This window comes from Chiloscyllium punctatum, chromosome 29 (assembly GCF_047496795.1).
Source record: "Chiloscyllium punctatum isolate Juve2018m chromosome 29, sChiPun1.3, whole genome shotgun sequence".
NCBI classification, from domain to species: Eukaryota; Metazoa; Chordata; class Chondrichthyes; order Orectolobiformes; family Hemiscylliidae; genus Chiloscyllium; species Chiloscyllium punctatum.
Window position 1 is genome coordinate 77,899,770 of NC_092767.1, and position 61,639 is coordinate 77,961,408.

Below are 61,639 nucleotides of genomic sequence, written 5' to 3' on the forward strand. Positions count from 1 at the left end.
GTCCTATGAGTGTGTGATGGGGGACAGTGTAGAGGGAGCTTTACTCTGTATCTAACCCCATGCTGTCCCTGTCCTATGAGTGTGTGATGGGGGACAGTGTAGAGGGAGCTTTACTCTGTATCTAACCCCGTGCAGTCCCTGTCCTGGGAGTGTGTGATGGGGGACAGTGTAGAGGGAGCTTTACTCTGTATCTAACCCCATGCTGTCCCTGTCCCTGGGAGTGTGTGATGGGGGGACAGTGTAGAGGGAGCTTTACTCTGTATCTAACCCCATGCTGTCCCTGTCCTGGGAGTGTGTGATGGGGGACAGTGTAGAGGGAGCTTTACTCTGTATCTAACCCCATACTGTCCCTGTCCCTGGGAGTGTGTGATGGGGGGACAGTGTAGAGGGAGCTTTACTCTGTATCTAACCCCGTCCTGTCCCTGTCCCTGGGAGTGTGTGATGGGGGGACAGTGTAGAGGGAGCTTTACTCTGTATCTAAGCCCGTCCTGTCCCTGTCCTGGGAGTGTGTGATGGGGGGACAGTGTAGAGGGAGCTTTACTCTGTATCTAACCCCATGCTGTCCCTGTCCCTGGGACTGTTTGATAGGGGACAGTGGGGATGGTGATGAGTGATTGAGTAATGTGACCCTCCCTCCTGTCTGACTCACCCTCGTGCAATGACTCTGTCACTGGCTGTTTGTTAATGTTCTTTCAGCAGAGTAACCACATCCTCCTTCCTCTCCCCAACTCCACACCCCACGCCCTTTCACCCCAATCTCTCTTCCCACCTCTCCCCCCACCCCCTCACCCCAATCTCTTCCCCAACTCCACCTCTCCCTCTCCTCCCACCTCTCTCTCCCTCTCCCCCTCCTCTATCTCCAACTGTTACCCCTGTCCCCCTCTCCCTCTTCCCCGTTTCCCTCTCTCCTGTACACCCCACTCCCCCCACTATCCATCTCCCCCACCTTCCCCTCTCCCCGTCCCCCCCACCCCCTCTCCGTCTCTCCCCTGTCTCCCCGTGCAGTGCTGAGTAAGGGGCAGGTGATTTCTCCCCAGTACCGTTTCCTGGCGCGGACTGGGGGTTATGTTTGGTTGCGGACTCAGGCTAGTACCATCTCCAGCAGCAAGAGTAACCAGCCTCAGTCGATCATCTGCATCAACTCCGTGCTCAGGTGAGTGACTAACTACCTCCCCTCGAGTGACACGGTCTCCCAGAGGGAACCAGAGCAATGGCAATCGTTGGCCAACGTGATCCTGAAAGATTCTGTGTGAACATTCTCCCCCTCGTGTCCTCCCCCACCCTGGCCTCACCCCTCCCTCTCTCTCTCTCTCCCTCTCTCTCTGTTACCCCCTCATTCGGAGATCCCTGCACTCCTCCCTGTTGTGACTTGGTACCAGGCTGTTTGTGTAACACTCTGACTGAGTCCAGGGCGCTATATAAATGCAGGCCCTTACTCGTGTGGGAAGGGAAGCTCTCTGGACCTGTCTCCAGTCCTCACCCCCGAGAGATCGCAAACTGGGAACAATCACCCCCCACCCTGTCTCTCACACACCCCGCACCCCATCCCTCACACACACACACCCCACCCCATCCCTTACACACAACCCCCGCCCCATCCCCCCCACACACACCCCCACCCCATTCCTCACACACACCCCACCCTGTCTCTCACACACCCCGCACCCCATCCCTCACACACACAACCCCCACCCCATCCCCCCCACACACACCCCCACCCCATTCCTCACACACACCCCACCCTGTCTCTCACACACCCCGCACCCCATCCCTCACACACACACACCCCACCCCATCCCTCACACACACACACCCCACCCCGTGTCTCACACACACCCCCCACCCCGTCCCTCACACACACCCCACCCCATCCCTCACACACACACCACCCCGTGTCTCACACACCCCACCCCGTCCCTCACACACACCCCACCCCATCCCTCACACACACACCCCACCCCATCCCTCACACACACCCCCCACCCCGTCCCTCACACACACCCCACCCCATCCCTCACACACACCCCCCACCCCGTCCCTCACACACACCCCACCCCATCCCTCACACACACACCCCACCCCATCCCTCACACACACACCCCACCCCATCCCTCACACACACACCCCCCATCCCGCCCCTCACACACACCCCCACCCCATCCCTCACACACTCTTCCCCCCACCCCGTTCTTCACACTCACACACCCACCCCATCCCTCACACACACCCCACCCCCTCGCCCACACACCTCACCCCCTCGCCCACACACACCCCCCACCCCATTCCTCACACACACACCCCACCCTGCCCCCACACACCCTCCCCCCCCCCCCCACCCTGTCCCTCAAACACACACACACCCCCCACCCCATTCCTCACACACACACCCCTCCCTGTCCATCACCCTTCCTCTGGCAGCTCATTCCATACACGTACCACCCTCTGCGTGAAAAAGTTGCCCCTTAGGTCTCTTTTATATCTTTCCCCTCTCACCCTAAACCTATGCCCTCTAGTTCTGGAATCCCCCACCGCAGGAAAAAGACTTTGTCTATTTATCCTATCCATGCCCCTCATAATTTTATAAACCTCTATAAGGTCACCCCTCAGCCTCCGATGCTCCAGGGAAAACAGCCCCAGCCTGTTCAGCCTCTCCCTGTAGCTCAAATCCTCCAACCCTGACAACATCCTTGTAAATCTTTTCTGACAACATCTTTCCGATAGGAAGGAGACTAGAATTGCATGCAATCTTCCAACAGTGGCCTAACCAATGTCCTGTGGTTGGGAATGTTGGAGCGGGTGGGGGGGGGGGGGGATTTCCAGAAGGAACAAGCTTCCAGAAGGAGGTTGGATCTGAAGTGCAGGGGCAGATGGTAAACATTCCTCCCCACTGCACCAATTCCAAGCATCTGCCTTGCCTCCTGAATCCGTCATACCCTCCTTCAACAAACATCCCTCAGTCTCTGTTTTGAAATTTCCAGTTGACCTCCAAACTCAGCAGGTTTTTTGGGTGTGGGAGGGGTTCCAGATTTACCCCCTTTGGGGTGAGGAAGGGGCTTCGATGACCCATCAATAGTTTCTCAGAATCAACTTGAGGAACTGGGGCGGTACAGTGGCTCAGTGGTTCGCACTGCTACCTCCCAGCACCAGGGACCCAGGTTCGATTCCAGCCTTGGGCGACTGTGTGGAGTTTGTACACTCTCCCCGTGTCTGTGTGGGTTTCCTCCCACAGTCCAAAGATATGCAGGTCATGTGAATGGGCCATGCTAAATTGCCCGTAGTGTTAGGTGCATTAGTCAGAGGGAGCCCTGAAGAAGGGCTTATGCCCGAAACGTCGATTCTCCTGCTCCTTGGAGGCTCCCTGGCCTGCTGTGTTTTTCCAGCAACAGTTTTCAACTCAGAGGGAAATGGGTCTGGGTGCGTTACTCTTCGGAGGGTCGGTGTGGACTGGTTGGGCCGAACGGCCTGTTTCCACACTGTCGGGAATCGAATCTAATCTAATCTAAACTCCCTTACGGTAACCAGTAATCTCTCCGTTGGGAGCAAGCCTTACACTCTCCAAACTCAGGGGATGACAAACGTAATTTATCCAAGATGCCATCAAAAATGTAACTCCTTCATCTCGGTCCATTTCAACACGGAGTATGGAATGTTCTCAGGGAGAGGTGTTTGGGCTTGAAGGGTGAGCATGAAAGCGAATGTGTTTGAAGTGAGGAGCTGCAGATATCTCCCAACTCGATCAGGAGAGATGGGTTTCCTCTTGCTGATGCCTGGTGTTGTTCGGAGCAGCCGGTAGATTGCGTCTTGGGTTCGAGCTCCTCCTCAATCCAGTTTGATCCTGCTCGGGGCGATGTCCTGTCTCGGCTGTTTGACGGCTTCTCTGCTCTGACCCCTACACAGCAATGTGATGGAGGACTCAGTCACCTTCTCCTTGGATCAGACCAGGCTCCTGACTCCCGACACCGATCCCGAGAACGGCCAGCGCCTCCTGAGCCAGTGGGAGGAGAATCCCAAGAAATCGGATGAGCTGGGCCCTGCTCCTGGAGACAGCGTCGTTTCCCTGGATTTGGCAGGTACCCGAGGGGCGGGGGGAAGGGTAGGAGGTTGGGGAGGGGCAGGAGAGGTGGTCCTGCTCACAAAGGGAGGGCATAACACCAGAGAGACAGAGGTGGGGGTCCTGAAGGTCTTGGGAACATGGGGGTCTCTCAAAAGTGTGACAGCGCAGCTGGATGCCATTCAGCCCATCGTGCCTTTACTAGCTCATCAACCAAACATCACGATCCAGTGCCAATCTCCTGCTTTCTCCCCCCTTCCCCTCTCCAGCACCCCACCCAAAATGAACTCACCTCATTCACAGGCCATGTTTAGATTGCATTGACGTAGCACCTTTCCTCAGCCCATCCCAAACTGTTTGAGGCAGGCGTGGGTTGGAGGTGTAGTCCCTGCTGTAATGGAGGATACACTGCAGTCAGATTGGGCACCACCAGCAGCCAAGAGGTGAATGAGGGATGGGCACAGTTTCACACCAAGAGCTCTCCAGTTGAAGACGGGAATGAGGGGAATCGCTTTCCTCTCCAATGGTGGTGGGTCAGCCTCTCCCTCTCGTCCCCAGAGAGTGATGGAGGCTGACACACCCTCCAGGACAGAGTCACAACCAACAACAGAGTCAGTGGTCACCATGGATAGGCTACAGCCGAACCCACTGTGATCCATATGGGTGGCACAGTGGCTCAGTGGTTAGCACTGCTGCCTCACAGCGCCAAGGACCCGGGTTCAATTCCAGCCTCGGGCGACTGTGTGGAGTTTGCACATTCTCCCTGTGTCTGTGTGTGGGTTTCCTCCCACAGTCCAACCAAAGATGTGCTGGTTCTGGTGGATTGGCCGTGGGAAATTGCCCCATAGTGTCCAGGGATGTGTAGGTTAGGTGGGTTAGCCATGGGAAACGTGGGGTTACAGGGACCGATTAGGGGGAAGGGGTCCGAGTGGGATGCACTTCAGAGGGTCAGTGTGGACTCAATGGGCCAAATGGCCTGTTTCCACACTGTGGGGATTCAGCTCAGTGACACAGCGAGCTGGAGGGCTCCAGTTCATTTACTCGCCATGGGTTTCAACTCATGGACTATCTCAGGACAATCGAGGTGAGTTTTGAAATGTACCTCACTGTTGTGGCACAGAGAGTCTGGCAGCCGGATGTTTGCACAGCAAGATCCCACAGACAGCAAAGGGATCGCTTTGGCCTTGGCATGTTCTTCACACATTGGCATCACAACCAGAGGGCGGCTGAAGCCCCATTGGTTAATTTGAAACATGGCACCTGTGACACTCCAAGACTGGGTGCAGGATTCTAAACGGGGACATAGGCCCCCAAACGTCCCAGTGAGTCCCCCCCCCCCCCTCCCTCCCTCCCCTCACCTCAGAGCTTTCTGTTCCACTGATCACACTCCCTTTTGTACATCCAGGTCAAAGGGATGTGAAAGCATTTCACTTCACCAGAAGGCTCCCGGATGATGACCAGGCCCCCCTGTCCCCAGAGGAATTCTGCAGCCCTGCTCTCTGTAAACTTCTGTCTCCAATCTTTAATGGCCTGGAGATGAGCTCCAACATGGACTCCAAACCACTCAGCAAGCAGCCGGAGAGAACGAGAGAGGACCCAGACACACCAGGGGTTACAGTGCCCAAACCAGGCAGCTCTGAGACAGCCGACGTGGTGAGTATGGGTCCGAGGGCAAGAGGGGGATGAGACTATGACAGGAATAATGTACCCTTCCACATCAGACTGGCCTGCAACGGCCGAGTGAATGTTACACCTCATACACCAGCCTACAGTCTCCCAGATTTCCACCAAATCCCTGAAGGAGCTGACTCTCTCTGGGAAAAAGTTCCTGAAGGTGCTGACTCTCACTGGGATCCAGTTCCTGAAGGGTCTGACCCTCACTGGGATACAGTTCCTGAAGGGTCTGACTCTCACTGGGATCCAGTTCCTGAAGGGTCTGACTCTCACTGGGATCCAGTTCCTGAAGGGTCTGACTCTCACTGGGATACAGTTCCTGAAGGGTCTGACTCTCACTGGGATCCAGTTCCTGAAGGGTCTGACTCTCACTGGGATACAGTTCCTGAAGGGGCTGACTCTCACTGGGATCCAGTTCCTGAAGGGTCTGACTCTCACTGGGATACAGTTCCTGAAGATGCTGTCTCTCACTGGGATACAGTTCCTGAAGGGGCTGATTCTCACTGGGATACAGTTCCCGAAGGTGCTGACTCTCACTGGGATACAGTTCCCGAAGGGGCTGACTCTCACTGGGATCCAGTTCCTGAAGGGTCTGACTCTCACTGGGATCCAGTTCCTGAAGGGTCTGACTCTCACTGGGATCCAGTTCCTGAAGGTGCTGACTCTCACTGGGATACAGTTCCTGAAGGGGCTGTCTCTCACTGGGATCCAGTTCCTGAAGGAGCTGACTCTCACTGGGATACAGTTCCTGAAGGGGCTGTCTCTCACTGGGATCCAGTTCCCGAAGGTGCTGACTCTCACTGGGATACAGTTCCCGAAGGGGCTGACTCTCACTGGGATCCAGTTCCTGAAGGGTCTGACTCTCACTGGGATCCAGTTCCTGAAGGGTCTGACTCTCACTGGGATCCAGTTCCTGAAGGTGCTGACTCTCACTGGGATACAGTTCCTGAAGGGGCTGTCTCTCACTGGGATCCAGTTCCTGAAGGAGCTGACTCACTGTGGGACAGATTTCACTGGATACATGAGAAGAGTGAGGTTATTAATGTGCGACATTGTTTACCCAGGGGAGACTGTGTGGATGCTGGTCTGGGGACAGCGCTGGGGCAAAGACGTGCACTGAGTGAGGATGGGGCTATTTGGTCACTGACAGGAATGCTGGGAAATTTGCCTCTGCGTTTTTAAAGTTTCATTGTTTCCCTTTTACAGAACATTGAGGAGTCTGAGAAAAATCTGATCGCAGCCGATACCAAAGCTCTGCAAACCAAAGCAACCCAGGTCAGTCAGCTTTCTGTGGTATATTCCTGTCAAACCCATATCTCTGAATGTACACAGTACTGCTGCAGGCAGGGCCCTGGGAACACTCAGTGCTGGAGGACAGGAGAGGATCCCTGATCCTGTTAGTGACACTGAACCAAACAAGGCAGCTTCAGGCCAGGATACAGTCCCTTCAAATACTGAGATACAGTTCCTGAAGGTCCTGACTCTCTCTGGGATACAGTTCCTGAAGGTCCTGACTCTCACTGGGATACAGTTCCTGAAGGGGCTGACTCTCACTGGGATACAGTTCCTGAAGGAGCTGGTTCTCACTGGGATCCAGTTCCTGATGGAGCTGACTCTCACTGAGATACAGTTCCTGAAGGTGCTGACTCTCACTGGGATACAGTTCCTGAAGGGGCTGACTCTCACTGGGATACAGTTCCTGAAGGGGCTGACTCTCACTGGGATACAGTTCCTGAAGGTCCTGACTCTCACTGAGATACAGTTCCTGAAGGTCCTGACTCTCACTGGGATACAGTTCCTGAAGGTCCTGACTCTCACTGGGATACAGTTCCTGAAGGTTTTGACTCTCACTGGGATACAATTCCTGAAGGTGCTGACTCTCACTGGGATACAGTTCCTGAAGGGACTGACTCTCATTGGGATACAGTTCCTGAAGGGGCTGACTCTCAATGGGATACAGTTCCTGAAGGTTTTGACTCTCACTGGGATCCAGTTCCTGAAGGGGCTGACTCTCACTGGGATCCAGTTCCTGAAGGGGCTGACTCTCACTGGGATCCAGTTCCCGAAGGGGCTGACTCTCACTGGGATACAGTTCCTGAAGGAGCTGACTCTCAATGGGATCCAGTTCCTGAGGGAGCTGACTCTCACTGGGATACAGTTCCTGAAGGTGCTGTCTCTCACTGGGATACAGTTCCTGAGGGAGCTGACTCTCACTGGGATACAGTTCCCGAAGGGGCTGACTCTCACTGGGATACAGTTCCCGAAGGTGCTGACTCTCACTGGGATACAGTTCCTGAAGGTGCTGACTCTCACTGGGATACAGTTCCCGAAGGGGCTGACTCTCACTGGGATACAGTTCCCGAAGGTGCTGACTCTCACTGGGATACAGTTCCTGAAGGAGCTGACTCTCACCATTTACTTTGTTAACTCCATGACAGTTCTATACAAAGATCTATCAGTCTCGGTTTTGAAATGATTCACGGATTTCACTTAAATTGTGCATTTGCGGAAGACCGTTCCAAGAAACATTGAAGATGGGGCAAAAACCCATCATTGATCGGGATTGTCTCAGCACTGAGAGTTTTTAGGAGATATTAAACTGTTTGGCCTTTTTATTTTGTCAGTTTCTTTTATTTTAGAGTTCTAGAGCCTGCAGCCTCCTGCTTCTTGTTTAACAACAATTCTTGTTGAGTTATTTTGTTTGCATGAATTTTCACTCATTGTGTTTAACCATTGTGTGAAATGTTTTACTATTTAACCAAAAAGACAACCTTAAAAAAAAAGATTTTGTGGGTGGCTCAGTGGTTAGCACGGCTGCCTCACAGCACCAGGGACCCAGGTTCAATTCCAGCTTCTAGTGACTGTCTGTGTGGAGTTTGCACATTCTCCCAGTGTCTGTGTGGGGGTGCTCCCACAGTCCAAAGATGTGCTGTTCAGGGTGGATTGGCCATGGGAAATTGCCCATAGTGTCCAGGGATGTGCAGGCTTGGTGGGGGGGTGTTAGCCATGGGAAATATAGGGTGGGGCTGGGTCTGGGTGTGATCCTCTTTTGTTGGGGGGGGGGCTGGGTTTGATGTAGAATCAATGGGCCGGATGGCCTGCTTCCACACAGTAGGGATTCTACGATTTTTATTTTAGAAATAAGGATATTTAGAAAAGACCATGTTGGGTTGTTTTAAACGTAGAGGTTTGTCAGTCCCTGGATATAGAGAGAACATTTCCAGATTATGGTGCCAAATTATAGTGCTAAACAGCTGGGACAGTGACAGATAAATCTCAAGGGGACCTGAGGAGAAAGCTGTGTCACAGTCTGTGCTCACAAAGTACTTTTATCGTCGCAAAATGCCTCAAGGTGCTTCATAAGAACAAAACCAAAACAGATTTGACACTGATTGACAAGGGAGTATTGGGAGAGGTGAATAAATGTTTGACCAAAAGAGGTAAGTTTGAAGGAGCTCCTTAAAGGAGCTGATGGATAGAGAGTGAGAGGGAGACAGGGTATTTTGGACAGGGTGAGGCTGACAGTGACGAGAGATTAAAATCAGGGGAAGCACGAGAGGTGGGAGCGAAAGGATTTCTGACAGTTGTGGGTCTGAAGGAGATGACAGAGATAGGGAAGGATTTGGAAACAAATTTGAGAAAATGGTTGGTTAACAGGGAGCCAGTGAGAGTCGGTGAGGAGGACGGCGCTGTTAGAATACAGAGAGTACTTGGATGTGTATGAACTTACAGAGGATGTGATTGGCTGATCAACCAGGGGAGCATTGGAATAATCAGCTCGAGATGACACATGGATGACGGTTTCGGCAGTCGATCAGCCGAAGCAGGCGGGCGGGTTGGGTAGTGTTCTGGGGGTGGATGTTAAAACCTTGATGATAGCACGGGATGTGGTGTAGGCCTGAGCTAAGTGGGGCAGAGGCCGGGAGACAGTGGTTCCAGAGATAGGGGCAATGGGAATAATTACGGTGCCAAAGGAAGCCATTCGGTCTGTTGTGTCTCTGGCTGCTCTCTGCCCCATTATCCCTGCACACCATAGCCATCCAAATAGCTATCGAATGCCCCTCTTGAAGGGTTCAATTGAACCTGCCCCCACCACATTTCCAGGCAATGCGTTCCAAACCCTAACCCCTCGCTGAGTGAGAAACCTTTTCCAAACACCAGCCTGACTTTAAAATCCACGTCCCTCTCGTTCTTGCTCTGTCTGCGAACAGCTTCGCCCCATCCGCCCGATCCACGTGAATCTGTAAACCTCAGTCAAGCTGTTCTGAGTGACCGAGGGGCTAATGAGTGGTTTGGTGTTCACAGGAGGTAATGGAGCTGGATTTGGAGATGTTAGCGCCCTACATCTCCATGGAGGAGGACTTCCAGCTGAACAGCCTCGAGTGTGCTGAAGAGAAGGACGGACAGGTCTGTCCTGATGTTCACCCGGAGCCCCGCGGAAGGAGCGCCACAGCAACGGACTCTAGAAGTTTCTCTGGGAGCCCGACCGAGCCAAGGAACACCGGCCCTGCCAGCGGCCGCCCCAGGTCCTGCAGCTTCCACGGGGTGCGGCCCAGTGTGCAGGACCATCCTCGGAGAGAGGGCGACCCAGAGGGAAACTCTGCTGCTCTACAACGTTCCTGCAGTGTGACCAATCTCAGCAAAGCCCCAGGCCCAGGGCTCCTGGCCCCAGCCCCAGCCCCAGGCCCGGCCCCAGCCCAGGCCCCAGCCCCAGGCCCAGCCCCGGCCTCTGGTTACTACACGCTCGCTTTCGGAGGACCAGCATTCACTGTGGCTGTGAAGAACGTCCTCCTGGCTTTATTCCAGCCCCAGGCCCCTGAGGCCAAAGTTCAAACTCCCAGCAGCAAAGGTCAAGAAGCAACATCCGCAGGCGCTGCCCGGGGGCTGGAGCCAAGTGATCTCCTGGACACGGCTGGACTCAGCAGAGAATCAGCCCAGCATGAGCTGTCCAAACAGAGGTACAAATACTTCATTATTACACACACATCACCAAACTGTTCAGACATCTGCTCTGTACAATATCCTGAGGAGCCACTGAGATTTACACAGCATTCAGAGGTCAGACTGATCCTATCCCTCAAACATTTGAGTATCAGTGCCCTTTGAACTATACCCCAACACAGGGCAGTGCCCTTTGAACTGTACCCCAACACAGGGCCGTGCCCTTTGAACTGTAGCCCCACACGGGGCAGTGCCCTTTGAACTGTACCCCAACATGGGCCGTGCCCTTTGAACTTTAGCCCCACATGGAGCCGTGCCCTTTGAACTGTAGCCCCACACAGGGCAGTGCCCTTTGAACTGTACCCCAACATGGGGCCTTGCCCTTTGAACTGTAACCCCAACACAGGGCTGTGCCCTTTGAACTGTAGCCCCACACGGGGCAGTGCCCTTTGAACTGTACCCCAACATGGGCCGTGCCCTTTGAACTTTAGCCCCACATGGAGCCGTGCCCTTTGAACTGTAGCCCCACACAGGGCAGTGCCCTTTGAACTGTACCCCAACATGGGGCCTTGCCCTTTGAACTGTAACCCCACATGGGGCAGTGCCCTTTGAACTGTACCCCAACATGGAGCCGTGCCCTTTGAACTGTAGCCCCACACAGGGCAGTGCCCTTTGAACTGTACCCCAACATGGGCCGTGCCCTTTGAACTTTAGCCCCTCCCCCCACATGGATCACCACCTTCAGGGTGGGAGCATGATCATTGTCAAAGGTCACATTCCATTGGATGGTCAATGTTCTGGTTGTTGGGCTGGGGAGGGGCTGCTCCTGGGGGGTCTTCGTGAGTAACCTCCCACATCACTGAGCCCCCCTCGATGGGTCCCACCTGACCAGCTTAACCCGCTGGTGTTTTTGAAATTTGCTGCAGTTTCTAAAAACGAAACCTTTTTAACCGTCTTTGTGAGGTCAGTGAGCTGCTGTGCTGACCGGACCATGGCCCAGTAACAGTGGGTTGTGAAGTTAATGTTGCTGGTACCTGACGTGTGAAACTATCTCACCCTCTACAGGTCGCAGCGTGACTCAGAGTTCAGGAGAAATCACGGGCAGCTCAGTCCCCAGATACTAGACCTTCATAACCTCAAAAGGAAACACTCTCTGCTGATCGGGAACTTGCAGGTATTACACGAATGATCTAATCCCTCATGGCAACATGATTTGTTCATTACCTGATTAATTAGTTAACAAGTTTCATAATCCAATTGATAACTAGTTGACTAACCAACGGGTTGATTGCTAGCTGGAGATTTGGAGATGTGGCTGGGTTGGTTAAGAAACCGACTAGTTAATGGGTTGCTGGCTGGTTAACTAGTTGACTAACTTACTGGTTGATAATTTGGCAAGATTTGGAGGATCAGAGCAGTGGCTAATAGTTAATTCGTTACTCACTGTTTGAATGAGTGGTTGACTTGGTTGTGTTAACTATCTCTACTAAAGATTATACTAAGGGTCAAAAATGTTGAGGCTTGGTCTTAAAGAAAGACTGAGTTCTGAAGAATTGGTAACAGCTCAATAAAGAGAAAATCGGCCTCAGATTCTCCCACTGAGAGATAAACCTCCTCCTGATCTCAGCCTGAAATTGGAGCCCCTTTATTCTAAGACTGTGTCCTCTTGTGCTCGACTCTCCCATGAGGAAGAAATGTCCTCTCGGCATTGACCCTGACCTTACAAGAATCCTGACAGAGATCAGTTGTGACATGCTGCATGGCTCTATACCTGACATTGTAACGGGCGGGGGGTGGGGGATACTGATACCTGGTTGAGGTTCTGCTCTCAGTGGGGTATTGTTATTCATTCATGGCTTATCAATGAATACCACCACCAGCACTAATTACCTGTCTGTTTAAGAGCCAGATGTATCGCTGTGGGTCTGGGGAAGGACGACAGATCGTCATCCCTACGGAATGACAATTCCTCAGTCTGGCATTGCGAGCTCACCGAGATAGTGACTGTGTTAACTCCTCCTGGACATGTTAGAGAGTGGATCGGTCCATTTGGGATTGGTCAGGTCACTCCTTACTGAGGGGATAATGGGTCGGTTTGGCTCGTGAATTTGTTGAGCCGTGATCCTGGTTTGGGTGTGGGGTCAGTTTAATGGTTGGCTGGTTAAATGGCTGCTTATAGGGCGCTCTTGTGGTGCAGTAGTAGTGTCCCCGCCTCTAGACACGGAGAGCTACCTGCTCCAGAGGCTGTGTAGCAACATCTCTGAACAGGTGGATTTGACAAATAGATTTTTTTTAAAGTAAGGCTGTTGTTGGACAGTGGCAGTGTCCCTACCTTTAGGCTAGGACTCATGCAGCACGGAAACAGACCCTTTGGCCCAACCAGTCCATGCCGACCATAATCCCAAACTAAACTCGTCCCACCTTCCTGCTCCTGGCCCATATCCTTCCAAACGCTTTCCCATTCACGTGCTTATGCAAATCAAACAGACCCTTCAGCCCAACTGGTCCATGCTGACCAGGTTTCCCAAATTGAACTAGTCCTATTTGTCTGTGTTATGGCAGGAAACTGGCATTGAATAGTAAAGTGCGGGTCTAATACACACACCTCCTGAATATGCAGCTGTACAGAGGTAAGTGCTGGATCACAAACAGCAAGGTCTGAGAGCAGAGTCTTCCCCCCTCCACTGGCCTACTGTACTCCAAATCTTAAAGGGCACCCACATTTCTGGCAAGTGGAAGCTCAGCTGACAAGTGCAATTACATTTCACAAACAATGATGTGTGAAAACAGTGACTTCTCCATCGATGTCAGCAACAGCCTGCATTTCCATCGCAGGGTTTTGAAGACACTTCCCAGAAGTGATGGAATTAAATTGCACACCAAGGAAGGAAGTCAGTCAACACAGGTAGCTTTTATGGAGTCTCTTAAGGAGGGAAAAATGGTGGAGAAGTTTAGAGAGGGAACTCCAGACCTCAGGCCCCAAGCATCCGAAGGCCATTAATAGTGTAGCGACCGAAGTCACAGCAACACGAGGGGTCACAGATATCTCCGGGACAGGAGGTGGCCCAGGTTCAGGACCCCCTACTCCAGAGGATGTGCAGTGGCGCGGCTGAGCAGGTTGATGGGAAACTAAGTGCCCAGAGCAGGAGCTGATGGGCGGCCATTGGAAAAGTGAGGATGTCATTGGACGAACAAGCCAAACGAACGTTCTGGGTTCGAGTCCCACCGTGGCAGATGGCGGAATTTGAAAAGACGGCCTTTTGTGACACAGTGGTAGTGTCCCTGCCTCTAGACAAGGACTCCGGGTTCAAGACTGGGAAGGATTTAGAGGGATGTGGGCCAAAAGCTGGCAAATGGGGCTAGATGAGTTGGGGCGAAGGGTCTGTTTGCGTGCTGTCCCACCTGCTCCCGGAGGTATGTAACAGCATCCCTGAACTGGTTAGTTAGAAAACTGCCGTGAGTTATATAGAACTGGGCACCTTTTCCCTCTTTGCCATCGCTGCGTTCACCCTGGGGTAGGGGGGTGCCCGAGGAGGAGGGGCACAGAGGTTTAGAGAGAGAGAGAGAGGTGGGCACCGTGTGGGCCGGGGTGTATTATTTCCCTGAGTAGCTGCATTCTAATTTAATCCCCTTTCTCCCGTCCTCCCACCCTCTCTCTGTTGTTGCCGCACTGTGCTGTGGTGGGCTGCTTCATTATTACTGTTTCGTTATTTTCATGTGTTATCGGGTTATCAGAATAAAAGCCCATTTGATTAAATTTGCTGCCCAGGATTCCAATTTGGATGTTTCGAGTGTGGCTGACATTGTCCAAGTTACAGCAAAGCGTTTGAAAAGGCCGGAGACTCAACAAGTTGAAGCGCAGACAGAGACTCTGCCGTCTGGGACACCAATGAGTAAGACCGTCCCTTTCCATTTCACTCTATCGGGTCTCCATCAGTGAGACGGGGGTAACCGCAGCGTAACGGGGGTAACCGCAGTGTAACGGGGGTAACCGCAGTGAGACGGGGGTAACCGCAGCGAGATGGGGGTAACCACAGTGTAACGGGGGTAACCGCAGCGAGATGGGGGTAACCGCAGTGTGACGGGGGTAACCGCAGTGTAACGGGGGTAACCGCAGCGAGATGGGGGTAACCGCAGCGAGATGGGGGTAACCGCAGTGTAACGGGGGTAACCGCAGCGAGACGGGGGTAACCGCAGTGTAACGGGGGTAACCGCAGCGAGATGGGGGTAACCGCAGTGTAACGGGGGTAACCGCAGCGAGATGGGGGTAACCACAGTGTAACGGGGGTAACCGCAGTGTGACGGGTGTAACCGTAGTGTAACGGGGGTAACCGCAGTGTAACGGGAGTAACCGCAGCAAGATGGGGGTAACCACAGTGTAACGGGGGTAACCGCAGTGAGACGGGGGTAATCACAGTGTAACGGGGGTAACCACAGTGAGATGGGGGTAACCACAGTGTAACGGGGGTAACCGCAGTGAGACGGGGGTAACCGCAGTGTGACGGGGGTAACCGCAGTGTGACGGGGGTAACCGCAGTGAGACAGATGTAACCGCAGTGAGACGGGGGTAACCGCAGTGAGACGGGGGTAACCGCAGTGTGACGGGTGTAACCGCAGTGAGACGGGGGTAACCGCAGTGTAACGGGGGTAACCGCAGTGAGACAGGTGTAACCGCAGAGTGACGGGGGTAACCGCAGTGAGACGGGGGTAACCGCAGTGTAACGGGGTGTAACCGCAGTGTGATGGGGGTAACCGCAGCGAGACGGGGGTAACCGCAGTGTAACGGGGTGTAACCGCAGTGTGATGGGGGTAACCGCAGCGAGACGGGGGTAACCGCAGTGTGACGGGGGTAACCGCAGTGAGACGGGGGTAACCGCAGTGTAACGGGGGTAACCGCAGTGTGATGGGGGTAACCGCAGTGTAACGGGGTGTAACCGCAGTGTGATGGGGGTAACCGCAGTGTAACGGGGTGTAACCGCAGTGTGATGGGGGTAACCGCAGCGAGACGGGTGTAACCGCAGTGTGACGGGTGTAACCGCAGTGTGACGGGGGTAACCGCAGTGTGACGGGGGTAACCGCAGCGAGACGGGGGTAACCGCAGTGTGACGGGGGTAACCGCAGTGTGATGGGTGCAACCGCAGTGTGACGGGGGTAACCGCAGTGTGACGGGGGTAACCGCAGCGAGACGGGGGTAACCGCAGTGTGACGGGGGTAACCGCAACGAGACGGGGGTAACTGCACTGTGACGGGTTGTAACCGCAGTGAGACGGGGGTAACCGCAGTGAGACGGGGGTAACCGCAGTGAGACGGGGGTAACTGCAGCGAGACGGGGGTAACCGCAGTGTGACGGGGGGTAATCGCAGTGTGACGGGGGGGGTAATCGCAGCGGGACGGGGTGTAACCGAAGCGAGACAGGGTGTAACCGCAGTGTGGGCTGTAACTGCAGTGTGACTGGGGGTAACCGCAGTGTGACAGGGGTAACCGCAACGAGACGGGGTGTAACCGCAGCGAGACGGGGGTAACCGCAGTGTGACGGGGTGTAATCGAAGCGAGACGGGGGTAACCGCAGTGTGACGAGGGGTAATCGCAGTGGGACTGGGTGTAATCGAAGCGAGACAGGGTGTAACTGCAGTGTGACGGGGGGTAACCGCAGTGTGACGGGGGTAACCGCAGTGAGACGGGGGGGGTAACCGCGGTGTGACGGATGTAAGCGAAGCGAGACGGGGGGGGTAACCGCAGTGTGATGGGGTGTAACCACAGTGAGACGGGTGTAAACGGAGTGAGATGGGTGTAACTGCAGCGAGACAGTTGGGGGGGGTAACCGTGGTGTGACTGGGGTAGCCGCAGTGTGGCGGGGTGTAACGGCAGTGTGGCGGGGTGTAACGGCAGTGTGACGGGGGGTAACCGCAGTGAGACGGGGGGGGTAACCGCAGTGTGACGGGGGGGTAACCGCAGTGTGACGGGGGGTAACCGCAGTGATACAGGGGGTAACCACAGTGAGACGGGGGGGGAAACCGCAGCAAGACGGGGGGTAACCACAGTGTGACTGGGGGGGGGGGAATCCGCAGTGTGACGGGGGGGGAAACCGCAGCAAGACGGGGGTAACCGCAGTGTGACGGGGGGGGGAAACCGCAGCAAGACGGGGGTAACCGCAGTGTGACTGGGGGGTAACCGCAGTGTGACGGGGGGGGAAACCGCAGCGTGACGGGGGGGGAAACCGCAGCAAGACGGGGGTAACCGCAGTGTGACTGGGGGGTAACCGCAGTGTGACTGGGGGGTAACCGCAGTGTGACGGGGGGGGAAACCGCAGCAAGACGGGGGTAACCGCAGTGTGACTGGGGGGTAACCGCAGTGTGACTGGGGGGTAACCGCAGTGTGACGGGGGGGGAAACCGCAGTGTGACGGGGGGGGAAACCGCAGCAAGACGGGGGTAACCGCAGTGTGACTGGGGGGTAACCGCAGTGTGACGGGGGGGGAAACCGCAGTGTGACGGGGGGGGAAACCGCAGTGTGACTGGGGGGTAACCGCAGTGTGACTGGGGGGTAACCGCAGTGTGACGGGGGGGGAAACCGCAGTGTGACTGGGGGGTAACCGCAGTGTGACTGGGGGGTAACCGCAGTGTGACGGGGGGGGGAACCGCAGTGTGACGGGGGGGGGGGGGTAACCGCAGTGTGACTGGGGGGTAACCGCAGTGTGACGGGGGGGGGAAACCGCAGTGTGACGGGGGGGGAAACCGCAGTGTGACTGGGGGGTAACCGCAGTGTGACTGGGGGGTAACCGCAGTGTGACGGGGGGGGAAACCGCAGTGTGACTGGGGGGTAACCGCAGTGTGACTGGGGGGTAACCGCAGTGTGACGGGGGGGGAAACCGCAGTGTGACGGGGGGGGAAACCGCAGCAAGACGGGGGTAACCGCAGTGTGACTGGGGGGTAACCGCAGTGTGACTGGGGGGTAACCACAGCGTGACTGGGGGGTAACCGCAGTGTGACTGGGGGGTAACCACAGCGTGACTGGGGGGTAACCACAGCGATCAGGGCTTCATCAATGGATCTGAGCACATCTCAAAATGAAGTCCTTTTGTCACGTAGTGAATGTGAGAAACACAGCAACTGATTTGTGCACAGCAAGCTCCCACTAACAGCCATGGAACAGACCCTGACTGTTGATTGAGGGATAAATATTTACCAGGTCTCCTGTGTTGTTCCTCAAAATAGGGTGAAGGCGAATAGGGATCTGAGTGCAGTGTAAACATCTCAGATGGCACCTCTGACAGTGCAGCACTCCCTAAGCACTCAGGTCTCTGAACCCACAACTTCCCAGTTCCAAGGTTAACAAGCTGCCCACTGAGTTTGTAAAGTAAAGGGAAATCATAGGTGCTGAGAGGGTTGTATTGCAATTTAACACTATGTCTTCTCTCGACAGCGCTGACCATGCAGTTACTTGGGAAGGAGGTGCCTGGTCCCCCAGAGCTGACCCGTTATGACTGTGAAGTGAATGCTCCGTTACCGGACAGACACCGTCTCTTGCAGGGCCCTGAGTTACTGAGAGCCCTGGATCAATCCTCCTGAGCTCCCTCACTGAGCCTACAGCCGGAGGGGGGGGGGGACTCTGCACTGACCTGCCCGAGGGAGTGGTGTTGGCAGGGGGAGGGGGAGGGGGGTGGACAGTCAGTATCGTGCCCTGAAGGAACAGTCACCATTCCCCATGGAGCTGAGAGCTTTGTGAATATGGAAAACGGACGGACTCTCCCTCTCGCTCATTAAAATCCAACTTTTGTCCATCGGAAATGAAGTGAAATCTAACCAGTTTGATCAGTTGTATCCCATCCCCACCCTCCCCCCAGTTCATCAGCTCTGCAACCCCCTCCACAGCTCTCCCCAATCATTAGCCCAAGAGTGGGTTTTGGACTGAGGATTGTTTGGGAGTTTCTCTGTTTCTGACAGATCGCTACCTCCCCATTCTGCCCTGGTCAATCCCGAATGTGATTGTTTAGTTCAGGAATAAACCAAGGACTGTCCTTCCTTCCCTGAAAACCACCTGAAGGTCTCTCATTCTCCATCTATCTATCTATCTCTCCTTCTCTAATCGTCTGTCTATCCACTCTCTGTCTCTGTCTCTCTGCCATCTCTCACTGTCTCACAGTCATTGTATCTGTTTCTCACTTTGTTACCTTTGTTTGTTTGTATCTCTTTTTTTTATTCATATCTGTCTGTCATCTGCTTATTATCTGTCACCGTTAGTCTATCTATCTACCCCAATCTCTGACGGTCTCTCTCTCTCTATAATCTTTATTTCTCTACCTGTGACCATATCAGAATCATTCTCTGTTTCTCAGTAGTCTTTGTATATCTTTATCAAAAAGTGTAGTCAGGCAGCATCCAAGGAGCAGGAGAATCAATGTTTCAGGCATAAGTCTTTCATCGTGTTTATCTGTGTCAACTTATCTGTCTCTCAACTACATGACAGTCGGTTTCTGTCTCTATATAATCTTTCTGGCTTCGTATCTCTGTCAGTCTTCGGTCTCTTTGTTCTATTCCTGTTTATCTCTTCCCTATCCCCGCAGAGTTCCATTCGGAGTAGACATCAACATAACTAGTTTCAAATTGTAGGAAGGAACAGACCAGGAACGTGAGTCAAAATTCTCTGAAACAGCCAGGTTCTGTTGCAAACGTACCAAACATTTCACTTTGAAAAATCCTCCTCTTTAAATGAAACATGATTCTAAGCCGGGAGGGTTTCATTCTGAACAGATTTCAGCACGGCGGCTCAGTGGTTAGCACAGCGCCAGGGACCCAGGTTCAATTCCAGTCTCTGTGGAGTTTGCATATTCTCCCCGTGTCTGCGTGGGTTTCCTCCCACTGTCCAAAGATGTGCAGGTCAGGGTGGATTGGCCGTGGGAAATTGCCCCTAGTCTGCAGGGTTACAGGGTGGAGGGTTAGTCTCTTCAGATCGTTGGTGTGGACGTGCTGGGCCGAATGGAGGGATTCAATGGATTCATGTGAGAATGAAACCAGTTCCCTAAATTTGGGCGTCGCTTATTCACTGCCTCTGTGCGTGGACTGTTATGTGCCAAGATAATGTAGCCACACTCATCGTCCTGGAGACTGCCCTCTCACAGAGACCCTGCTCTTGAGCCCGTTTTCTGCAGGATTGCAACTGTGGAGAAACTCCCTCATCTCAAAGGTTCCTGCTACCAGCAACACGGCAGGCCGCCCATGTGTGTCTGAGGGAACAGATGCTGATTCACTCTGTCAGGAATCCTGGCACAATATCTCCGGGGAATGTCAGAGAAGAAAATAAGTCAATAAGGAACTGTTTCTTCCTGTCCCAGCTCCTAATGGGTCTCTCACCGACCCGGATACTAAACTCTTTGTATCTCCTTCCTCCTTTTGCAGGATCTTGTGAAAACCTACCTCTTTGACCAAGCTTTCGTTTGAACATCACCAACTGTGATTTCGGTAACGCTCCCGTGGAGCACCTCGGCCTGTTTAAGGTGCTATATAAATACAGTTTGTCATAATAAATCTCTGTAGCACCCCCTCCGCCTTGTTGTTCAGGGGGAAATCCTCTCAGGAAAATTGTCTCAGAGAAGATCCTGAGGGGTAAGGGTCACACAGTGACAACATTTGTACATCTTTCAGTCACTGGTCTCTGACTGTAATCACAGAGCAACGCATTTCACAAACAGCCTCACACAGGGAAGGGAATTAATATCCAGGGCAGGGAATTGACTGGAAGTTTCACCTCTTCCTAAACTCCACAACTTTGGGATCAATACTGACCAGATCAACCAAACTTAACTGCCCGGGTTATAGGTGTGTGTCATAGTCACACATCTCCTCCCCCCGCCCCCCCCCCCGACCTGTTCACTAAACCCTCGAACACACAGTAAGGAGCAGAGGACACATTAGTCAATTGCTTCCCTGTTAAAATCCAGAGAGCCACTCACTGCAGGGCAAGCAAGAGATAAATCACTGCCAAAAGGACAGAAATTGCTGGAAAAGCTCAGCAGGTCTGGCAGCTTCTGTGGAGAGAAATCAGAGTTAACGTTTCGGGTTCAAGTGACCCTTCCTCAGAACGTTCATTGGGCCACTCGTTTGGACATCAACCCCTCCCCCTCCCCCCATGATTTCGATCATGCTCTTGAGAAGCACCTCGCAATGTTTAAGGTGCTATACAAATGCAGTTTGCCATTTCAAATCCCTGCAGTTCCCAGAACATTCTGAGGCAGGAGCATCGTTAACTGGATGCCCTTCCCACAAAACCTGCTGAGATTTTCCAGCAATTTCTGTTACGTCTCAGCTTTACGGCACCTGCAGTTCTTTTGATAAAACCCAAAAGAAATTATTGGTGCAATTTCGAGCAATTTGTCGTGGTGCTACCGAGCCAGTCACCAAACCTTCACTATGGTGCCGGCATCTTCAGGAATTAACGAGTTTCACTCCCTGTTCTACAGAGCCGGAGAGAAAAATCACAGTAGCATTAAAACACATTGTTCTCGCCACACACACCCTCCCCCACAACCTCCTCATTTAATCTGAAGTTTTTGTTGTTTGTTGATTAGTTTTTAGGAATATTAACGCTGGGAAAAGAGGTGCTTTAGACAAAGGGTAAGAATGATCTGATTGGGTCAAGGGTCACCTTGTTGGTTGGGAGCTCTGTGTTTGGTACAGAGTTTGGGAGATGGGAGCATGGCCAACTCTCAAAGAATTGCCAAGGTCTTGAGGGGGCAAGGCATCAGCAGAGAGAGAGAGAGAGCGCTGACCAAGGAGCTCCCTATGGGTACAGTACCCATGGTGGGACAGCTCTCGACAGGATCAGCCTACTTCCTGCTGCATTCTCCCTTTCTCAGAGATGCCACTTGTGTACCTCTCCTCCCCAGGGGCTTTGCTGAGCTGATCTGTCCCTCTGATCCAAGCCAGAGTTGTTCCTAGTCCTGCGATTACACCGTGATTGGTCAGAATACAACCTGTGGCAGAATCAGGATGAAATCACTACAATTATCAGTTTGAAATGTAATCGTTGGGACTTTGTTATTCTGGGAAATAAATAACCTTTAATACTGGTGCTGCGTTGTGTCTCATCATTGACCATAACAGCTGATTTTTGTCCCTCTGTCAGTGTCCAGTTATCGAGGGAGCTGGACAATGTTTCTACGTCAAAGGATTGCATTTGTGTAGTGCCTTGCAGCAACTCTAGGCACTAAGCAGTTTACTTTAATGGCCAGTCAGCTTTTCGAAATGTCAGAAATGGTAGCAGCTAATCTGCACAGTAAGCTCCCACAAACAGCATTGCTCAGGCCCTTGAGTTACATTGAGGTTGTACAGGACGTTGGTGAGGCCTTTTCTGGTATACTGGGTGCATTTCTGGTCACCCTGTTATAGGAAGCATGTAATTAAACTGGAGAGGGTTCAGCAAAGATTTACCAGGAATGTTGTCAGGAATGGAGGGTTAGAGTTGAACTTCTTCCCTCAAGTGCAGTAGGTTGAGGGGGTGACCTTATAGAGGTTTAAAAATTCACGAGGGGAATAGTTAAGGTGAATGACGTGTCTTTTCTCTTGGGTGGGGGAGTTCAAGACTAGAGGGACATATTTTTCAGATGAGAGGTGAAAGATTCAAAAAGGACATGAGAGGCAACTTTTAGTTTGCACAGAGTCGTTCGTGTGCGAGGAAATGTTTGGAGAGGTATGGGACAAGTGCAGTTCAGGCAGCATCCACGTAGCTTCGAAATCGACATTTCGGGCAAAAGCCCTTCATCAGGAAAGCTTTTGCCCGAAACGTTGATTTCGAAGCTACTTGGATGCTGCCTGAACTGCTGTGCTCTTCCAGCACCACTAATCCAGAATCTGGTTTCCAGCATCTGCAGTCATTGTTTTTACCTCATGGGACAAGTGCAGGCAGGCAGGACTAGATTAGTTTGGGATTACAGTCAGCATGGCCTGGGTTGGGCTGAAGGGTCTGTGTCCGTGCTGTATGGCCTGATTAACAAACCAGGTCATCACCTTAATGAGGTGGGGTTGAGGGATGAACATTGGCTGGAGGGTAACTGGCCTGTTCCCCTTCACAGATTCTTTCACAGTCATCTGAGGGGGGCTCCATGTTGTCTTTGTAAAGAAGTCACCTCCAACAGTGTGGCTTCCCCCCTCAGTCCTGACCTGGAAGCTTGGAATTGGAGCTTAAGTTTCTGGTTTGAACTCTCAGTTCTCAAGAGTCCCAGGGGAGACAGGAGAAAGTGCAGACCACAGATACTGGAGGTCAGAGTCAAGAGTGTGGCGCTGGTCAGGTCAGGCAGCATCAAGGAGCAGGCGAGTCAACGTTTCGGGCATAAGCCCTTCATCGGGAATGATGAAGAGCTTATGCCCGAAACGTTGATTCTCCTGCTCCACAGACACTGTCTAACCTGTTGTGCTTTTCCAGCACCCACACTTGTTGAATCCCAGAGGGAGATAGTGTGAGGCAGAGGAACAGAATGTCTCAACTCATTCTGTAAAACTCAGATGCTGCCTGACCTGCTGTGCTTTTCCAGCACCACTCTAATCTAGACTCTGGTTTCCAGCATCTGCAGTCATTGTTTTTACCCTGTCAAACCGAAAAGAAGGGATACACCCGAAATGTCGGCCTCTCCCCGCCCCGGTGCTGCCTGGCTCAGTGTTCTTCCAGCCTCCTGCCTGTCTACTTTGGATTCCAGTATCTGCAGTTTTTTTGTCTCCGATCAACCACGTCTCACACCTGTCCCTTCCCCCTACATGTTTAGTTGTTGCTTTTCTCATTTTTGGGGAAGTGGGGGAGGGGGGGTGTTGGTGGCAGGGAGCTGCTGTGCACGTTGAGAAACAAAACCAGACATTGCTGGACAAGCTCAGCAGGTCAGGCAGCTTCTGCGGAGAGAAGTCAAGAGTTACCGTTTCGGGTCCGGTGACCAGTTGCTGAGTTGGTTACAGCTCACATCAAACCTGACACATTCAGCTCAGCACCTCCCAAACATTCCCCACAGGGAGCCCTGATCGCCATCAGAGAGCACTAATCACCATCACAGGGAACCCAGATCACCATCACAGGCAGCCTTGATCACCAGAGAGAGCCCCTATCACCATCATGGGGAGCCCCGATCACCATCACAGGGAGCCCCGATCTCCATCACAGCCCCACAGGGGTGAGTGTGGGGTGTTTCAGAGGATAGGGGAGCAGTGTCAGCATCACTGTCAGACTGTGTGACCCCACTAAGCCCCGCCTTGCCCAGCCATCACCACCATAGCCGCAACACCATGTAAAACATACATTGCCATAGCAACTCTGACTCATGTTGGTCTGGTTAGCACAGCCGGCTGGTATTATAATGAGGTTTTACTGTCACGTTACTCAAGTACATAGAAATCGGAGTACAGTGAAAAGTTTACTATGTCCCATTCACTGCACCATCTTAGGTACAAGGTACCTGGGTACAAAACCTTTAGAAATAAAGTAGAAAATTAAGTAAGAGTTCAACATTACAGTCCCTCCTCAGGCATGAGACCCCCACTGCCCCTCTCAACAGAGCTCCCTCCGTTAAGGTGAAATAAAACTTTAAAAAATAAAACAAGAAAGTGGTTGTAGTGGACAGGCTCCAGTTCAGGAGCTCTACTCCGCCACCATCTTGGATTGTCAATGGACCCAGATCAGTTCCACAAGGACAGGATTCAACCCCATTCGGTGAAGGATGGATTCAGGCTCCCCACTGCCTCAATGTCCCTAACCGTGGGTGATTGGAAATCACAGGGCCTGCCTCTGGACAGGCAACACAAGCTCTGTACATTTAGCAAACTATTCCGCCAATTTATTCGCATATTCCCCAATCCGATTCTCCACTTTACCTGCATTAACCCTGGCTGATAGCTGCCCTTGTCTAACCCAGGGATCACTGGACAGTGATTGGGAGCAGGAACCTTGGCTGATTTCGTCTCTCTCTAACCCAGGAATCATTGGACAGTGATCGGAAGCAGGAACCCTGGCTGATTTCATCTCTCTCTAACCCAGGAATCATTGGACAGTGATCAGGAGCAGGAACCCTGGCTGAGTTCTCTCTCCCTCTCCGATCCAGGAATCACTGGACAGTGATGAGGTGCCAATACAAAATGGAGTTTGCACTCTGTCTAACAGGTTAATGGTTAGCAGAATACAAAGGTTTTGCATTGAAGTCCTGTACCAATTAACAAGCTACATTAAAAAGAACCTCAAAAAAAATTCAAAGATCACCTCAGAGCTGTGGATTATGCAGACCTTTCAAAATCTACAAGTTAGGGACAGATAAGGATTACATGGAGACTGAGAGAGAGTTATACTGCAGGTAACTAGGTTTGCTGGAATTGAGGAGTGTAGTAGGCAGGAGGCTTCCTAGAGTGAGCTGGAGGGATTGTGCTCAAATGCTCTATTTCTGAGACCGTTTATTCCTCCCCTGTTAAAGATGCTGGATTGTACTGGAGCCAGGGTTACAATCACATCCCACAATCTGTCTGGGGCAGTGGCCAAATCTTAAATCTCACATGGTCAGAGTGCTGCCTAACAGCACCTCCCAGTGTTGTAACTGAGTATTGCTGACCCCAGTACAGGCAGTCCTTAAGATTGCAAACTGAATTCAGTCTTGAGTCTATTTGCATACAAGTTAGAACACACTGTAAAGCAGCTGTTCACAAGTATAGGAAATGTTCACACTTCAGGTCTTTAAAACTCACACCCCTATGGGATTGTGCTCTTAAATATGAGCATACATAAGTTAGATGTTTCAAAAACTAACTAACACCAGAACTGAACTTGACACTGAGCTAGACAAGGAGATAAGGTCAGGAGAGAGTGACGGCTGCAGATGCTGGAGATCAGAGTCAAGAGTGTGGTGCTGGGTGGGTTGGGGGGGGGGGGAAAATGGGTGGGGGGAATATGGGTGGGTTGGGGGGGGGGGAATATGGGTGGGTTGGGGGGGGGGGAATATGGGTGGGTTGGGGGGGGGGAATATGGGTGGGTTGGGGGGGGGGGAATATGGGTGGGTTGGGGGGGGGGGAATATGGGTGGGTTGGGGGGGGGGGAATATGGGTGGGTTGGGGGGGGGGGAATATGGGTGGGTTGGGGGGGGGGGAATATGGGTGGGTTGGGGGGGGGGAATATGGGTGGGTTGGGGGGGGGGAATATGGGTGGGTTGGGGGGGGGGGAATATGGGTGGGTTGGGGGGGGGGAATATGGGTGGGTTGGGGGGGGGAATATGGGTGGGGGGAATATGGGTGGGTAGGTTTGGGGGGAATAGGTGGGGGGGAGGGGGGGAATGGGAGGGGGGGGAATAGGTGGGGGGGAGGGGAAAATGTGTTGGGGGAAAATGGGTGGGTAGGTTGGGGGGGAAATAGGTGGGTGGGTTGGAGGGATAGGTAGGTGGGTGGGTGGGTTGGGGGGGAATGGGTGGGTGGGTTGGGGGGGAATGGGTGGGTGGGTTGGGGGGGAATAGGTGGGTGGGTGGGTTGGGGGGGAATAGGTGGGTGGGTGGGTTGGGGGGGGAATAGGTGGGTTGGGGGGAAACATAGGTGGGTGGGTTGGGGGGAAACATAGGTGGGTGGGTGGGTTGGGGGGGAATAGGTGGGTGGGTTTGGGGGGGAAAATAGGTAGGAAGGCAATAGGTGGACGAAGGTGCGGGGTGATGGTGATAAGTCAGAGTGGAGGGTGGAGCGAATAGGTGGGAAGGAAGATGGACAGGTAGGACCGTTCAAGATGGTGGAGCCAAGTTGGATCTGGGATAAGATGGGAGAAAGGGAGATACCAATCGACATTGATGCTGCGTTGTTTGCAGGATCCCGAGATGTGGGTGGCACGGTGGTTAGCACTGCTGCCTCACAGCTCTAGAGACCCGGGTTCAATTCCTGCCTCAGGCGACTGTCTGTGTGGAGTTTGCACGTTCTCCCCGTGACTGCGTGGGTTTCCTCCGGGTGCTCCGATTTCCTCTCACAGTCCAAAGATGTGCAGGTCAGGTGAATTGGCCATGATAAATTGCCCGCAGTGTTAGGTAAGGGAGTTGTAGGGGTATGTAAATGTAGGGGTATGGGTGGGTTGCGCTTCAGCGGGTCGGTGTGGACTTGTTGGGCGGAAGGGCCTGTTTCCACACTGTAATGTAATCTAATCTAATCTAATGTATTCTTCCTCCAGGTGTGGGTTGGCTTGGATTTGGAGGACGGGGTAGGTAGCCTGGAACTTGGCCATCCTTGGTGGAGTGCGGGAGGGAGGGGGAGTTGAAGTGGTCAGCCACAGGGCGGTGCTGGTATTTGGTGCATGTCCTGGAGATGACGAGGTCAGATGGAGCGATCACAGAGGTAGTCTTTGTAAGCAGGAGAGCGGGGCAGAGAGATTTCAGGAGGAACTTGGAGCTTGTTCGATCACAGGTGGAACAATAATGGAAGGAGGACAGAGTTGGCAGGGTGCTGTGGACTGACATTACAGAGACAGGGCGAGAACATAGGCCTGAAATCAAGAATTGGGAATTGTCAGACTGGGAGCTGTATCGCTGAGCAGAGACACAGGCTTGCCAGGTCAATGGGACTTGGTCCAAGTTAGGCCTACCAGAATGACCAGCTTTATCGTATAGCATGAGGAAGGTACATCAATAAAAGGTATATATGAGATTTGGTGGTGGTTTATGAGGGAAAAAAACTTTTAAAAAACGATCTGGACAGGGTTTTTGTGGTAGAGTGGTAGTGGTCGTGGTCCTACCTGCAGACTAGAAGGTTCAGGTCACATGTGCCCCAGACGCGTTGATTAGAAATTGCTCTCTGGAAAACCTTGGCAGAGGGTTTTGAATTTGAGTCAGCTCCTTATTACAGCCAGTGCATTGGAGACACTCCTGGAGTAAGCTGTTACTAAGAACTCAGGATCAGGGTCTCCTGATATTTCCTCAGGGAACAAAGAGATCTGGGAAAATCCGCAATTAAAGTTCTAATGATGACCATGAACCCATTACTGATTGTCGGAAAAATTCATCTGGGTCACTAATGTCCTTTCAGAACGGAAATCTGCCATCCTTTGGTCTGGTCTATATGGGACTCCAGACCCACAGAAATTTGACTCTGAACTGCCCCCTGGGGTTTAGCAAGCAGTACCTCACCCCCTGAATGAAGAAAAACAGAGGAAATCCTTACAGCAGGCCTTTCCCAGGTTTGGGGAGAGGGTTCAGGGTTGGGACCTGAAATGGGATGATCAGGTGGAACACTGAGGTGGACAAGAGGCTGCAAATGGAACATGAGCCGGGACAAGAATTCCCATTCCCGGGATATGGGTTGGGGGCTGGGCTCCTATTTCCAGCGGGGGGGGGGGTGTGTGGGGGGTGGTAACTGCCCCCCCCCCCCATTTCTAGTGAGGGGATACGGTTCTGAAACCTCGAAACAGGGTCACGGAGGTGTTGGAGGAGGGAGGGTTGGAAAAGCTTTGGAAGTCACTGGCCTGAGATCTCTCCACAGAGTCCCAGGTATTCACCACGGTGGGGGGTGGGGTGTGGGGTTACATGCCCCATTTTAAAAACACTCAAACCCATCACCCGAGGACCCTTCACACAGACCCAAAGAGTCACTGCTATTTCTGCTACAGGACCGCGATGTTACAGTGAGACGTACCGAGTGGATGGAATCAAACCCACAGCATTATTACAAAGGGCTGCATGGGCAAGCCCTCCCTGACGTCAGTGAGGAATAGATACTGACCAAACACCAACACCCACAGGTTAGCTGGTCAGCATCACATTGCCGGAAGTTACTCAGCTCCCACTGTCCCCTGACAGAAGTCCCAGCTGATTCAGGGGGTCCACCTATTTCAGCAAAACTGCAGAGATGTCAACAAAGTACGGTTGATGGGTTTGTCAAAAGACTCCCACAACATCAATCTCCAAGAGTGAGCAAGCTAACATACAGCACTGCTGAAGAGTCATCTAGACTCGAAACGTTAATCTGCTCTCTCTCTCCCTCGGTGGATGCTGTCTGACCCGCTGTGATCTCCAATATTTGTTGGCTTCAGGACAGATTCCAGCATCTGCAGCAATTTGCTGCGATAAATTCCCAACGATCAGTTTGTACCTTTGAGACATGAAGGCAAATACAAACATTTTACAATATTTACCATTCTTAATACATCAACCACCATGTGATTACAACCATGTACAGAAATACTGCAGAGATTTTATTGATACAAATATTTCAAACACCCAATTCAGCTGAGATCCACTTTCCTTTCCAAGCACAGACGTCACAAGCTGAAAAATACAATTTTAAAAAGACAATATCAAAACCTGGGAAACACCCAAGAAAATCAGAAGTAACAGAATAAAATAACAAGTGTTTTAAAGAGAGCTGTTAAACTGTGCAATTCACAGCAGACGATTACAGTCAGGAATATCCCGGTACAGTGCGGTATTCATGATTACACCGCGGGGATACCCCTGTACTGTGCGGTATCGGTGACTACACCGCGGGGATACCCCTGTACAGTGCGGTATCGGTGACTACACCGCGGGGATACCCCTGTACAGTGCGGTATCGGTGACTACACCGCGGGGATACCCCTGTACAGTGCGGTATCGGTGACTACACCGCTGGGATACCCCTGTACAGTGCGGTATCGGTGACTACACCGCTGGGATACCCCTGTACAATGCGGTATCGGTGATTGCAGTGCGGGGATATCCCAGTACAGTGCGGTATCGGTGATTACAGCACGGGGATACCCCTGTACTGTGCGGTATCGGTGATTGCAGCGCAGGGATATCCCAGTACAGTGCGGTATCGGTGATTACAGCGCGGGGTTATCCCTGTACAGTGCGGTATCGGTGATTACAGCGCGGGGTTATCCCGGTACAGTGCGGTATCGGTGATTACAGCGCGGGGTTATCCCGGTACAGTGCGGTATCGGTTATTACACCGCAGGGATATCCCTGTACAGTGCGGTATCGGTGATTAGACCGCGGGGATATCCCGGTACAGTGCGGTATAGGTGATTACAGCGCGGGGATATCCCAGTACAGTGCGGTATCGGTGATTACACCGCGGGGATACCCCTGTACTGTGCGGTATAGGTGATTACAGCGCGGGGATACCCCTGTACAGTGCGGTATCGGTGATTACAGCGCGGGGTTATCCCGGTACAGTGCGGTATCGGTGATTACAGCACGGGGATATCCCGGTACAGTGCGGTATCGGTGATTACAGCGCGGGGATATCCCGGTACAGTGCGGTATCGGTGATTACAGCACGGGGATATCCCGGTACAGTGCGGTATCGGTGATTACAGCACGGGGATATCCCTGTACAGTGCGGTATCGGTGATTACAGCACGGGGATATCCCTGTACAGTGCGGTATCGGTGATTACAGCACGGGGATATCCCGGTACAGTGCAGTATCGGTGATTACACCGCGGGGATACCCCTTTATAGGGCGGTATCTGTGATTACAGCGCGGGGATATCCCTGTACAGTGCAGTATCGGTGATTACAGCGCGAGGATATCCCTTTATAGGGCGGTATCTGTGATTACAGCGCGAGGATATCCCTTTATAGGGCGGTATCTGTGATTACACCGCGGGGATACCCCTTTATAGGGCGGTATCTGTGATTACAGCGCGGGGATACCCCTGTACAGTGCAGTATCGGTGATTACACCGCGGGGATACCCCTTTATAGGGCGGTATCAGTGATTACAGCGCGGGGATACCCCGGTACAGTGCGGTATCGGTGATTACACCGCGGGGACACCCCTTTATAGGGCGGTATCGGTGATTACAGCGCGGGGATATCCCTGTACAGTGCGGTATCAGTGATTACAGCACGGGGATATCCCGGTACAGTGCAGTATCGGTGATTACAGCACGGGGATATCCCGGTACAGTGCAGTATCGGTGATTACAGTGTGGGGATATCCCTATACATGCAGTATTGGTGATTACAGCGCGGGGTTATCCCTGTACAGTGCGGTATCGGTGATTACAGTGTGGGGATATCCCTATACAGTGTAGTATTGGTGATTACACCGCGGGAATACCCCTGTACAGTGCGTTATCGGTGATTACAGCGCGGGGATATCCCTGTACAGTGCGGTATCAGTGATTACAGCACGGGGATATCCCTGTACAGTGCGGTATCCGTGATTACACCGCGGGGATATCCCTGTACAGTGCGGTATCGGTGATTAGACCGCGGGGATATCCCGGTACAGTGCGGTATCGGTGATTACAGCGCGGGGATACCCCTGTACAGTGCGGTATCGGTGATTACACCGCGGGGATACCCCTGTACTGTGCGGTATAGGTGATTACAGCGCGGGGATACCCCTGTACAGTGCGGTATCGGTGATTACAGCGCGGGGTTATCCCGGTACAGTGCGGTATCGGTGATTACAGCGCGGGGATATCCCGGTACAGTGCGGTATCGGTGATTACAGCGCGGGGATATCCCTGTACAGTGCGGTATCGGTGATTACAGCGCGGGGATATCCCGGTACAGTGCGGTATCGGTGATTACAGCACGGGGATATCCCGGTACAGTGCGGTATCGGTGATTACAGCACGGGGATATCCCGGTACAGTGCGGTATCGGTGATTACAGCACGGGGATATCCCTGTACAGTGCGGTATCGGTGATTACAGCACGGGGATATCCCTGTACAGTGCGGTATCGGTGATTACAGCACGGGGATATCCCTGTACAGTGCGGTATCGGTGATTACAGCACGGGGATATCCCTGTACAGTGCGGTATCGGTGATTACAGCACGGGGATATCCCAGTACAGTGCGGTATCGGTGATTACAGCACGGGGATATCCCAGTACAGTGTAATATCGGTGATTACACCGTGGGGATACCCCGGTACAGTGCGATATCGGTGATTACACCGCGGGGATACCCCTTTATAGGGCGGTATCTGTGATTACAGCGCGGGGATATCCCTGTACAGTGCAGTATCGGTGATTACAGCGCGGGGATATCCCTGTACAGTGCAGTATCGGTGATTACAGCGCGGGGATATCCCTTTATAGGGCGGTATCGGTGATTACACTGTGGGGATATCCCGGTACAGTGTGGTATCGGTGATTACAGTGCGGGGATATCCCTGTACAGTGCGGTATCCGTGATTACACCGCGGGGATATCCCTGTACAGTGCGGTATCAGTGATTACAGCACAGGGATATCCCGGTACAGTGCGGTATCGGTGATTACAGCGCGGGGATATCCCTGTACAGTGCGGTATCCGTGATTACACCGCGGGGATATCCCGGTACAGTGTAGTATCCGTGATTACACCGCGGGGATATCCCGGTACAGTGTAGTATCGGTGATTACAGCGCGGGGATATCCCTGTACAGTGCAGTATCGGTGATTACAGTGCGGTATCAGTGATTACACCGCGGGGATATCCCGGTACAGTGTGGTATCGGTGATTACACCGCGGGGATATCCCTGTACAGTGCTGTATCGGTGATTACAGTGTGGGGATATCCCTCTTCATGCAGTATTGGTGACAGCAATGGTATAAACGTGACGGGGTGGCTGAAGAATAATGCGAAAGGTTTGCATTGTGTGTGGAAGTGTGCAGGCTGACGTGCAAGTTATCCTGAAGCACTCAGACTGATTTGCTATACAGCTGAGATCCAAAAGGTGCTTTGTCAAACTCAGAGATTAACAGCACGGAGAAAGACCCTTCTGCCCATCGTGTTTGTGCTCATCAAAACAATCTGCTAACCATTCTAATCCCATTTTCCAGCACTTGGTCCATTGCCTTGTAAGCTTTGCCATCGCAAGGGGATATCTAAATCCTTCTTCAATGTTCTGAGGGTTTAGGCCTCTCTCCTCCCCCCCCCCCCTCCTTTTCGGCAGCGAGTTCCAGATTCCCATCACCCTCTCGGTGAAAACTCTTTCCTCACATCTCCACTAGGCTTACTGCCCCTGGGCAGGAACGATGCCCTGTTGTTATTGATTTCCCTGTGAAGGGAAAAGTTCCTTTCTATTCTACATCTCTCAATTTTGTATGTTTCAAACACGTGCCCTCAGCTTTAAGGAATACAACTCTTGTCCCGACAATCTCTCTTTATAATTGAAACACTCCAACCCAGGCGTATCCTGTTAAAGCTCTTTTCGTTCTCCAGGCAGCCTCTGTTTCCCAGAGAGTGAAGCAGATGTGACTGCACCAGAGGCCATCTCTGGTATATGGATAAGCTCTGCAAGCTCAAGCCTTCCCTCATTATAGCAAGAGATAAAGAAGTGGGATCGCGCAGCACAGGCTGACAGAATCCCCACGTCCAACAACACTGCCATTTATTTAAATAACGGGAAGCTAAATCTGGCTCAGCTCCAACTTTCGACAAATACCAGAATCTTGCTGAAGAATCCTGGGGCTATTTCTCGCAGAGTTCCCCGGGATCTCACTGCCACCTCATGTAAAATCCTGGAATGACATCGAGAGCTGAAAATTCAGTCAAGCGCCCTCTCAATTTATTTTTCCAAATATTTTGGCGAACAGCCAAGCCAGAAAGATTGATGAGATTGCGAGACAAAGATTCTAAGTTTATACGAGGTGCAGTAATTAGGGAGTTTCGCAAGGTGACATCAGTGTTGTCCCGGTGTGACTGCCATTTTAAAGTCTCAGACTGACCATGGTTTCATAATTTTTTTAAAAAAAAGCACCCAGACTTCAGGGGGCTGTTAATTAGAGCCACAAGCACCGGCCAAAACAAAACAGCGAGGACTTAAAATGAAGCCCAGCGCTGTCAGTAATAAGTCCCAGGCTCCACGCCAACTTGGGAGGTACAGAGAGCAACATCTCACCATGACCCCACTGGGAACCAAGACCCTGTAAAGCTGGATTCCAACAGGAACAAAACCATAAACTGAAGAACTATCCTTTAACAGGGCTCTAACAGGAACGTCAACAGAGTGAGAGAGAGCGAGCAGGGGGTGAGATCTGAAGGAAGGGGTGAAAAACAAGAGTCATATTCAGAGAATGTCTGTACTAAGTAAAATGATGGGAATGGGGAGAGGGAGAAGGAAAGTGGGAGGTCGAAGCAGATAAGGTTTCGGGGGGGGGGGGGGGGGGCGGTGGTGGGGGTGACACCTCAGACTGAAACACGAAACGAGAACAGGGAACACGGACTGGAGGCTGGGATAAGAACTCCCACAAGCAAAGCAGCTATTTCCAGAGTTTACAGTCAGTGGAAAAACATGATCCTAATTTTTTCCAGATGTTAGGACACTGCTAAGGAATGAACAGAGTTTGCCACGTCGCTGAATTGTTGCTGCACTTCAACTAAAATGAAAGAGCAACGAGGGCAAATCACTCTCCAACTGACAGCATAAGAACTAAAGAGGACAGATTGATAATCGTCTGAATTAAAGCCAACTGCTTGAATAAAACAAAGTTATTAACTAATCGCAAGAAGGATCTGAGCCTCTGACTCTTATGCTTAAAAGTTAACTCAAAGTCAGCCCAAGATACACCTTAACAGCTCAAATTATGAGAGCTTATACAATTTATTCTCCCTGTGTCTGTGGGGGTTTCCTCTGGGTGCTCCAGTTCCCTCCCACAGTCCAAAGATGTGCAGGCCAGGTGAATTGGCCATGCTAAATTGTCTGTAGTGTTAGGTGCATTAGTCAAGGGGTGAATGTAGGGGAAAGGGTCTGGGTGGGTTGCTCTTCGGAGGGTCGGTGTGGACTTGTTGGGCCGAAAGGCCTGTTTCCACACTGTAGGGAATCTTGCAAATTTATTCTGAAGTTGTATAAACCTTTTCAAATCACTTTGACGAAATAGTTGACAAATACTGCAGTCTAATGCAGTTTTGCATACGTTATTATTGCAACACTGATTGGAGATGTGGCCATTGGAGCTTGCTAACTGTTACCATCAGACAAGGAGAGACCTCGATGCTATTCATGAGCAGTGCTGTCTTAATGAACAGCAACTCCCTGCCAGCAGCTGCCTTAGCTGTGGCTCAGTGGATAGCACTCAAGAGCCCCGGCAGTGTGGAAGCTGGCCATTCGGCCCATCGAGCCCACACCAACCCTCTGAAAAACATCCCATCCAGACCCAACCCTGTAACCCTGCATTTCCCATGACTAACCCACCTAGCCTGCACATCCCTGGACACTTTGGGGTAATTTAGCATGGCCGTTCCACCCTAACCTGCACATCTTTAGACTGTGGGAGGAAACCGGAGCACCCAGAGAATGTGCAAACTCCACCCAGATGGCCACCAGAGGGTGGAATCAAACCCGGGTCCCTGGCGCTGTGAGGCAACAGTGCTAGCCACTGCGCTGCTGCAGTCCCTCCTTGGAGTTTGAAAGTTGAGAATTTGCCTCACTGTCTGCAAAAAGCAAAGCACCCAAACCCAGGCTGACAGTCCCAGAACAGTACTGAGGAAGGTGACCTTCGGAAGACACCTGCCTTTCTGAGGTGGATTAAAAGATCCCAGGGCATTATATCAAAGAACAGGAGAGGTCTCCCTACTTTCTCAGGTCAGTGGAACTTTGTATATCCAAATGTGAGAATATAAAGGGACTTGGGGATACTTCTGCACGGAACACAGAAACCGAGCACACTGGGGCAGCAGGTCATCAGAATGTTGGCCTTAATTTCAAGAGGTTGGAGGATGTGAGTAGGGAAATGTTAATGCAAGTGTACAAGGAGCTGGGGAGACCACGTCAGAGGCACCACGTCAGAGGCACCACGTCAGAGGCACCACGTCAGAGGCACCACGTCAGAGGCACCACGTCAGAGGCACCACGTCAGAGGCACCACGTCAGAGGCACCACGTCAGAGGCACCACGTCAGAGGCACCACGTCAGAGGCACCACGTCAGAGGCACCACGTCAGAGGCACCACGTCAGAGGCACCACGTCAGAGGCACCACGTCAGAGGCACCACGTCAGAGGCACCACGTCAGAGGCACCACGTCAGAGGCACCACGTCAGAGGCACCACGTCAGAGGCACCACGTCAGAGGCACCACGTCAGAGGCACCACGTCAGAGGCACCACGTCAGAGGCACCACGTCAGAGGCACCACGTCAGAGGCACCACGTCAGAGGCACCACGTCAGAGGCACCACGTCAGAGGCACCACGTCAGAGGCACCACGTCAGAGGCACCACGTCAGAGGCACCACGTCAGAGGCACCACGTCAGAGGCACCACGTCAGAGGCACCACGTCAGAGGCACCACGTCAGAGGCACCACGTCAGAGGCACCACGTCAGAGGCACCACGTCAGAGGCACCACGTCAGAGGCACCACGTCAGAGGCACCACGTCAGAGGCACCACGTCAGAGGCACCACGTCAGAGGCACCACGTCAGAGGCACCACGTCAGAGGCACCACGTCAGAGGCACCACGTCAGAGGCACCACGTCAGAGGCACCACGTCAGAGGCACCACGTCAGAGGCACCACGTCAGAGGCACCACGTCAGAGGCACCACGTCAGAGGCACCACGTCAGAGGCACCACGTCAGAGGCACCACGTCAGAGGCACCACGTCAGAGGCACCACGTCAGAGGCACCACGTCAGAGGCACCACGTCAGAGGCACCACGTCAGAGGCACCACGTCAGAGGCACCACGTCAGAGGCACCACGTCAGAGGCACCACGTCAGAGGCACCGGGAGCCCAGAGACTTACGTCACTTCGCGGAATGCTCGTTTCTCGACGTATTTTAACTTGTGCTTCCTCTTGAACCTAAAGTAAGGAAAAACAAAGAAATGAGACAGTTGCCAATACAGTGACTAAAGAAGACACTCTTTCATCTGACTAAATTAAGGCCCTGCCCTCACAGGGGGGAATGTAAAGATCTCACAGTGCTATTGGGGAATGTAAAGATCTCACAGTGCTATTGGGGAATGTAAAGATCTCACAGTGCTATTGGGGAATGTAAAGATCTCACAGTGCTATTGGGGAATGTAAAGATCTCACAGTGCTATTGGGGAATGTAAAGATCTCACAGTGCTATTCAACGTGAACGGGTGGCCTGGGCCATTTCTATCTGTCAGTCATCAACATTAAAAACAGATCGCCTGGTCACTTAACTAACGCTTAATTGTGGGATCTTTGTGTGTAAGTTGGCAGGCACATTTCCCATGTTCCATAAGTCTCATTGGCTGCGCAGCGCACTGGGACATCTGGAGGCTGTGACAGCAGCACAATATTAATACAAGTTCCTTCCATGTACGAGGGTGCAGGCAGGGAGTGTTAGCAAGCTGTTTAACAGTGGAAGCCATCACCACCACTGGATCCCTGCGTTTGACAGGCTTTTGCCAATTACAACAACTGGAGAGCGATCAGAATCTAAGGGAGGGAGGGGCTTATTCCCTTTGTCAACCCAGCCCAAGGCATCACGATTAAATCTGAAAGCCCTGTGACAGCTCTACCCACCATGTTTAAAGTGAGGACAGGTGAAAACCAGGCCGGAGTGACTCTGTCCCACTTAGCAACACGGCTCTCAACCCTCCTACAAAAGTCACATCCACTTACTTTGCTCTTATTCTGGGCTCGATCAGATTTCTCTTCTGAAAGCTCTTGAAGCGGTCGGCAAGGATACTACCCTCCGGCTGGGAAAAACACAAACATTACACAGAAACCACACCGCGAGAGGAACAGCAACCCCTATCCAGTCCATTACAACTTACAATGATTATCCTGACAGCATTTAGAAGTTGGAACCCATTCAATCTAAAGCTAGCTTCAAACTGACAGGTGCTTCAGTTAAGAACTACGAAGAGTAGACCAGTCAGCCCTTCCAGTCAGCTCATTAATAAGAGAATGTCCCAGCTCAGTTCCACTTTCCTGCCTGCACTTTGGAATCCTTTAACCGATTGATAAAACAGTCTTTTGGCAAGAACGATGCTGACCTTACCCTGGTCAGATTCGCCACTTTTGGGAGAGAAGCAAGAACAGAGACAATGAATGACAGGAACGAGATAAAAAAAAAAAAAAAAATCGGCACATATACACAGCAAGAGTTCACCAGACTTTCCTCAGAGAGACGTGTTTAAACACTCTCATTCCCCAGTTTAGTCACACTGTCTTCATTCTTTCCTTTCAAGCCTTACTTCGATGGAGTTCCCCTTGCCAAGGATTCCAGCAAACACTGACCACCTTCTGGGAGCAGGATCACACCGTCAACAAACACTGACCCCACCGTCTGGGAGAAGGATCACACCTTCAACAAACACTGACCCCACCGTCTGGGAGCAGGATCACACCGTCAACAAACACTGACCACCGTCTGGGAGCAGGATCACACCGTCAACAAACACTGACCCCACCGTCTGGGAGCAGGATCACACCGTCAACAAACACTGACCCCACCGTCTGGGAGCAGGATCACACCGTCAACAAACACTGACCCCACCTTCTGGGAGCAGGATCACACCGTCAACAAACACTGACCCCACCGTCTGGGAGAAGGATCACACCGTCAACAAACACTGACCCCACCGTCTGGGAGCAGGATCACACCGTCAACAAACACTGACCCCACCGTCTGGGAGCAGAATCACAACGTCAACAAACACTGACCCCACCGTCTGGGAGCAGGATCACACCGTCAACAAACACTGACCCCACCGTCTGGGAGCAGGATCACACCATCAACAAACACTGACCCCACCGTCTGGGAGCAGGATCACACCGTCAACAAACACTGACCCCACCGTCTGGGAGCAGGATCACACCGTCAACAAACACTGACCCCACCGTCTGGGAGCAGGATCACACCGTCAACAAACACTGACCCCACCGTCTGGGAGCAGGATCACACCGTCAACAAACACTGACCACACCGTCTGGGAGAAGGATCACACCGTCAACAAACACTGAGCACCGTCTGGGAGCAGGATCACACTGTCAACAAACACTGACCCCACCGTCTGGGAGCAGGATCACACCGTCAACAAACACTGACCCCACCATCTGGGAGCTGGATCACACCGTCAACAAACACTGACCCCACCGTCTGGGAGCAGGATCACACCGTCAACAAATACTGACCCCACCGTCTGGGAGCAGGATCACACTGTCAACAAACACTGACCCCACCGTCTGGGAGCAGGATCACACCGTCAACAAACACTGACCCCACCATCTGGGAGAAGGATCACACCGTCAACAAACACTGACCCCACCGTCTGGGAGAAGGATCACACCGTCAACAAACACTGACCCCACCGTCTGGGAGAAGGATCACACTGTCAACAAACACTGACCCCACCGTCTGGGAGCAGGATCACACCGTCAACAAACACTGACCCCACCTTCTGGGAGCAGGATCACACCGTCAACAAACACTGACCCCACCTTCTGGGAGCAGGATCACACCGTCAACAAACACTGACCCCACCGTCTGGGAGAAGGATCACACCGTCAACAAACACTGACCCCACCGTCTGGGAGCAGGATCACACCGTCAACAAACACTGACCCCACCGTCTGGGAGCAGAATCACAACGTCAACAAACACTGACCCCACCGTCTGGGAGCAGGATCACACCGTCAACAAACACTGACCCCACCGTCTGGGAGCAGGATCACACCATCAACAAACACTGACCCCACCGTCTGGGAGCAGGATCACACCGTCAACAAACACTGACCCCACCGTCTGGGAGCAGGATCACACCGTCAACAAACACTGACCCCACCGTCTGGGAGCAGGATCACACCGTCAACAAACACTGACCCCACCGTCTGGGAGCAGGATCACACCGTCAACAAACACTGACCACACCGTCTGGGAGAAGGATCACACCGTCAACAAACACTGAGCACCGTCTGGGAGCAGGATCACACTGTCAACAAACACTGACCCCACCGTCTGGGAGCAGGATCACACCGTCAACAAACACTGACCCCACCATCTGGGAGCTGGATCACACCGTCAACAAACACTGACCCCACCGTCTGGGAGCAGGATCACACCGTCAACAAATACTGACCCCACCGTCTGGGAGCAGGATCACACCGTCAACAAACACTGACCCCACCGTCTGGGAGCAGGATCACACCGTCAACAAACACTGACCCCACCATCTGGGAGAAGGATCACACCGTCAACAAACACTGACCCCACCGTCTGGGAGAAGGATCACACCGTCAACAAACACTGACCCCACCGTCTGGGAGAAGGATCACACTGTCAACAAACACTGACCCCACCGTCTGGGAGCAGGATCACACCGTCAACAAACACTGACCCCACCGTCTGGGAGAAGGATCACACTGTCAACAAACACTGACCCCACCGTCTGGGAGCAGGATCACACCGTCAACAAACACTGACCCCACCGTCTGGGATCAGGATCACACCGTCAACAAACACTGACCCCACCGTCTGGGAGAAGGATCACACCGTCAACAAACACTGACCCCACCGTCTGGGAGAAGGATCACACCGTCAACAAACACTGACCCCACCGTCTGGGAGAAGGATCACACTGTCAACAAACACTGACCCCACCGTCTGGGAGCAGGATCACACCGTCAACAAACACTGACCCCACCGTCTGGGAGAAGGATCACACTGTCAACAAACACTGACCCCACCGTCTGGGAGCAGGATCACACCGTCAACAAACACTGACCCCACCGTCTGGGATCAGGATCACACCGTCAACAAACACTGACCCCACCGTCTGGGAGCAGGATCACACCGTCAACAAACACTGAGCACTTCAAATATCCATTGAACTAGGTCCATCATTTCAACCTCCCCGTGTCCACCTCCCTCCCCAAAACAATCACACACCTCACAAGTCCCCGAAACACCCCGAATCATAAGCGCACCACTCCCAAAAACAGCTGACACGCTCTCCTGGACTGTGTCACACAACGAAACATCTGAAATCAGATCTTTCTCGTAGGGACTCACTGCCCCAAAGTCCACAAGACACGTTCAGCCAACCAAAGCAAAACAATAGTTCCTTCTTGGCAACAGGAGGATTAATACAGAAAGACAGACAAGAGTGATCCTGGTAACTTGAGACAGAGAGCAAGGGCCAAATGTTATACAGAACCCTGCAAGTCAGCAGGCTGGTGAGGTAGGAAGTTCTAGACAACTCCGCCCTGCCCTAGACCCCAGTGCAAGGCCCACTCAACAGTGCCTGGGGAACCCTGAGCAATTCTTCACATTCCCATCCACGGACAGGAACACTTTGTACACAAGCATGGCTCTCGTCATCGGGCAGGAGGCACACCGTTAATCTGTGGCTCAAAACATCAGCACAGCATCAAGAGTGGCCAGATACAAGGGCAAAGCAGACAGCTGCTCAGCATTGCAGTGGACCAAGAGTTGGGAGAAGGGGAGAAAGCAACATGCAGGACTCGGAAGATGTTAGGGCTGCTCAACATTCTCCTCCTGCTCTACACAGCTCATTTTCAGTTCATATGATACGGGAGCACATCAGCATAGCTCCGCACAGAAGGAGCGGGCACAGGCAAAGGAGTGGGTACCAGTGGACGAGGGCATGGGCAGATACAACAATTGTGGGAAGTACATAGAACGAGGAAGAGAAATCAAAAGTGGGGGGGGGGGGGGGGAAAAAGAGTGGAGCACCGAGTGGTTAGACAGCACGGGGCAGCGACAGTGAAAGAAGAATGTGGAGAGGAGAACAAACAGCAAGACAGCAGAATTTCTCAAGCTCTATAATCAATAACCCCTTGTCAGTTTGAAACAAACACTGCAGCAATACCAACCTTCAGAGTCCGGAGTGTCCCTGTGAGCTCATCACTGAGCTTTATATCAAGGTCAGGATCTTCATATCTAACAGGGAGAGTAAAGAGATACAGTCACAATCTTCCCCCACCAACAGCATGCAGCCAATACTGCTGGAAGCAAAACTTAAAAAAACAGTACTTCACTCAGCCATGACACTGCACTAAGGCTGGATTTAAAATATCTTCCAAACTGTGTGGAATTAATTCCTGCACACAGTCACCACTCTGCACACTCGCGGCTTCTCTGAGGCAGCCTTTTGTTTTGGTTGGGGGGTTGGGGGCTGAGGGAGCAGTAGTGACATGCAGTCCGATGACTCCCACCCTACTCAGTGAACCACTCGGCTTTAGTGCAAGCTCCTTCTGCGTTTGTAGACAATGCTGCATTTCCCAAGGGGTGGCCCCTCTCCAGGTTAAAGTGACAGGCCAATCACCTGTAGCTTGATAAAAAGGGGATCATCACTTGGTTCAGAGATTCACATTCGCCAAGTATTCACACCAACTCCTCCAAACTCTGACAGCAACTGGACACGCAGGAGCTTCACAAACAGCCCGAGCTTCACAAAATGTGGATTGTTACTTTGACATTAACAATTGATACCGTTCTCACACGGCATCCGTCTGCTGTAATAACTGCCAGGTTACAGCCGAGATGCCACACTCTCTGCACCCAGCCATCACATCACAGGATTACCCACCTCCTGATGCCAATGCTTTGTGCGCAGGCATGGATCACTATTCCAGGAGGAGGGGCAATTGGGGGATCTGGTTTCCAGAGTCAGTTAGCAGCTGGGCATTGCTGGGGCTGGACTCCTCAATGCGAGTGAAAGTACTTCTGAAACTCATAGACACAGTTTGCAACAGCTCCCTCCCCACTTTGAGCTGATATCAGCCTGTGAACGAGCTGCAATACCCAGAACCCTCTCCACTTACTTTAACCGGCCCAGGCGCCGGGTTTTATTGGCCTCTGCCTTCCTCTTCTCCAACCGCTTGACTTTCCTCTTGGCCAGCTTTAGCTCCAGTTCCTTGACTTCCCCCTTAATGGATCGCAGCCGGAACAGATCCTGCTGTTTCCGCTGAGCTTCCTTCTCCTGCTTTAACTGTTGTAACTAAAAAGGTGGAGGGAGCACACTGAGAGGTCCAGTCTGGAACAGTACGGGTGGGGACCACATTTCCCTCACAAACTGGAAAGACATTACAAGGAACACCTCGAGGGATGAGCAGAGTTTCTGATGATCTCGTAGTCAGATCCTCTCCATTCTCACCCATCTCCCCCTGTTACAGATATTCCTCACAGACACATTGCTTTTAATGTACAGACTCATTCTCAATACCCTCGCAATCACAGTGCTCAAGGACGGTGTTAGAACAAGCAGAAACAAGGCTTGAGCCGACGAATTGCTGCGCACTGTTCTAGGATTAAATTCAATTCAATTACTTCCTCTGCCTTCAGTTCCCAGGCCTGCCCACTTGGCAGTGCCGAGGAATCCCTGTGTTATCCTCACATTCCCAGACAGAAGAACCACAGGAATTCTGTGTGCGCAAGGATGTCTCTCATCATCAGGCAGGGATATATTTTTTCTGGACAAATTGTATTTACCAAGAGGTGGCTGGGAAATGGAACAGGTCACATTTCAAGCAAGAACCACAGGCAACTGTCAGACCCTCACCCATCTTTGATTACAGTCCTCCGTCTTCTCACTTTGAGAAAATGTTAATTCTTGTAAAATGTTTACATATAATCAAACAAGGAGAGGGGTAAACAACAAGAGGCAAGGAAGAGGTTAAAACATATTAGCAATGTTGAATCCAAGTTACATTGCAGCAAAAAACCAGAGGTGTGGCGCATTGGAAGGTTAGACAGAGAGTGAGTGAGAGACAGACAGACAGAGAGAGAGAGAGAGAGCAAGCACAGATGCTTGCATGAGAAAAAGAGACAGAGATCTCACAAGCGAGAGAGAGAACATATGTACGACAGAGAGTGTGTGAGTGAATGTGTGAGAGAGACAGACAGACAGACAGAAGAAAGGATAAGTTGGGGGAGAGAGTGAGAGTGAGAGAGAGAGAGAGAGAGAGAGAGAAGCACACACACAGCAGGTGGGCTAGTGGACAAAGGAATAAGCTGATGAGAGGAGAAGAAAGAATAAAGAGAGAATGCACAAGAGACAGCAACAACTTCCTCTGGTAGCAAGTTCTCCCTCATCCAGCCTGCCGCCTGTCTCAATTCCAAAACACAGAGGACAAACATTAAAATCGGAGTTCGTCCATTCTGGGGTGAATTCAGGAGGCATTTCTTCCCTGAAGACACAGACCGTGTCTCCTGAGAACTAAAAAGGAGTCACCCTGCCCCTGAGGGAGGGAGTGGGGCAACAGGAAGTTTCTTCAAAGCTGAAACTGATGGATTTTGATTGGTTGAGAACATTAAGGGTTAGAGAACCAAGGCAGGAGATGGAATTAAAATACAGATCAACTGTGATTGGTGGAATGGATTCTGTTTTGCCGAAGTGCTACACTCACCTGCTTTCTCATCAGTTTCTCCTGTTTCCGCTCCTTCTCAGTTTTCTTTTCACAACAGGCAGCATTCCACACCGGGCCGGCCTCAGGCTCTTCAGCAGCTTTGGGTCCTTTGTCCTGCTCTTCACCATCTGAATCTACCAACAGGCCCTGGCACAGTTCCTGCAGCACCGTCTCCTACAAGGATGAGGGAAACAGCTGAGCAAATGTGGCACCAGCGGGCTTTTGAGAAGAAAGAGACTATAACAAGAGCCTGCAAAACCACATTCCAGAAAAAGGGTAAAAGGACAAGGGGTGGTGCAGTGGTTAGCACTGCTGCCTCCCAGCACCAGGAACCCAGGTTCAATTCCACCTGTGTGGAGTTTGCACATTCTCCCTGTGACTGCATGGGTTTCCTCCAGGTGCTCCAGTTTCCTCCCACAGTCCAAAGATGTGCAGGTCGGGTGAATTGGCATTGGGAAAATATACCATGGTGCCCAGGGATGTGCAGGCTAGATGGATTAGCCATGGGAAATTCAGGGTTACAGGGTTAGAGTGGAGGTTGGGTCTGGGTGGGATGCTCTTTGGAGTGTCGGTGTGAACTTGATGGGCCAAACCAACTTCCACACAAAAGGATTCTATGTTTCTATGAACAAAAGCCTTGGATTTCTATTGCATCCTTCACAAACAGTGGAGAATTGAAATCTTTTACAGCCAATGAAGTATTTTGAAAATGTGGTCATTGCTGTAACTCTGGAAACAGCACAAGATCCCATAAACAGTAACGTGATAACAATTATGTCATCTATTTTGGGGACAAATATTGATCATTGGGTTAACTTCCCTGTTCTTTCTGAAATAGCTCTGTGGGATCCTTTATGTCCAGTGAGTAGATGGCTGGAGCCCTGGTTGAACATCTCAAAAAGGTGGTCCCTCGGACAGTGCAGCATTCCTCAGTGAGAACAGCAAAGAGGGTCCTACCTCTGTGGGAAGCTCCTTGGAAGATGGAAACGCCACTTGTCGAGCAATCCTCTTCTCAGCTCTCAGTTTCTTAACTTCCACTTCATGAGCTTCAAATAGTAGAGCCTGTGCTGACAAGGATTTTAAATGTGTAAAAGGATGTGTTAATAATTCAACAGCAACCCGTGGCCATTGGCTGTAACACCAGCAAAATTAATGCTTGCTACTACAAGTCATACAAATAGATATAATTTAAAAGTACCTTTATCTAAAGTGTTAAAGCAATAACCATCAGTCACTGAGAGGATGTTTGATAATTAAAAACTCCACGTGTACCTTGCTTCACTCCTGATCTTGTTAAGACCATACACAGCGACAGGCAGGCTGCACCTGGAGTACAGTAGACAGTCTTGGTCCCTATATTTAATAAAGGATACACTGGCACTGGAGGCTGTTCAGGAAAGATTTCCTTGGGACGGAGTAGTTAGACCATAAAATGCCTGAGCATAATTAGGCCATTCAGCCCATTGAGTCTGCTCCACCACTCAATCATGGCTGATATGTTATTCAATTCCATTCTCCTGCCTTCTCCCCGTAAGCCTTGATCCACTTAGTAATCAAGAACCTCTGGGGTAACACAGTGGCTCAGTGGTTAGCAGTGCTGCCTCACAGCACCAGGGATCCAGGTTGGATTCCAGCCTCAGGTGACTGTATGTGTGGAGTTGGTACAGTATCCCCGTGGGTTTCCGCCCACATCCCAAAGATGTGCAGGTTAGGTGAAGTGGCCATGCTGAATTGCCCATCGTGTTAGGTGCATTAGTCAGAGGGGAATGTGTCTGGGTGGGTTACGCTTTGGAGGGTTGGTGTGGACTGTTTGGGCTGAAGGACCTGTTTCCACACTGTAGGGGAATCTAATCTAATCTAATCTCAGTCTTACAAGACCCTCAACGACTTGGCCTCCACAATTCCCTGCAGCAATGAGTTGCACACAGTCCCCACCCTCTGGCTGAAGAGATTCCTCCTCATCTCAGTCCTAAATGGAGGCCCATTCACTCTGAGGCAGTGCCCTCAGGTCCTTGTCTCTCCTACCAAAGGAAACATCTTCTCCATGTCCACTCTATCCAGGTATCTCAGTATCCTGAGTTTTAATGAAATTCCTCTCCCCATCCATCCTTTATATTCCATCAAGTACAGACCCAGTGTCCTCGACTGCTCCTCCCATGACAAGCTCCTCATCCCCTTAACGTTCTGATCTGCTGCTAGTGTCTTCAAGTACCCATTCAGTTTCACTGTCATTTCTCTATTATGACTTTTCCAGCCTCGTTTTCCAGCGTCCAAATGCCTGCTCTTGCCCCCTGCTTCCCTTTCATATCTTAGGTAAAAACTCCTGTTTCACTTTACCAGCGAGCTTACCTTCATATTTCAGCTTCCACACCCTTATTGCTTTTTTTAGTTATCCTGTGTTGGTTGGAAAGGCTTCCCACTAATCTTCACCACAATTGTATGCTTCCCCTTTTGCTTTTCTGCTGTCCTTGACTTCCCTTGTCAGCCACGGTTACCTCATTCTCCCCTCAGTACGCTTTTCCTCACTTGCTTTAAATTTCCACTGTGCCTCTTGAATTACCCTCAGAAACTCCTGCCTCACTGCTGCACCATCTTCCCTGCTAGACTTGCCCTTCCAACCCTGGCCAGTGCCTCCCTCATGTCTCTGCAGTTACTCTTACTCAATTGTAACAGCATTACATCAGATTCAAGTTCCTACACCTCAAACACCTTCCATCATATTATGGTCACTGCCCCCCTAGAGGGGTCCCTTCACCATCTGCTCCCTAATCGAGCCTGCCTCATTACACACCACCAAACCCAGAACTGCTTGTTCCCTCGTGGGCTCTACCACAAACTGCTGTAAAAAAAAACCCACCTTGTAGACATTCCATAAAGTTATTTTCTTGGGAGCCAATACCATCTGATTTTCTCAGTCCACCCACATATTCCTGAAGTCAATGACCATCCTTTGTTTTGCTAGCATTGACGGAGAGATCATTACACCATGCCAGGAAGCACTCTCCTTCCTCTATTCTGGCTAGTTGTTCTCGGAGATCCAATCAAAACCATCCGTGTTGTCAGCGAACCGATAGATAGAGTTGGGGTTGGGAGTTGGCCACACAGTCCTGCTCCACTATTCAATGGGATCACAGCTGATCTGGCACTCCTTATGATGGCTACTGATCGCTGAAATCTCAGCAAGTTGAGGGCTACGATGAGTAGATCAGTTATGATCTTACAGACTTAAGAAGACTGAATAGCTATACCTGCTCCTATTTCTGACGTTATGTCCCACACCATCAATTTGGTTCAGCAACTCACGGAGATGTTTCAGACACAAAGCTGTGATGAGGAGACAGAACATAGGACAGTTCAGCACAGTACAGGCCCTTCGGCCCACAATGTTGTGCCAAGGATTAATCCTAATCTAAAATAAAATAACCTAACCTACGCTCCCCTCAACTCACTGCTGTCCAAGTGCATGTCCAGCAGTCGCTTAAATGTCCCCAATGACTCTGCTTCCACCACCATCACTGGGAACGTATTCCATGCATTCACAACTCTCTGCGTAAAGAACCTACCTCTGACGGCTCCTCTATACCTTCCTCCTAATATCTTAAAACTATGACTCCTCGTGCCAGTCAATCCTGCCCTGGGGAATAGTCTCTGGCTATTGACTCTATCTATTCCTCTCATTACCTTGTACACTTCAGGTCTCCTCTCTTCCTCCCTCGCTCCAGAGAGAAAAGTCCGAGCTCAGTCAACCTCTCTTTGTAAGGCAAGCCCTCCAGTCCAGGCAGCATCCTGGTAAACCTTCTTTGCACCCTCTCCAAAGCCTCCACATCTTTCCTATAACAGGGCGACCGGAACTGGACACAAAATTCCAAGTGTGGTCTCACCAGGGTTTTGTGAAGCTGCAGCAAAACCTTGCGACTCTTAAAACTTGATCCCCCTGTTCATGAAAGCCAACACACCCCATATGCTTTCTTAACAACCCTATCCACTTGGGTGGTAACTTTGAGGGATCTATGCACTTGAACACCAAGTTCCTCCACACCACTAAGAATCCTGTCTTTAATCTTATATTTAGCATTCGAGTTCGACCTTCCAAAATGCATCACTTCGCATTTATCCAGGTTGAACTCCATCTGCCATTTCTCAGTTCAGTTCTGCATCCTGCCTATGTCACGCTGCAGCCTGCATTAGCCCTCAATACTATCGACGACATCTCCAATCTTTGTGTCATTGACAAACTTACTAACCCACCCCTCAACCTTCTCATCCATGTCATTTATAAAAACCACAAAGAGCAGACCCCTGCGGGACACACTCACCACTGACCTCCAGGCAGAATACTTCCCATCTACAACCACTCTCTGTCTTCTGTCAGCCAATCAATTCTGAATCCAGACAGCCAAATCTCCCTGTATCCCATACCTCCTGACTTTATGAATGAGCCTGACCATGGGGAACCTTATCAAACAGCTTGCTGAAGTCCATATACACCACATCCACTGCTCGACCTTCATCGACCTGTCTCATCACCTCCTCAAAGAACTCAATAAGATTGGCGAGGCATGACCTGCCCCTCACAAAGCCATGCTGACTGCCTTTAATCATGCTATGTTTTTCCAAATAATCATAAATCCTATCCCTCAGAATTCTTTCCGAAACCTTGCTGATCACAGACATAAGACTGACTGGTCTGTAATTGTCAGGGATTTCCCTATTCCCGATCTCGAAAAGAGGAACAACATTTGCCTCCCTCCAATTCTCTGGTACAACTTCCGTGGAGAGACAGGAGGCAAATATCCTCGCCAGCAGCTTAGCAACCTCTTTTCTCACTTCCCGGAGCAGCCCAGGATAAATCTGGTCTGGCCCTGGGAAATTATCAATCTTAATGTTCGCCAAAATTTCCAGCACATCAACTTCATCAATCCTGATCTGTTCAGGATTGTTTCCCAGCTCCTCAAAGTTCTCATTTGCAACAAGGTCGCTTTCTTTAGGCAAAACCGAAGCAAAAACTCATTTATGGCTTCCCCTATCTGCTCTGACTCTACACACAAGTTCCCAATGCTATACCTGATCATTCTCTTATTCCTCACATATGAGTAAAATACCTTTGGGTTCTCCCTAATCCTTCCTGGCAAACCTTTCCCGTGCCCCCTCCTGGCTCTCCTCAGTCCATTTCTGAGCTCCTTCCTAGCTAGCCTGTAACCCTCTAAAGCTGTGCTAAACCCTGACTTCCTCCACCTTACGTAACCTGCCTTCTTCCTTTTAACAAGAAGCTCCTCTGTTCTCGTCATCCAAGGCTCCTTAAACTTACCCACCTTGCCTGTCAATAGGAGATGGTGCCCATCACTAATGTCACTGGATTAGTAAACCAGTAACAACTGAGGAATTTGAATTTGGCTACATAATGGCACTACCATCAACAACTGTTATAAAAACCCATCTGATTCATTAATGCCACGTACAGAAGGGAATCTGCAATCCTTACCCAGTCTCTTCTACATTAGACTGCAGACTGACAACAATCTGGGTTACGAGTAACAACACTCCGAAACGACTGAGCAACTCACTCAATCCAAAGTGAACAAATGCTTGCCTTACTGGTGATGCCCATGTCCCATGAAAGAATAGAGGAAGAACAAGCAGTAAATGTGGCAGACACAGAGGCTGACAAAGCCTGTTTGAAAGAGGGCCAAAGGCCGCCACCTTGTTCATTTCCAACAGATTCTCCTTTCTCTTCCCAGCTCTGTGCAGATGTAATCGCTGCTGAAACACCCGCAGCAACAGCTGGATTGTGCTCGAGCCCACATTACCTGGTGAGATTCAAAGGTGGGGTTGTACGATCCGCCCGGCGCAATCACTTCGATCGCCGAGACCTGGGATGGTTTTTGGTTTAGTTTCTGTGGCCGCTGTTCAGAAACAAAGATCACAGATTGAAGGCAACAACTCTCTTCACCTCCAGCTAGAGACACAAACTGGCTTCCTTGGTGGGAACACGGAGACTGGAAATATTCCCTGTGGTTACAGTGTTACCCATTCTAAGTGGCCCTAACCGTCCTAACACAGTGCATGTCTAACAGCTTTGTTTAAAACTCTCAACAAGAGTATCCCATAGTCAAATATTTCCAAATGTTTCATGGGAACTGTAACAGTGATAATCTGACACCAAGGCACATACAGAGAGGAGACCAGGAGAAAGCTAACTCAATCAAAGAGTCAAATTTTAAACAGCAGTTTAAAGGGGGAAGAGTAACATGGAGCAATATTGGGAGAATGACGAGTTCCCTCCATCAAAGGTGTGTGCAGGATTGTACATGTGACCACACGGTCTTGTTACACAACAAGTGCACACAGACGAGATCACAGTTGGATAAATGAGAGATCAGCCACAATTGAACTGAATGGAAGAGTGGGGAATTCAAGGTTCTCCTCCTGTTAATGTGCCCATGCAGCATTGATACACTGCTATAGCCCTAATACTGCATGTAAACCTCAATGCAGTGGCCATGAACAGGTCCAGACAGTGGGTTGGGGTTAGTCACGGTGCCTGAGTGTCCCACCCTTTTTCACAGTAACGTCCACACTCCAGTTTCCATTGTGAGGGAGCATGAGACGTTCACGGCATGACAGAGGCCTTTAGAGACTGGTGGGCACCATAGGGGCTGGGCTGCATTGTCACCCAGACAACGTTATTTTGATTTGCTCTGTTTCTGTTGGCCACTAAATTTGGATTTTGTTACTGTGCCCAACCAAAGGCTGTTATTTTAACACAGTTGCATTTTAAAAAGAGGTGGAAAGCCTCACTCGAATACAGGGACTCGAAAATCACTTGACACCAACCTTCAGTCGTTTCTTCTTGGTCTGCTCCAAGAACCACGCATCTTTGCCTTCCAGCTCCTTATCTAGGGGACCTCAAAAAACAAAAAGCACTGATTAGTTCAGCAATATCAGGGGTGAGCTGCATTGACTTGTACATGTTCCACTCATAGTGGCCAGAGAGCAGTCAGGGATGATACAGGGAATGTCAGGGAAGTTTCAGACCAGGCTTGAGAGAAGAATCGGATCCCAATTGGAGTCTGCCAACAATAAATCAAACGTAGACACTGGAGTTAAATTTTAAAACGTGGAAAATACTGGGAAAATTGCACAGGATCTATTGCCAGAGAAAGTGTGTTAATATTTCAGGTCATTAACGCGATTCTTTTCAGTTTTAGTATCACTGTTTCTTGCTCTCTTCCCCCAACGGGGGATTCGTTGTGTATTTTCTAGCATTCTCAGTTTCTCAATCGCACTCCACCAACCTCAGCAATAACCCACTCCCAGCCATCTCCCTCACACAAGCTTACCAACACTCCCTGAACATCTTGGATGTCACAATAATGGTATTATCAGAGACTGGCCTGTGTGGGTGGAACTGACCATGTCTGTGAGGTAGGGGCAGGGAATTGAACCATGCACACGCCGGACGTATAGTTCATCAAAGCTTAGCCACTCTCTTACCGGTGTTTGACCACAGGTCATAGAAGTCTCTGGCAGGGGTGGTGTTAGGATCAGGTTTTGCCTTCACCACAGGCCTCTGGGTTCGAGCGTAAAGCAGCCGCTCTTTCCGGGAGACAATTCCGAAACGTTCCTCCCTTTTCGCTTTCCTTCTCAGCTTCCGATTGTTTGGAATTTGATATGATAAAATACTGGAATGGAAAAGTTACAGACTGCAAAAACATCCCCTTTTACAGGAAATCTCGGGACATGGTTCTGATGAAGTACCAGTTTACAACAAAGAGGAGCTGTCTCGATCAGCTGAAAAGATTCATCACACTTTTCTGGTTTGCAATCAGAGATGCAAAGCCAAAGCAGCCTTTCAGTTCCTGATAAATTTGCAGTACATTAGTCAGGCAACTGGTACAACAGCTCAAAGAGAAATAGAACACACAGATGGAGCTTTTAAAAACTATAACTAACATGAAAGCATCCCTCCATCACTCCAAAGCTGCTAACCGTATCTGGATAAACCCCAAGAGCTGCTGAAGTCTGATTATAGGTTAATAGTTTCTTCATTCATAGGAAGAGGGTGTCACTGGCTGGGCCAGCATTTATTGCCCATCCCATATTGCCCAAGGGGCAGTTAAATGTCAACCCCATTGCTGAGAGTCTGGAGTCACATATAGACCAGACCAGGTAATTCAATTCCCTTCCCTAAAGGGCATTAGTGACCCAGATAGGTTATCCGATCAGCAATGGTTTCATGGGCATTATTAGAATCTTAATTCCAGAGTTTTTTTATTGAATTCAAAACTTCCACCATCTGCCATAGTGGGATTTGAATCATTGTCCAGGTGCCTGCCCATAAGCTAAACAAGGATGTATTTTGGGTCATTAACTTTTACATGTCTAACCATTCTCACAGCTTCTGGCACAATGACCATTAGTGTTAAAGATACTTAATCCACATATATCATCACCCTAATACAACAGATGCTTAAGAATGCAAGAATAACCTATGCTTAAGAATGCAAGTAAACCAATTAATAGGTCTGCTTCAGCTATCAGTACTGTACCCCAGTGTTATACAGTGACAGACCTGCCCCCACTAGTACTGTACCCTATTGTTATACAGCAACATACCTGCCCCTTCAGTACTGCACCCCAATGTTGTAAAGTGACAGACCTGGGGATGCTGAAAGGATGTTTCTCAATTTGGAGATATCTCAAACCAGGGGTCATAGTTCAAACATCAGGGTCTCCCATTTCACTGAAATGAGGTGTTTTTTTGTTCTCTCAGAGGGCTGTTAGCCTGGGGAATTCTCTCCCAGGGAGCAGGCTGGGATATTGAATATAGTCAAGTCTGATTCAGACAGGATTTTTGACTGACATTGGAGTGAAAGGTTATGGAGAGAGCAGGTGTTGAGACAATATCAGCCATGATCTAATTAAAAGACAGAGTAGGCTAAACTCATGTTCCTATTCCTGGTGTTCACCAGTACTATAATTCCATAAGACAGTGACAGCTCTTAACTGTCACTGTGTTGTACTCATACAGGAACACAAGAACAGGAGGCCATTCAGCCCCTCGAGTCTGTTCTGCCATTCAATGAGATCTGTGGCCTAACTCCATCTCCCTGTCTTTGGCCCATATCCCTTAATACTTTTGATTAACAGAAATTTATCTCTCTCAGGTTTAAAATTACCAACCGATCCAGCATCCACTGCTGTTTGTGGAAGAGAGTTCCAAACTTCTCCCATCCTTTGTGTGCAGAAATGGTCCCTAACATCTCTCCTAAACAGACTGGCCCGAATTCCCAGACTATGTTCTTCATTTTAGAATCCCCAACCAGTGGAAATAGATCACCTTGATCCACCCAGTCCTTTCCTGTTAACAGTATACAGACATACAAACATATACACTGAAAGGCTTCAACTCTGCAAAGACTTCCTACCATACCAGGCAACATCCTGGTAAACCTCCTCTGCACCCGTTCCAGTGCCTCCACATCCTTCCTATAGTACGGCGACCAAAACTGCACACAATATTCCAGATGAGGCCGCACCAGAGTCTTATACAACTGCAACATGACCTCAGGACTCCGGAACTCAATTCCTCTACCAATAAAAGCCAGTACGCCATACGCCTTCTTCACCGCACTATTTACCTGGGTGGCAACTTTCAGAGATCTGTGTACATGGACACCAAGATCCCTCTGCACATCCACACTACCAAGTATCCCACCATTAGCCCAGTACCCCATCTTCTTGTTACTCTTACCAAAGTGAATCACTTCACACTTAGCTACATTGAACTCCATTTGCCACCTTTCTGCCCAGTTCTGCAGCTTATCTATATCCCGCTGTAACCTGACACATCCTTCCTCACTGTCAACAACTCCACCGACTTTCGTATCATCTGCAAACTTGCTCACCCAACCTTCTAGCCCCTCCTCCAGGTCATTTATAAAAATGACAAACAGCAATGGTCCTAATACAGATCCTTGCGGAACATCGCTAGTAACTGCACTCCAAGATGAACTTATACCATCAACTACTGGGCAGCACGGTGGCTCAGTGATTAGCACTGCTGCCTCACAGCGCCAGAGACCTGGGTTCAATTCCCGACTTAGGCAACTGTGTGGAGTTTGCACATTCTCCCTGTGTCTCCGTGGGTTTCCTCCGGGTGCTCCAGTTTCCTCCCACAGTCCAAAGATGTGCAGGTCAGGTGAATTGGCCATGCTAAATTGTCTGCAGTGTTAGGTAAAGGGGTAAATGTAGGGGAATGGGTGGGTTGCGCTTCGGCGGGTTGGTGTGGACTTGTTGGGCCGAAGGGCCTGTTTCCACACTGTAAGTAATCTAATCTAATCTAATACTCTCTGTCTCCTTCCAGCCAGCCAATTCCTAATCCAAACCTCCAACTCACCCTCAATGCCATACCTCCGTATGAGGAAAGGCTGAGGCACCTGGGGCTGTTTTCACTGGAGAAAAGAAGGTTTAGGGGTGACTTGATAGAGGTGTACAAGATGATCAGGGGTTTAGATAGGGTTGACCATGAGAACCTTTTTCCACGTATGGTGTCAGCTATTACGAGGGGGCAGAGCTTTAAATTAAGGGGTTGTGGGTATAGGACAGATGTTAGGGGTAGATTCTTTACTCAGCGAGTCGTGAGTTCATGGAATGCCCTGCCAGTATCAGTGGTGGACTCTCCCTCTTTATGGGCATTTAAACAGGCATTGGATAGGCATATGGAGGATAATGGGCTTGTGTAGGTTAGGTGGGCTTGGTCGGCGCAACATCGAGGGCCAAAGGGCCTGTACTGCGCTGTATTCTTCTATGTTCTATGACTTCTGATCCAATATTTAACTTACTAATCATTGTGGTGAAATCCGATGCGAACAGACAGATACTCACTCTTTGGGTGCTGGCACCTTGGAGTCTGACTGTAGAATGAGGTCAACTCTCAGAGGCTTCAACTTCCCTTTGTTATGGATCAGATCTACAAAAACAATAAAACCGTTACCTCCACACGCAAATAACTATCAAAACCCAGCAATTGGTCTGCGCTCAAAGTGTTGGTCTCATTCTTTTCATCCTTGATCTTGCTGCATCTTTTGGTTTTCAGGTTTGAGACAAAGAGGCAAAGCCTTTGATGACCATGTGCTTTTAGATTCTCTGGGAAGGCGGCAGCAGTTCGGAGACACCTTTGTGCATCCTACACCCCATTACAGAGCGGTTAAGATTCAAGAGGGAACTGATCACAATGATATTCAACCGTGGGAAAACAATCCCGATTACTTCCCGCACACTTCTGCAACGGCCAACATTTTAATTTCCAGATTTGTAAAACTCAATGCCATGATGGGGTTGAAACAACATTTTCTAGATTACAACAAACTTAACGATTACGCTGCCATACCTGATCAGCATTCATTGGCACCTCAGATTCACAACACAGAATAATGTGGTTTCTGTTACGTTACTGTATTTAAGAGGGGCATTTTGTCCTGGGTTTTGTTTTGACGAGAGGTTTTAAGACAGGGGTAACGAGCTGTCTATTTAAAGCCAATAAAGTAAACAGCTTGAGGAGCCTTGGGGAATTTTTTTTTTTTTTTTTAAAAGTTGCAACGACAGAGCAGCCTGAAAATGGGTGGGGTCACGTTTCCACAAAACCAGGGTTTACAGTTTTAGCTGTTGCTGGGGTCTTAAAGCTGACTCTGGAACTGTTTTTCTTTTCTATTACAGCCAAAAGCTGGGGGTTCTCTTCTTACTGCTAGAATTGCATGTGAGACAATCTGAATTTGCCTTTGCCAAGGGTGTGTTTATGAGATGCTACTGTAATGGAACAGTTAATTATTAGTAGTTTTTGTTAAGCATTTCAACAGAGATAAGCCAATTCTTTTCTGTTCTGTCTTTATTTTAAAACTGCACTGTAAAATAAAGTGTCTTTTGCTTAATGTTGAGTAGTTTAGCCAACCAAACTGCATCTGGAACACAACCCCTTACAATTACCTTTAAGATAAGAAAAAGGTAAGGTCTAGACTGCGTTTTGAATATATATTGAGGGAGATTGGTCTGGCACATAACATTTGCCTTAACAGCTGATAATGCTCCGTCTGAACAGCGTCTTGGAGCATATAGCTCAACAAAATGGAAACTCAGTGGAATGCAGCAATCCCAATCCTATTCCAAAGACCTGCATTTACATAGTGCCTTTCGAAACCTCAGGATGTCTGAGAACAATTCACAGCCAATGGGGAATTCATTATTCTAACGTCAGAAACCCAACTGCCAAAGCGCCTGTTTCCATACTGTAGGGAATCTATTCTACAGATGATAGATAGATTACTTACAATGTGGAAACAGGCCCTCGGCCCAACAAGTCCACACCGCCCCGCCGAAGCGCAACCCACCCATACCCCTACATTTACCCCTTACCTAACACTACGGGCAATTTAGCATGGCCAATTCACCTGACCTGCACATCTTTGGACTGTGGGAGGAAACCGGAGCACCCAGAGGAAACCCACGCAGACATGGGGAGAACGTGCAAACTCCACACAGTCAGTTGCCTGAGGCGGGAACTGAATCTTAATAGGAACAGCAAGAATCCACAAACTGCAATGTGATCACAGGCAGATGACCTACTATATTAATGATACTTGAGGGATGAACACTAGTCCAGTTCACTAAGGGAAATTTGTGTGTTCTTCTTCAAATAGTGATCGCAGATTTTTACATCCAATTGACAGGGCTGTTGGGACCTTACTTGAACATCATTTCTGGCAGTGCAGCTCTCCATCAGTCAGGCTGCCAGCTGGGATTACATCTTCCGGCCTCTGGAATAGGACACACCTATGTAACAACAGTGTGTTAACTCTGAAATGATCTGGGCTATTTCTATCAGCCAGAAGGCAATTGCTCACCTTGTACATCATCTCCAGTGTCAACAAAGAACAGGTTATCATCTGACTTTTCAGACACAAGGCCTCTAAAAATAAACAGAGATTTGTGAGACATTTCACCTCCAGATGGATACAGAACACAAACACTCCGAGGCTGACTTTAATTGAATTTATGGCTGTGATAATAAAGGTTGCTGACAGACATAGGTCACAGATTATCCAGCCCTCTCGCAACAATCCATCTGCCTTTCTTCCCCTCCACACACTGTCTCCTCCCCTCTCCATCATCACCCCTCACCACAATCTCTCTACTCCCTCACAATCCCTTCTTTCCCACCTTACAGTGACCCTCCCTCGCCCCCCCCACCCCCTCCCTCCCTCCTCCACCCCCTCCCTCCCTCCTCCACCCCCCCCACCCCCTCCCTCCCTCCTCCACCCCCCACCCCCTCCCTTCCTCCTCCACCCCCCCCTCCCTCCTCCACCCCCCCACCCCCTCCCTCCCTCCCTCCTCCACCCCCCCACCCCCCTCCCTCCCTCCTCTGCCCCCCCACCCCCTCCCTCCCTCCTCCACCCCTCCCTCCTCCACCCCCTCCCTCCCTCCCTCCACCCCCCACCTCCCTCCTCCTCCACCCCTCCCTCCTCCACCCCCTCCCTCCCTCCCTCCACCCCTCCCTCCTCCCTCCTCCACCCCCCCACCCCCTCCCTCCCTCCTCCACCCCCCCACCCCCTCCCTCCCTCCTCCACCCCCCCACCTCCACCCCCTCCCTCCCTCCCACCTCCACCCCCCCACCCCACTCCCTCCTCCACCCCCTCCCTCCCTCCTCCACCCCCCCACTCCCTCCTCCACCCCCCCACCCCCTCCCTCCCTCCTCCACACCCCCACTCCCTCCCTCCCCTCCTCCACCCCCCCACTCCCTCCCTCCCTCCTCCACCCCCCCACCTCCCTCCCCTCCCTCCTCCACCCCCCCTCCCTCCTCCACCCCCCCACCTCCACCCCCTCCCCTCCCTCCCCCCCACCCTCTCCCTCCCCCCCACCCTCTCCCTCCTCTCCCTCCCCCTCCCTCCCCTCCCTCCCCCTCCCCTCTCCCTCCCCCCCCACCCTCTCCCTCCCCTCCCTCCCCCTCCCCTCTCCCTCCCCCCCCACCCTCCCCTCCCTCCCTCCCCCCCACCCTCTCCCTCCCCTCCCTCCCCCCCACCCCTCTCCTCCCCTCCCTCCCCCCCTCTCCCTCCCCCCCACCCTCTCCCTCCCCTCCCTCCCCCCACCCTCTCCCTCCCCCCACCCTCCCCCTCCTCCCCCTCCCCTCTCCTCCCCCCCACCCTCTCCCCTCCCCTCCCTCCCCCCCACCCTCTCCCTCCCTCCCTCCCCCCCACCCTCTCCCTCCCCTCCCTCCCCCCCACCCTCTCCCTCCCCTCCCCCCCCCCCTCTCCCTCCCCCCCCACCCTCTCCCTCCCCTCCCTCCCCCCCACCCTCTCCCTCCCCTCCCTCCCCCCCACCCTCTCCTCCCCTCCCTCCCCCCCCACCTCTCCCTCCCCTCCCTCCCCCCCCACCCTCTTCCCTCCCCTCCCTCCCCCCCCACCCTCTCCCTCCCCTCCCTCCCCCCCCACCCTCTCCCTCCTCCCTCCCTCCCCCCCCACCCTCTCCCTCCCTCCCTCCCCCCCCACCCTCTCCCTCCCCTCCCTCCCCCCCCTCTCCCTCCCCCCACCCTCTCCCCCCCTCCCTCCCCCCCCCTCCCTCCCCCCCCACCCTCTCCCTCCCCTCCCTCCCCCCCCACCCTCTCCCTCCCCCTCCCTCCCCCCCCTCTCCCTCCCCTCCCCTCCCCCCCCTCTCCCTCCCCCCACCCTCTCCCTCCCCTCCCTCCCCCCCTCTCCTCCCCCCCACCCTCTCCCTCCCCTCCCTCCCCCCCCTCTCCCTCCCCCCCACCCTCTCCCTCCCCTCCCTCCCCCCCCCTCCCTCCCCCCCACCCTCTCCCTCCCCTCCCTCCCCCCCCCCCCCTCCCTCCCCCCCACCCTCTCCCTCCCCTCCCCTCCCCCCCACCCTGCTCCCTCCCCTCCCTCCCACCCTCTCCCTCCCTCCCACCCTCTCCCTCCCTCCCCCCCACCCTCTCCCTCCCCTCCCTCCCCCCCCCTCTCCCTCCCCCCCCACCCTCTCCCTCCCCTCCCTCCCCCCCCCTCTCCCTCCCCCCCACCCTCTCCCTCCCCTCCCTCCCCCCCACCCTCTCCCTCCCCCTCCCTCCCCCCCCCCCACCCTCTCCCTCCCCTCCCTCACCCCCCACCCTCTCCCTCCCCTCCCTCACCCCCACCCTCTCCCTCCCCCCCACCCTCTCCCTCCCCCCCACCCTCTCCCTCCCCTCCCTCCCCCTCCCCCCCACCCTCTCCCTCCCCTCCCTCCCCCTCCCCCCCACCCTCTCCCTCCCCTCCCTCCCCCTCACCCTCCCCCTCCCCCCCCACCCTCTCCCTCCCCTCCCTCCCCCCCACCCTCTCCCTCCCCTCCCCTCCCTCCCCCTCACCCTCCCCCTCCCCCCCACCCTCTCCCTCCCCTCCCTCCCCCTCACCCTCTCCCTCCCCTCCCCCTCCCTCCCCCTCACCCTCTCCCTCCCCTCCCTCCCCCCTCACCCCTCTCCCTCCCCTCCCTCCCCCTCTCCCTCCCCTTCCCCCCCCCCCACCCTCTCCCTCCCCTCTCCCTCCCCCCACACCCTCACCCCTCCCCCCCCCAACCCTCCCCCCCACCCCTCTCCCTCCCCCCCCAACCCTCTCCCTCCCCCTCCCCCCTCCCTCCCACCCCCCCACCCTCTCCCTCCCCCCCACCCTCTCCCTCCCCTCCCCCCCCACCCTCTCCCTCCCCCTCTCTCCCTCCCCTCCCTCCCCCCCACCCTCTCCCCTCCCCTCCCTCCCCCCCACCCTCTCCCTCCCCCCTCCCACCCCCCACCCTCACCCTCCCCTCCCACCCCCCACCCCTCCCTCCCCCCCTCCCACCCCCCCCACCCTCCCCTCCCTCCCCCCACCCTCTCCCTCCCCTCCCTCTCCCTCCCCCCCACCCCTCTCCTCCCTCCCTCCCCCTCCCCCACCCTCTCCCTCCCCTCCCTCCCCCCCACCCTCTCCCTCTCCCCCCCACCCTCCCCACCCCCCCCTCCCCCCCTCCACCCTCTCCCTCCCCTCCACCCCTCCCCTCCCTCCCTCTCCCTCCCCCTCTCCCTCCCCTCCCACCCTCTCCCTCCCCCCCCCTCCTCCCTCCCCCCCACCCTCTCCCTCCCCCCCACCCTCTCCCTCCCCCTCCCTCCCCCCCCCCCTCCCTCCCCCTCCCTCCCCCCACCCCTCCCTCCCTCCCCCCTCCCTCCCCCCCCCTCCCTCTCCCCTCCCCCCCACCCTCTCCCTCCCCTCCCTCCCCTCCCCCCCCCCCCTCTCCCTCCCCCCACACTCTCCCTCCCCCTCCCTCCCCCCCCCTCTCCCTCCCCCCCACCCTCTCCCTCCCCCCTCCCTCCCCCCCACCCTCTCCCTCCCCTCCCTCCCTCCCCACCCTCTCCCTCCCCCTCCCTCCCCCCCACCCTCTCCCTCCCCCTCCCTCTCCCTCCCCCCCCCTCTCCCTCCCCCTCCCTCCCCCCCCCTCTCCCCTCCCCCCCACCCTCTCCCTCCCCCCCTCCCTCTCCCTCCCCCCCCTCCCTCCCTCCCCCCTCTCCCCCCACCCCTCCCTCCCCTCCCTCCCCCCCCCTCCCTCCCTCCCCTCCCCCCTCCCCCCTCTCCCTCCCCTCCCTCCCCCTCCCCCCACCCTCTCCCTCCCCTCCCCCCCTCTCCCCCCACCCTCTCCCTCCCCTCTCCCTCCCCTCCCCCCCCACCCTCTCCCTCCCCTCCCCTCCCCCTCTCCCCCCACCCTCTCCCTCCCCTCCCTCCCCCTCCCCCCCTCTCCCTCTCCCTCCCCCCCCCTCTCCTCCTCCCCCCCCTCCCTCCCCCTCCCCCCCACCCTCTCCCTCCCCTCCCTCCCCCTCCCCCCCACCCTCTCCCTCCCCCCTCCCCTCCCCCCCTCTCCCTCCCCCCTCCCCTCTCCCCCCCACCCTCTCCCTCCCCCTCCTCCCCCCCACCCTCTCCCTCCCCTCTCCCCCTCCCCCCCTCTCCTCCCCCCCACCCTCTCCCCCCACCCTCTCCCTCCCCTCTCCCCCCCACCCTCTCCCCTCCCCTCTCCCCCCCACCCTCTCCCTCCCCTCTCCCCCCCACCCTCTCCCCCCCCCACCCTCTCCCTCCCCTCCTCCCCCCCACCCTCTCCCTCCCCTCTCCCCCCCTCCCTCCCCCCCCCACCCTCTCCCTCCCCTCTCCCCCCCACCCTCTCCTCCCCCTCCCCCCCCCACCCTCTCCCCCCCACCCCTCCTCCCTCCCCTCTCCCCCCCTCTCCTCTCCCCCCCACCCTCTCCCTCCCCTCCCCCCCACCCTCTCCCCCCCCTCTCCTCCCCCCCACCCTCTCCCTCCCCCCTCTCCCCCTCCACCCTCTCCCCCCTCCCTCTCCCCCCACCCTCTCCCTCCCCTCTCCCCCCCACCCTCTCCCCCCCACCCTCTCCCTCCCCTCTCCCTCCCCCCCACCCCTCCCTCGCCCTCCCCTCTCCCTCCCCCCCTCCTCCCTCCCCTCTCCCTCCCCTCCCACCCTCTCCCTCCCCCCTCTCCCTCCCCCCCGACCCCTCCTCTCCCTCTCCCTCCCCACCCTCTCCCCTCCCCCTCCCCTCCCCCCCACCCTCTCCCTCCCCTCTCCCCCCCACCCTCTCCCTCCCCCCTCTCCCTCCCCCCCCCACCCTCTCCCTCCCCTCTCCCCCCCACCCTCTCCTCCCTCTCCCCCCACCCTCTCCCTCCCCTCTCCCCCCCCACCCTCTC

General features: G+C 52.7%; 2 protein-coding genes across 2 annotated transcripts in view; one reads left to right on the plus strand and one right to left on the minus strand.

Annotated features, from left to right (window-relative positions):
* LOC140454689 (hypoxia-inducible factor 1-alpha-like) overlaps positions 1–21,730 on the plus strand; it is a 27,126-nt gene extending 5,396 nt beyond the window's left edge. Inside the window, exons 2-9 of the mRNA XM_072549616.1 lie at positions 1,006–1,153; positions 3,898–4,070; positions 5,457–5,704; positions 6,932–7,000; positions 10,031–10,683; positions 11,732–11,840; positions 14,436–14,559; positions 18,088–21,730. Coding sequence (XP_072405717.1) covers positions 1,006–1,153; positions 3,898–4,070; positions 5,457–5,704; positions 6,932–7,000; positions 10,031–10,683; positions 11,732–11,840; positions 14,436–14,559; positions 18,088–18,233 — 1,670 coding nt within the window. The 3' untranslated portion in view covers positions 18,234–21,730. The remainder of the gene's footprint in view (positions 1–1,005; positions 1,154–3,897; positions 4,071–5,456; positions 5,705–6,931; positions 7,001–10,030; positions 10,684–11,731; positions 11,841–14,435; positions 14,560–18,087) is intronic.
* Positions 21,731–28,815: 7,085 nt separating this feature from the next.
* nop53 (NOP53 ribosome biogenesis factor) lies at positions 28,816–56,919 on the minus strand. Its single transcript, XM_072549544.1, has 12 exons — positions 56,810–56,919; positions 54,798–54,882; positions 51,405–51,592; positions 50,745–50,815; positions 49,718–49,813; positions 44,868–44,972; positions 43,911–44,084; positions 42,327–42,502; positions 41,376–41,442; positions 37,158–37,234; positions 36,309–36,365; positions 28,816–28,909 (listed from the first exon to the last, which is right to left on the minus strand). Exons 1-12 carry the CDS (start codon positions 56,901–56,903, stop codon positions 28,903–28,905), a joined length of 1,197 nt encoding a protein of 398 aa, XP_072405645.1. The 5' UTR covers positions 56,904–56,919; the 3' UTR covers positions 28,816–28,902.
* Between the last annotated feature and the right edge of the window lie 4,720 nt (positions 56,920–61,639).

Bases quoted from the DNA above. Each gene is read 5' to 3' on its own strand.
- nop53 (XM_072549544.1), bottom strand. From the start codon at position 56,903: ATGTCTCACAAATCTCTGTTTATTTTTAGAGGCCTTGTGTCTGAAAAG. The intron at 49,814-50,744 runs GTTGGTGTCAAG...GTTTCTGAACAG, and splicing joins CCAAGAAGAAACGACTGAAG to CGGCCACAGAAACTAAACCA. The intron at 42,503-43,910 runs GTGAGTGTAGCA...CCACCTTTTTAG, and splicing joins AGAAACTGATGAGAAAGCAG to TTACAACAGTTAAAGCAGGA.